Genomic DNA, 60,948 nt, shown 5'->3' with positions numbered 1-60,948 from the left:
GAAAAAAAAAACTATGCAAAACACAGTGCATGCCATCATCCGGCACCCGGTTTAATTGCCGGGCATTATTTCTCTACCTTTCTTTGTCTCCCAATAAATAATATATTGATTGACAATGCTCCCATGCCGTACATCCGGACGCCACACGCAACACTTTCCCTCGCCGCTTCCGCCGGTGCTGCTCGCTCCCGTCTGCGACGCGCGCCTCACCCATGATAGTTGCTCCCTCCCGTCACTTTCCCGCTCGTTGCGCCCCCAATCTACGCGGATTCGACCCCCGCATCGCGCAGCCCGCTCGTCGCACGGCACGCCTACCGTGGACATCCCTCGCCGTGCCCCATCCTGCGCGTGCTGCCTCTGCTCTCCCCATCTCTCGCTCTCTATCTCGCATCCGCTGGCAGCAGAGCGACTCCCCGGCCTCTTCCCCAACCCCAACGCTGTCGAGATGCCTCGTCGCCGCTACCCCTGCTGATGGCCGCTGGGCGCACATGCCGGGGCGCCTGGGGTAGTCCCCGACCGAGCCAAGGGCACCCACGAGCGCGGCCAGATGCTGCTGGTGGTCGCTCGCCGCCGGCCCCACTCCGACGGCTAGATCGACCGGGTCAGTCCTCCCCTCCCCTATGTTGCAAAGTGCATGTTTAAGTATTTCAAACGTTTCAAAGGTACGTTGTAACTGTGTTCATATGGATGTTACAAAAGTAGATTGGAGATGTTATTTGCATATGTTGCAAGTGTTCCAGAGACATGTTGCAAGTGTTTGTTCAAAATATTTTATTTGTTCCAGACGTATGTTGAAAGCGTTATGATATGAGCGTTGCATATGTTTTCACATTGTAAAGTATGTTCCAAATATTTCAGTTGTTTCAATCTTATGTTGCGGTAAGTGTTTTCATGTTGCAAGTTGTAAGTTTTTAATCTGGATGTTGCGTATGTTTTACACCTATGTTGCATGTGTATGTTCCAAATATTTTATCTCCTTCAGACGTATGTGCATTCAAGTGTTTTCATGTCGCAAATGAAGGGATGGGGCACGGTGAGCCGGGAGGGGGGGAGGCTGCGGGAGGGGCACGCTGGGGTGGGGAGATGGGGCACGTGGCGCCCCAGGGATGGGGCGGACTGGGGGTCGGTACGCGCCGCGCTCGTGGTCGAGCGCGCTGTGGGAAGGCTGGGTGAGTCGCTCGTATCAGACGGGCTCGTGTGGTTCGTATCGTACAGGTGGGCGCTGCGTCCGAACGCTAGCGCCTGTTTTTTTTTATTTAACACGTACGGTGTGTCCGAATAAACGCTGCAAGAGAACAAACAAGTGCACGGGCGTACAGCAGACACGCATGGTGGAACTCCCCCGTTTGCCGCCGTCCGTTACTGGATCGATACACTTTTGTCAGGCTGTATGTTTCTTTGCTTGTTTGTTTGCAATAGATACTTGTTGAGAATTAAGAACAGGGTGCCGTTGCTGATTTGGTCAGCCACTTGTCCCGGTATTGTGCATGAGCTAACTACTCCATGTTTTTTTTATATAAAAAAATCAGTTTACAACTGCCATAGCAACTCAAGTTCACCAGGTCTGTTGTTTCAAGTTCATTTCAACCTAACCCTGCTTTATTTCTTCTTTCTTTAAAGGAAAACCTAACCCTATCTTTTCGATGCCTACTTAACACAATTTATATGTTTTTTATTAGGAAGCTTGTGTATATGTTAGTCTGTCATTCCAACAGCTGAAAGGTTCCAATCGAATTGAGCCCGCCGATGTCACCCCTTTGCAGTTGGTAGTTGGTACTTGGGGCTGTCCCAGGTCCTTGGTCAAAAAATGGCAAAGAAAAGGACTTGGTCTGGTCACAAGACCAGCAATCACCAAATATAAGCACCCTTGAAGTAGACATATAATCACAAAAAAACAGTGTGAAGCAAACACTTTTTTTCTTTTTTCTTTTTTTGCGAGGTCAATAAGAAGGCATTTCGTACTATAAAATATGTGTCTCTTTTATTCTCACAGGCATTGGTCACCAGCAGAGCCTAATAGATTCTAGAGGTAAGATTAGGACTTGAACAAGCCATGCATCTGTTTCATTTGAGAAAGAAGTGGCAACTCATCTCGTGTTAACTCCTACCTACTTATCTTTATTTCCAAGACTAACAGGAAATATATCCCATCTACATTGAACAATGAGACGTGGATTACGCACCTTATTAATTGGCCAATACTCACGAAATTATGAATCTCTGTTTTTAAACAGGGAAAAAGTCCATTTATCAACCGTGAAATGATTAATGGTCTTTGATCTGTTTTCGAACTCTTAAACTTCAAAAAAAACTCTCACCGTTTCAAATTGTAAGTTATTTTAGCTTTTCTAAATTTATAGCTTTTATTATGTATTTAGACATAACGTATCTCTAAAAATATAACAAAAACTATGTAATTAGGAATGACAAAACGAGATACAATTTGGAACGGAGGGAGTAATTCATATTACAATCTTGATACCATCTACCAAAGCCATTCAATTTTCAACCTAGGATGGTTTTTCCAATAAAGTACACCCTCATTTAACTTACAAATTGATTTGACTTTTCCGAGTACATAGTTTTTTTCGATACATTTAGATATAATATATTTAGAAAAGGCAAAAGAACTTATAGTTTATGTTTTTTTTTTTTGCTACGTCTCTAATTTTGGGACAGAGTTTTTAATTAATGCAGGGCGGGCTCCAAATGGCCGGCATCCTTTTCCTACTCTTGCTTTCGAATCTTTTGTGATGGAGCCATCTCAAAATTTTGATAGATGGGTAATGATGAATGGATGAATGTAAGGGCACTCCAAAAGGACGGAAAATGATGGATTGGCCAAGAAAGCTACTTGTACTATCATCGTTCGTCAAAACACAATTATAAACTCTATCTTTTTCTTAGACAGCTATGTTTTTCATTTCTCATATACACCTATTTAGATGTTTGTGAGTTTAATACAAAACACACTTTATGATTATTATTATTTTGAACTGAACCTAAAACACACTTTAGAACTAGAGGAAGTATCTTTAAAAAAAATGAAATTCCAAACGGATAAGTCACAGAGAAACCCTAGCTCCGCTGATTCGTTTCTTCGGACGTCAGAGAAGAGACAGCGGCGCCGCTGAAGTTTCCGACCGGCGGCGGCAGGCGTTTAACCCGTGTGCGGCGGCGATGCGGGAAACCAGGTCCCGCACGCATCACGGCGCGGTCCCAACGGCTCCGATCCATCCTTGCCTGCGCGTGAGCTCCCGGGGTCACGGGCGCACGGCACACCCACCGCGAGTCCACGACGACGACGCGTGCGCGCCGCGCCCAGTCAGCGCCACCACGTGGAGGCTGAGCCACCCCGTTAACCCGCGGAGAGAGAGGGAGCGAGAGCGATCACGCGTTTCCCCTCCCTGCGAACCCGACCCGCTAACGCGGCTAAATAAATCCGCCTGGGACTGGGATCTGCCCAAATCCTCCCTCCGTTTGCTTGCCGTCTTCTCCGGCTTCCCATTTCCGCGAGGAGACGAGGAGGGGGAGGCACGACGCCGCCGCCGCCGCCGCTTCTGCTTGCGCTTCGACTTCGGCTTCCACGAGGTACGGGTTACATGGATGGCGATGAGCCGATGATGGGTGGAGGGTGCCTTTGATTTGATGTGGGGGGTGGCCAGGTGGGGCGGGGGCAGGCAAGGCAGTACAGGAGTTCTAGAGGTTGGGATGGAATCCTCTGATCATTTCCTTGTTCGGTATGTTTGAATTTGGGGATTTTGGAATCAAAAGGCCGTACAGACCTGGGTTGGGTACTGCTGCTATTTGGTGCGGTTTGGTTGCACCTTTGGATTGGCGTACTCGGTTGCGATTTTTTTTTTCCTTTTCATTCAAATCATCAGTCCGGTGCACCTGTTTGATTTGTGGATGGATGTCCGGAGGTTTTCTCTCGGGAAATCGGAAGTAATACCCATGTCTCAGAGTTCAGAGGTAGAGTTGCGGAATGAATTTTCGTGGTCACCGTCCTCTGTTCAGAGGCCGCCCGCATTCATTCTGCGATTGAAGAATTTCGGTAGTGCCATACAGTATATCGCAACGTCCTTCCATTCGACGCACTGGTGGGTGTTCATTCGCAGACTAGTTTTTTTTTTTTAATTATGACTGTTTTGGGAACTTGAAGGCATCGGATGCTAGATAGGTGAATGATGTTTCCACGCGCTATCATGATCAATGGCCCCCAATTGTTTTATTCGGTATGTGGTCCCAAGAAATGGCTCTCGCTCTGCTTATACTGTATCACAATCTACCTGTGATTTGTATGGGCCTCTCGATCCTTGTCGTGGTAATTTCATTCCGTTGGAGGGAAGGAGACAGACACGATCACAGGAGTACTATAGCATACGGGTAACATTCCCTAGTCCGTTTTTGCTGTGGACACAACTTTATCATGTCCTTTAACTTTTTGCTCTTAAAGGTGAATGAAGATCAGATATGGGAAGATACTGAGCTTACTATATATTGCTACAATACACTAAGTGTGTAGGATCACGTGATATAATGGTAAATGTAACTCTCATAGGGTGCCCGTAGGTCATACTTGATTGTTTGTTTCTCTTGGAGCTTGGCAGCATTGCCTTCTCTAAGTTTGCTTTTCTGAACTGTGCTGTGCTGCTGCTTCATTTTTTTTGGGTATGTCTTGCACGTGTCTATTCATGTCCTCTTGTTCCAATTCTTTGTCTCTAACCACTACAAATTTGGGTTGCAGAATTCTATCAGAAGTCTTCTGGACTGTTCATTTTGCTGGATTTTGGTATGGACGAATCTTCCTGTAGGTCCACTACCCCAGTTGGGTTTCTTAGAAGAGGTTCTGGCATTTCATTGAGAAATCAAAGCAATGAGGATAGGCCAAGCCAGTACAACAAGCAGCCAGGGAAGAGTTCAATTCTCAATCCTGTAAAATCACGGTTCACTGAAAATAAAGAGAAGCCAAGGTATTTTCAAGGGCCATTTCATTCATCAGGCTCCAGGGCATCATCTGTAAGCTCTTCAAAAGCTCCTGTTAGAAAATATTGCGATGAGAGACAAAAACGGCCCTTTTTGGCAGAGACAGACATTGCTGAAAGCAGTAACAGAAGAACTGAGGTTAGACGCCTACAAAGTGGCAAGAAAGCTTCTGTATTTGGCGATGGGCATCCATACATGCAGAAGGGTACATCAGAAGCTTCATCATCCTCAACAACTACTGAAGGAAGCTTGCCAGAAGAGCATGATCTTGGAGTTTTAGATGTTTCTGGTTCTTCAGGGAGTTCTGCACGTGCAGTTAATTCGAGAAATACTGCATTGAATGCTATGGCACATAGGCAAAAGGATAAAGAAGAATTGAATTCAGGTAGACATCAAGGTGCTTCCACTTTTGTTCGTCGGCATATTTTACAAACTACTGGTGTCAGGTCATCAACTGCCCCTGGCACTACCATTACTGGAGCACAGAGACGTGGCCTAAAAAATCTTGGTTGCACTTCAATATCTGAGGTTCTGCCTTCAGGATGTTCTTCATCTGATTCTGTCCGTGATAGGAGGGTCGAAGTTACAAAGAAGAGAACTTCTGATGCAGAAAGTTCTTCAAGATCAAGGGGAATAAGTGAACAATCTAATTTAAGTCAGCCGCGTGCTAGTTATCCTGGCAGTACTGGTCCTAGAGCTAGAGCTGTTGAACAATTAGCTTCTCAACAAACAGCAAGGACCAATAGCAGAAGTATTCAGGATCCTACAGATTCGATAAGAACTAGACGACCTTTTACTCTGCGTGCCAGGGAGAGGATGATACCAGGTGAAAGAGAGGACAGCGTATTTGCTCTGCATGAGACTGTTGCAAGCGTTCATCCAGAATGCGGTCATTTTCACACGGATGGTACTCCCCCAGAGAGATTAGGAAGACCCTTTTATGCAGAATTACCTCATGCAATTTATTCATCTAATCGTCAAGGCTCAACTAGTCAGACAGCAAGGAGAAGATCTACGTCTCGTACTGAGGAAAGCCCCCAACGGATGTTCCATGGTATGTTTGGGGAGAGAGACGGCTACAGGCGCGTAAACATGGAAGGTATTGCACAGGTTGGTTTCTGTAACTTATTTAATACATGTTCTGAGTTGTTAAATTTTCATTTACGATGTGAACACACTAGTGATGTGGTGTGGTAGGGTGTTCAGTTGTGAAACAGGGTTCAAATACTGGGTCTCACAACAAAGGGACCCTAACTGGGTTTTGCCGGTTTCAGCTTGTTCCAGGGCGGTCTGGCCTTCAGACCCTTTTCTTTTTCTCAATCCTGTGTTGAGCTTCTCTTCTTAATGCAATGCCTCGGGGGAGGTCTTTCCCCTAGTGGTCATTTTTTTTGGAAAAAAAAAAACATTTGCGATGAAATTAATCAAAGCTATGTACAATATAAAGGATACTGATTTTTGTCCGACAAAGGAGTAAATTGTGATGTTTGCCATGTTTACTGTATGTAGGCGTTGCTAGCATTGGATATGATTGAACATGATGATGAATTGACTTATGAGGTTTGTCCTTTTATCTTGATGTCCATTTTGTTTTCTCCTTTACCAACTTTTGCACTGAGATATATTCTGAATAAAAAAATGGCAGCAACTGCTGGTGCTAGAAACTAATCTGCTCTTAAGTGGCCTTGATTTGCACGATCAGCACGAAGATATGAGATTGGATATCGACAATATGTCATATGAGGTATTACTTTCAACATGTTTGCTCCATTATTATTGTTCGAATTAAATATCCTTGGGGCTTGGGAAAAGCTTGTGTTTAGTTCTTTGATATGTAATTTGTCTCTCTTTTGATATTCTTTTTCAGGAACTACTTGCTTTGGAAGATCATATTGGCTCAGTGAGTACTGCCCTTACTGAAGAGCAATTTGCCAAGTGTGTAAACCAAAGCGTACACGAAGGAAGAAATTCTGGTAGAGATGTGAACAAGATTGCAGCAGATGATGTGAAATGTAGCATATGTCAGGTATTTTTTTTTACTCAAGTATTTCAATGTTCAATTGCTGTTCTGAATTCTGATTTAGAATTGGCAGTGTAATTTTAACTTGATGGTATGCTTCATATGTTCAACTCATTTCTTTGGGGAAAGAAAGGGACTGCATTAGTGCCTTGCCTGACAAACGGAGAAGGCATAGGCTAACTGGAAGGGGGGCTATGTAGTGATGAATTGGAATTACTAAGGGTGCACACAAGCCAAGGAAACAAAAGTATACTGATGTTGTGGAAAGTTGCACATAGAACTCATGGCTTCAGGTCTTCAACACCCTCAACCAAACACACACATTTTTAAACCTGTAGTATCTGTTCCAACAATGTATCTCCTTGTTGTTTGCCTTTTGAAATGCCATATTCCCAGCAATTACTTGTCTAAATAAACATCTGTCTCCTGGACACTGGATGATTATTGTTCTGCAGCCTGCATTCTGACTGACACTGACTTGATGTTCCAGGAGGAATACGTGGAAGGTGAAGAGATTGGTACAATGCAATGTGAACATCAGTACCATGTGTGCTGTATTCACGAATGGCTTAGACAGAAGAACTGGTGTCCAATATGCAAAGCTTCAGCTATGCCTTCAGAGATGAATAAGGGAGACGCATGAATCTTGGCTCAAACTTGTAAATAGCATGGATTTATGATTAGAATGAAGCTGACGCAGTTCACCCCCAATTTGTGGATATGATAGATCCTCTCTGTCCCTGGAATCCCTGTAACCTTTTGTTACTGCATCTTTTATCTTCTTAGCACACCCTTGTGAAATATGAGCGCTGCTTGACAGCAGTATGGTCAGAAACTCGAAAATAATCGTGGTTCTCCTTAAGAAATTTCTCCAGATTTAAGAAATGGTTCTGCTTGATTGAAATGTTGAGTTACATAATTTATCCACGTATGTTGACTTAAAAACATTCCTGCTTTAATGGAGAAATATGTTATCATGGATTGCACAGGTGCTGTAACTTCCGATGAATAGAAGAATTGCAGAAGAATTGATATCATTTTAGTCCTCTCAAACTAATCTATAGGTGCTGGTGCTGAGAAATGTTCTGTGCAGCACTTTTCTTGTTTTCCACTTTGCTTGTCCTATACTGCTGGTGACAGACTAGCTCCTTCTCTTGTCTTCCTACTTTTATTATTATTATTATGGACCTGGAGATGTTTCCATTGATCCTTTCTGTTTGACCTGGATATGTCGTATCTGATGATCATGCATTGCACAAACTACTAGGTTATTGATACTTGAAGATGAAAGTGCAGCACATAAAAAGTGATCTGCTGCTTGCTTTATCATTGCACAACTCGTGATCGTGATGTACTCTGTTTCCATAACTCGATTACTGTCACTACAGCTCTAGAAGAATAATACACCATCACGTGTCACTTGTCAGGGTCCTTCCTGCTCAACAGCACAAGCTCACTGGTGGGCTACACATGAATTGAAAGGAAGGGAAAAGGAAAAATATGCCTCCAGGTGAAACTCCTCTTCCTCTTTATGCAAGTTGGACTGATTCATTGCATCCTTTAGGCCTCTAACCCTTTATGGCCCAAGACTGCATTATACATTCTAGTTCTAGTTGAAGAACAGTATATATTTTTTTCCACCAATTTTGTTGGCTGTGATCAGGGACGAATCTAGGATAAATTGTCGCTGGGGTCGGACTAGACTTAGAGCCATAACTATAGTTGATAATAATCTAACACCGTGCGTAAAAAAATAATATACTGTAAAAAGTAAGCATCCATTCAAGGATAAATGTGACGATAACATAATGCGACAAAAGAAACTATTTACAAAAGTGGTTACCTCTTATAATTTCACCCTGCGAGTACGATCATCCATATTCTGAAAACGAACTATGATATCATCATTTGTAATTGCATCAAGAAATTCTTGCTCAACGAAGCAAATGACACAATCATTCATAAATCCATCGCCGATTCGGTTTCGGAGGTCTGTCTTCACAATTTTCACTACTGGGAAACACCTTTCCACCGACGCTACCACAATAGGAAGAACTAGCACAAGTTTGAGGAGCCGATATACCAAAGGAAAATTAAGATTTGTAGTGTTGATAGTTGGTGCGGTTGGTCTTCTTCCTTGGTCTGTGCCTATCAATGTCTAACTTTGGGATGCCATGTTGCTCACAAAAAGATAGCACAGAACTTAGTAAGGAATCCCAACCATCATCTCTAATTTGCTGAAATTTCTGTTTTGTTAACTGCACCTCTGACATAGCCTCTAAGATGTCTTTATCTTTCCTTTGTAAGGACAGTGACAAAGAATTTGCATGTCCCAATATAAGCAACATTAACTGCAAGTGGAACACAAAGTCAAAATCCTTGAGATAGTCCATGAGACCACGGGCTTAACGTCTCTTGGCATCAGTGGGACCTACTTTTTCAACATATTGGAGCACTTCAATAATATCTGGGAACAAACTATTTATCCTTTGAAGAGTTTTATAATGAGATGACCAACGAGTGTCACCGGCTCTTTGAAGTGATTGTTCTTGATTTAATCCCATTTCAGTACTAAGTTGTCCACTGCCTATTGCTTTACCAACTCTCTCTTGTTGACTTTCTCGAATCATATCATTCCTTTTGCAAGAGGCTCCAGCAACATATCGTGAGATTCGTGAAGAACGATGAGTTATATAGTTGGTATTTGCATCTCTTCTGGAAGTTCCTCTGTCAGGATTCTCATTGTGATCTCTTCTTGAAGTACCTCCATCAAGATTCTCCATTCAGGTGCCTCCATCTCTATCAACATTTTCATTATCACTTGTTGGGATTAATTTCCTTTTCAAAAAACGATCCATTGTGCTTTGATTTCCTATCAAATTATTCAATCAACAAAATTAAAGACAAGTAGATATTGAATGCACAGTTAAAAAATCAGTAATTTACTATTTTACTTACGTGACATGTTTGCTGGCAAGTGGCGAGATGAACAGATGATTCCTGAAAATATAAAAAAACCATAAGCTGCAAGCATCTCGCAATTGTAGATTGGGGAGCAAAAAATAATTTTGAGATAGGATTTGGGATTTTAGGTTACCTATACCTCGGTAGAATATAGTATAGGTAGGATTGAATCGGGATTCAGGAACTGAGACTCGGAGAGTCGGAGAGCAGTGGCGGCGGCGCCGTCCGCCCGTCCGTCATCGCCGTCAACACCGAGCGACGGCTGCGAGCCTGCGATCACGGAAGGACGACGAGAGCGACGGCGCCACGACGGGAGAAGAAGAAGAATCGTTGAATGTTTCGGCTGTGGGCTGTGGCTTCGGCAACTGAACGGAGTCCACCGGGGTCATCTTTTTTTTTACCGGGGTAATGACTGGTGGAAAGTTATACGTATAATAGATACGTACGAAACCATCGGGGTCACGCGACCTCGGTGACTACGTAGATTCAGCATTTGAAATTTTGATGTGCAGCATGGTGAATAATATGCTTTCTCCAAATGATAAAGGCCCAAAGGCTCGTGTAACCTGAGATGATTTTTTCTTCAGTTTGTTTCGCATAGTTTAATAACAAATAGAAAGCTGCCAGTTATCTGTCGAATGCTTTATATAGGTCGGTCAGGATTTATCGGGTTCATAAACCCGAGGTCCCTAATGAACCGGCTTTCCAGCATAACCTCGACCCAGCAGACGGTATTACAAACGACGCGCAACTCTTAAGCCGCCTAGATACCTAACGACAGGCAGAAAGAGCGATCCAGTCTCCGACCGGAAAGCCTGGTCAAGGAGGGGACGACGCTCGCTTCCGACTCCGACCCGATTTTCCGACCGGAAGGCCTGACCAAGGAGGGGACGACGCTCGCTTCCGACTCCAACCCGCTTCTCCAACCGAAAATACACCGAACCTCTGTTTACGGCTCTTCTCCGACCGGCGCGGTCGGAGCCGACTGGGAACGACCGGCCGGGGACGCCCACTCGGTGAGGACCCAAGAAGTCACGCGGAACAGATAAGGTAATGCGCTCAAGTCAACCGCAATACCAAAGACCGTACCCTATACACCTACAGGACAGTACTGTCAGGCCATGCTAGAAGGGTACTTTGCAGCCTTCTAGACATGTCAGAACACAAACAATATTATAGGCGTCGACATTTGTCCTACAGTATGATAGGCGCCGATATTTGCCATATCAGAAGAACACGATGGAGCCTGCCACATACATCTGGGCATCAACTGTCTTGTACCTGACGGCATGGGCAACAAGACTAGGGAACACTCTCTTTCTCTCTCGTTGTCTAAACTTGTAAGACCATACCTTTCACCTATAAAAAAGATGCGCTCTCTTCCAACAAAAAACAATCATTCCGACTCTCTCTTTTTCTCTCTGCTAGCTTTAGACATTCTGAGCACTCGAACAGCTTCACGGCTCTAGAACTCTAAAGCTACACAGAGTATAAGTTTCAATACTTAGCGCACGTAGGAGCTCTCGTCACTCTTGGCCCTTCAGTCCAGAGTCCGATCGGACCTCTAACACCCCTATCTCATTCCCACTCGTTTATAACCCACAGCAAACTTCGAGCACCTGGGTTCAGGAATAAAGTCACCGACAGACTCAAACTGGACGTAGGGCACGTTGCCTGAACCAGTATAAACAATGTGTCATTGAGTGCTAGGCCACATCCGATCACAACGTACAACAAAACTACAAATATTCACTTAATCACTTCTCGCACCGGACTATTAACCGCGAAATGAATTCCTATTTTCTGTTCATTTGTGTCAGAATTTTAGTCTACATACATCTTTTTGTCAGCCTGTGTTTTCCTTTATTTTCTTTTCATTCCAGAAACCTACTTCAACTTTTGCGTTGGCCAACTTAAATAAACAAGACATGCTGCCCTATAAAAAGATACATATCTCGCCAATTAATTTGGTGATATATTTTTCTCACTATAAATTGTATGGCATTTTACTTTATTTTTCTCGCTAAACAAGTGGTGACAGGAACCCGTGTTTCCTGAAACTGAATTCGTTCAATTAATTTTGTAGACATACCTTTTTTTTTTAAAATGGAAACAAACGAATTCCTCGTGTTGTCGCACTGATCGTGGGCCTCTGGGAACTCGGATTTATTTTCTTGGCACAATGAGAAAACGTCCGAGTGGACTCGACCCGAGTCCGCGCCGGTTTCCACCGAATCCCGGACGCCACACCCACTCGGGCTCCGACTCCTCTCTCGGTGAAGCCTTTATATTTAGCAGAGAAAATAGATCTTCGTTCCGGCTCAAACGACTTGCTACGAGCGGCGGCCGCTCCTCCGTCATCGTGATGTGGACCACCCAGATAAACTCTTGTGGTATGAAATAGACTAAGTATTATAAACTCATTCTCATTATTGAATCTTGGAGGAAAAACGTGGATTGTTCAAGTTTTCTCTTGGGGTGTGCTCGACGGAACCGTCCGAGGTAGCCAGCTTTCGGGGTGCTTAGTGTCTGGTGGAAGACGAGCGCCTCCGGAAGCGTGCTATTTCGGACGGTTCTGCCACATTATAGATGCTTTTACTCGGTAGAGTCACGTATGCCTATTGTCTACGCGAAATCACGCTTTTGCAAAACTTATTGCTCAAATGATTCGATTGCGTGCTAGCTTCCCGGAGAACCGCATAAAAGCAATAAGGATGGATAATGCTGGAGAGTTCACCTCAAAAGTATTTAATGAATATTGTTTTGCTTTGGGCATAAATGTAGAGCATTATGTGCCCCATGTGCACACACAAAACGGGCTTGCTGAATCTTTAATAAAAAGAATAAAATTAATTGTCAGACCGCTTCTACAAGATAGCAGACTTCTCACCAGTTATTGGGGACACGCAGTGCTGCACGCTGCTGCCTTAGTCCAGTATAGGCCATCTGCATCTCACTCTGCTTCCCCCACCGGTTAGCGCGTGGACAACAACCAATGATTTCCCATCTGCGAAAATTCGGCTATGCTATATATGTGCCGATATCACCACCCATCGTATAACTAAGAGACCTCACCGGAAGTTGAAGATATTGTAGGTTATGACTCTCCGTCCATAATCAAATATTTGGAGCCTAAAACGGGGGATCTGTTTACAGCTCGGTACGCTGATAGAATCTTCGACGAAGACATTTCTCGGCATTAGGAGGAGGATTGTACCTTAATAATAAAAAATGCCGAGAAATAGATTGGACTTCCAGCAGCATTCAATCACTTGATCCATGTACTAAAGATATGAACTTGAAGTTTAAGGAATAATAAATCTGCAACAATTAGCCAATAATCTACTAGACACGTTTACTGATATAAGAGGAGTGTCAAAATTGTATATTCCTGTGGCTAATGCACCGGAGAGAGTGGAAATACCCCCGGAGGGCATGAATTCTACCCAAACGCCCAATCCTAGGAAAAGGGGGAGAGATCCGGATGACTCGGCACAAGTCAAGCGGGGATGTCCGCAAAGGCAAGTTGTTAAAGAGAACACATTACGCTCCCATTTAGTCATCCCAGCAGTGACACATCCTGAAGGTGAAAGTCCTAGTGCAAATGTGCGCACAAATACAAATAATAGCACAAGGACAACGGAACAATCAGGCTCGAGTAATTTGGGAAATCATGACGAGCTGGATGATTCAATTGAAGAAATTGTCTTAAATTATGCTGAATCTGGAGAACTATATAATAGAAAGAATACAGATGTCGACATTAATTTTGTCGCTAAGTTCGCGGAAGCGATTAATGAGGATCCTGAACCAAAGTCCATGGCACAGTGCCGGAAGCGCTCAGATTGGGTCAAATGAAAAGAAGCAATAGAGATAGAATTGCGCTCACTTTCTAAGAGGCAATTATTCGGGCCTGTCGCTCGCACGCCCCCCAAAGTATTCCCTGTAGGATACAAATGGGTGTTTGTTCGAAAGAGAGATGATAACAATGTGGTGGTGAGATACAAAGCGAGGCTCGTAGCACAAGGGTTCTAGCAGAGACCCGACATAGATTATGATGAAACATATTCTCCAATTATGAGTGGCATAATGTTCCGATATTTAATATCTATGGTAGCCGGCTTAAACTTGAAAATGCAGATGATGGACGTAGTGACCGCATATCTGTATGGGTCGCTAGATTTGGATATATATATGAAAGACCCAGATGGACTGAAAATTCTGGATTCTAAAACAAATCACAACATGTACAGTGTTGAGTTGCAGAGGGCGCTGTACGGGCTTCAACAGTCTGTCCAGACATGGTACAATCGGCTAAGTGACTTCCTCCTGAAGAAGGGATATGTTAATGATACTGATTCTCCATGTGTATTTATTAGAAAATCCCAGAAGGGTTTTTATATTATTTCAGTCTATGTTGATGACTTAAATATCATAGGCCGTGAAGATGACATTGAGGAGGCAAGGGCCTACCTCAAGGTGGAGTTTGAAATGAAAGACTTGGGTAGAACCAAGTTTTGCTTGGGCCTGCAGATCGAGCATCTCCCTGGAGGAATTTTTGTACACCAATCTACCTACACGAAAAAGGTTTTAGAAAGATTTAATATGCCAAAGACTCATCCCATGAAAACCACGATGGTTGTCAGATCACTTGAGGAGAACAAAGACTCATTTAGACCGAGAAGTGATGACGAGAAGCCTTTAGGACCAGAAGTTCCCTATTTGAGTGCTATTGGAGCACTGATGTACCTTGCGAATTGCGCTAGGCCTGATATTGCATTCACGGTGAATTTACTAGCTCGTCACAGTGCAAACCCAACCAGAAGACATTGGGTAGGCGTTAAGACAATACTTAGATACCTGAATGGCACCCAAGATCTTGGCTTGTATTTTCCGAAGAATCAGGACCTAAGATTGGTTGGCTCTGCAGATGCTGGATATTTGTCTGATCCGCACAATGCAAGATCTCAAACTGGTTTCGTTTTTCTCTGTGGTGGTACAACTATATCCTAGACATCTTGCAAACAAACCTTGGTAGCAACGTCAACAAACCACTCAGAGATTATTGCGCTATATGAAGCCGCACGTGAATGTGCTTGGCTACGACGGATGACTAACCATATCCAGAAGTCATGTGGTCTTAGTACCGTTGATACCCCCACTATTATCTATGACGATAATGCAGCATGTGTTGCACAAATACAAACGAGCTATATTAAGAATAATATGACTAAGCATATATCTCCTAACTTTTTCTATACTCACGAACTCCGGAAGCAGGGTGAGGTGAATATCTTGAAAGTCCAGTTGTGTGACAATGTAGCAGATTTGTTCACTAAGTCTTTACCGGCTACTACATTCAGAAAATGTATCCATGATATTCGTATAAGACGACTGAAAGACCTGCAGAGTTCAGGGGGAGAATGCCCCTGAATTGCCCTTATTACTGGGTCCAGAAGATCCTGAAATTTATAGTCTCGAAGATTATAAAATGTCCTGAAGACAATCGTTGTACTCTTTTTCCCATAAATGAGTTTTCTAGAAGTTTCTCATAATGGTTTTTAACGAGGCAACAAGTGCAATACATTCAACGGCACTATGTACCCTTTCTCCGTATTTTTCCTACAGGGTTTTTTAGGAGTTTTAATGAGGCATGAGTTGATCGCGGTATTCGCCCAAGAGAGAGTGTTGGGAAACCATAACCCTAAGATAATTGTGGGCTTATACCAAATATACACCTGAAGGGTTAAGACTATGTAAAGGAACATGTACCCATCTATAATGAAGAAGAGATACGAGTTCCACGATATTTGCTCTCCTGTATATTCATCTGGTGTGCTGTTGGAAAGGGATACGGGAGATCATCTACAACTTCCTCACGTCTCATCTGCTGCGGGGAGGGAAGGGAACCAGACCAGGGATCTGCAACAGTGCCTTTACTTAACATACTTAATACACGATGATCATATGCATGCTTGCAGACTGACACTGCAATGATACATATATGTTTTCTGTATGTACAGTACAGGTTGCGTGGAGCATGCTTGCTGCTGCGTTCGTGGTTGCCTACGTGCTCGCCGTGCTCTTTTATCTCATCTCACTCCCCTCGCGCAAGGCTTCCTAAGTCGTAACCGCCGCCACGCGCTCGATCGGCGCGGCACTCTCAAGTGGTTGGTTTGAGCCTGATCGAGCATCGCAGGAGACGTTTCAGGAAGGGGAAGCGGAGAAGACAAAGGGTCAGATAGGATCATAGGAACAGCTTGCATAGTGACCTGTGAAATGGAGAGACGCCTGCTCTTAGTGACTTGTGGTCGTGCTCCCAGATGACGTGGCTTTACGAAATCATAGAAAAATCTGCTAGTGGGGATTCCCTATTTAAGTATAGTATGCCGGCGTCGGGAGCTGCCGGCGGCGGATCCGAGCCCGTTCCCACTGGATCCGGCGATTCGGCCCCTCCGCGGCCCTCCACGCAGCCGCAGCCGTCGAGCTCGGGCTCTGCCGCCACTCCATCCACGCCGACGATGATGTCGGGCACCACTGCAGCAGCCACCACCGGCGTCGAGCCTGCACACGCGGGATCCGCGGGCTCAGCGGCCCCTCCGCGGCCACCTGCGCTGCCGCCGACACCGACCCCGGAAGCAGCCGTCGTGACCGCCACTGCATCGACCGCTCCACCGCCGCCTCCTCCCGCGAGGACCGCGCGAGCGCCTCCCGGGGACGAGGACGCCGCCACGGCAGCCACCACGGCCGCGCCGCTGGCGCCCGAGGGGGCCACCTATGACGCTGCGTCCCCTCCACCGCTGGGGCTGGATGCGAGTAATGCCGCGGCCACGGCCGGGCCCGGGGGTACCGTCACGGTGTCGCTGGGCGCCTCAACCTCCTCCCTCTCGCTAGCCGCGGCACTGTTCTTCCACGGTTGCTCTTCGGGAGGGCGTTCGAAGAGCCGGCGGTGGGCGGACGACGACGACGACGAGGAGACCGATGACGACCAACCCACGACATACCTGGAGGCCGCTCGTCGCCCGGCGATGCCGGCCTCACCGTCCCCCGTGCGCCGCCACACTCGTTCAACCGCAGTTTTGGGGCGCCGCGGAGCAGGGCCTTTGCACGGCTGTGCTGGTGCTGAGCGGGACCGACAGGGACATGGCCGTAGGCGGAGGAAGCGCAGCCGGCCACACCCGCAGTTGCTGAACAGCTTGCCTGTGCGGCCAGTGGACGGCCGTGTCCCTGCCCGCCAACGCCTCGGCGATCGTGGACGGGTCTCCGCCCCCAACACGGATGGGTGGCGTGAGATTCTCCCCCGGCAGGTTTCAGGATCTGCTGCTGCTGCGTAGATGGAGCCGCGCCCCAGCCAAGGGCAACTCTCACAGGTCAAGAAGATCCCGGCAGAGCTTCACGGCAGATGTTTCAACTGCCTCTCCTACTCGCACCGAGTAGCGACTTGTCGGTTGCCACGGCGTTGCCTGCGCTGTCACGGATTCGGCCACCTCGTCAAGGACTGCAGGCGAAGGACTGCTTCGACCTCGGCGGCGGTGGGTGCCGACCTGCCTCGGTATTCTGCTCGCGTCGACCCTACGTCCTCCCAGCACGCGCCACGCGGTAGTGCGAGGGGTACCGCACCGGGGGCCGTGGGGGGCGCCGGTGGGAGACGACGACAACATCGGCGACGGAAGACTAAGCCGAAGGAGATCGGCACGGGTGTGCCTGCCGACCACGCTGGCAAGGCACCTACTTATACTGCTGCACTAAGCTTCCCCGAGCCAGATCTGGTGGCGCTGGCGCTGTGCGTGAGTGCGGGGCCCCGCATTGGTCATCTCTTTCGACCCGATGCTGGAGAAGCTCGCCGCCTCGCTCGTCGTGAGCCGGCCAATGAGAGCAGCAACGCCTGAGTGTCTGTCTGCTACGGCAGCCCCGCGGGAGGTTGAGGCACCGATGGCGGCCACCTGTTCCCCGACGACGGCTGCTCAGTGGACGACAGACCTGTCTCTGACGTCGCCAGGGCAGGGGCCGCCACAACTCACGCCACCACGAGCGGGAGCACCCGGCGTCGCAGAGGGTTGCACCACCCCCAGCGACGCGACGCCCACACCACGCGAAGCTGCACGACGGCTCGCACGATTCACTGAGGAGGTGCAGCTCGAGCGAATGCCGCCTCTAATCGCCAGCCCACCCAGGCAGAAGGTGGCAACCAGAGGGCAACCCATGCCAAAGCGGAGCAGACGGATTGCCGCTCAGCCGCTGGCGCACATTCCGATCTCCAAGCGGGGCGAGGTGCTCCTCATGCGGAAGATGGGCTTTGCACCGCCAGCAGGTCCAATCTCATCCGCGTCCAAGAGAGCTTACGATGACTTTTTCGCAAGGAACTGGACGTCGAGCGAAGTGGAAGCACTGGACGAGCTATTCCCGGCGGCCACTGCCGATTGGTACAAGGCTCTTCTCGGATGACGGAGCAGAGTCGCGCGGCCATTAGCGGAGACGCACAGCTCCGTTGGTTACTGCGCAGCTCGTAGTTCGGTTGTTTACTTTTATGTAATATCGAAGTTTGAAACAGTCTACTAGGAAGGTCCAGTCAAACTGTAAGACCTCCTAGGGCGCTTATTAGAAGCGTGTCGTGTGTATGGTTAAACCCCTTTTCTTCTTAATTACAATGATACGTAAATCTTTTGCGTATTCGAGAAAAAAAAAGTATAGTATGTATGAGATCGTGAATCTGGAGAATTGTCCCTATCAATGTTCATGATAATGTTCCAAATATGCTCCTATATTCCCCGATCATGTCATAATAAGAAAATAAATGGACACACTTCTTAGGACAGTGGACAGTTACCAAGGATATTTTTCTTAGGACATGGAACAGTTCGAGGAACCAACAACAATTACATGATAATTTATGGCAGATATCATATGTTTGCAGCCATTCAGGTTGGTCTTATCTAGACATGCTATCATTAAAAAAAATGCGCAATAAATTCCAACTATCTAACTAAGATCTTGTTTTTAGGATCTTCTGTACAGAGTACTCCTGCATTAGTTTCATACTTATCCACTGTCATAAGTGATGATTCATAAAGTTCTCCAGTGTCCTTTTTAGATCTACCTGTAGATTTTTAGTACACAAAGCACGGCTCATACCCAATTAGCCACATCTTCATGACATTTTCCTTGACGGCTCCATGTAACCAAGGCATGGACATCGACGTCACAATGTAAAGCAAAACTAATCTTTAGTCAAGTGCTTTGGTTGCAATATTTGCCCCCACGAGAGCTGAGGGAAGTTAATAGAAGTATTTTTTTTTCGAGGAAACTGGAGGGGCCAAAGCCCCTACAGATAAGATATATTAATAGAAGTATTTTAGTTCAGCACATGAGCAGGTACAGTCGAGCTGAAGCAGAGAGACAGGTACTTGCTTGTAGCTTTATGCAAAAAAAGAGCAGGCCATTATCAGATTGATCGGCCTGCCCCTGCATGGCTGCATGCCACCTGTTGTAGCAACATCGTCTGGATTGATTCTTTGGGATGCTTTAGGGGTCCATGAGTACAAATGGAAATGAGAAGTCGCCCTTTTTCTTGCACCAAATCACGTTACCATTAGGTGCTGGACGCCTGGATGGATGTGCACAGGACTACAGGAACACAATTTGAGCATGGAAAAATAGGAGCTCGGTTTGGTAGCTTCAACTTTTCAGAGCTATGATGCCTGTTGTTGGCACTAAGTCGCCAGAAGGCCAGAAGTGTTTTTATATATAAAAAAAATGTCAAGTGATCTTTTTTTCACAACCTCGACAAAAACCTGTGTAGAAATTTGCTAGAATTTGTGCTTGTACTCCTCTTCCCGGTTTAACTGATAAACCAAAGCTTGAGGTCAAAATGATCATGATGTATTGATGATCTTTTTTTCACAACCTCTGGCAGCTTGATATTGGTTCTATAATATAAGTGGTTGGATACTTGGATCTGTCTGGAGTCAGGATGGTATGAATTTTGTGGATTCTATTAATGCCTGAATTAAATTGATTCTGCATTTCTGTGTTGGATTGAAAACTTGTTCAAATTTCCCCTTAAATCAGTTGGGATGGTAAGCAGTTTAATTTTGAGTTTCGATAGCTGATTTTAACTTCAGAAAGTGACTGCCCATTTGCACCAAATAAGGCATAGAATGCATTCCAAAGGAATGCCACTGGCTTCAATAATGTAAACCTAGAAAATCAGCAGTGTGTGGCAGGCAGGAGGAATTGTAGTCCAGAGACACATATTCGGCACCTTTTCTTGTGTGCTTGACTTTGTGGCCCTCATTTTCATTGTCTGAGCTAGATAAGGGGGGGGGGGGGGGGGGGGGGGGGGGGGGAATAAGACTAAGAGCATGTCTGATATTAACACACAATTCTCTTCTACATTCTGTTTCTTAGAGCATGCAGATTTAGCAAAAAGAAGTTTTTCATGCAGTCTGAGATATAGCAGATTGTATAAGTTTTAATGCTCTTTATTATGACTGATGACATGGTCAAGTATTTATGGTGATGTGAAATTGATGTTTGAGGCCACCTGAAATGTCTAGCTAGATTCATAGAACTTTTGTCCATCACTCCAGCGGAACATGTTTCGTTGTTGGTATTAAACAGAAAATAGTATGTGGCATCATATAACCATAATCAATAGCCACGCCGAAATGCTTATCACACTCATATTGGTGTGTACTTGTACAAGGGTCTGTTGGACTGTTCAGAATGTTCATGTTTCTATATATTGCTAATCTTGGAAATATATATTCCCATGGAGATATTTTACTTTTTTTTTCTGTTTATTAATGACCAGCAAGGTTTGGCCGTAGCAGTTAGTGCGTACCAATAGTGTGCCTCTTTGAGATGCAGGACGCCCTGGAAAGTGGAAACAGCCTATGATGTACTCCTATGACATACTTCATTGCAGGAACATGAAAAGGACTAGCATCAGAGTATGGGGGAGAAATACAGTGTGACAATGAACAGAAAGGTGACATACACTTGACTGTGAGGTCCCCACTGTGCCATGCGATCGATGCACATCTACTGGTTAGGCGTAAATTTCAGTAATAACACGTGTCAGCGAGATTAATGATGGTCAATACATAAGATTGATGCAGTTCAGATTTTCAGAGAGATAAGGTGAAGGTTACCCATGCTGCAAATTGCAGGTTTCTGGTATGTGTCCCTTGATGGTTAAGTTCCAGAGCATCTTTTGTTCGTTTGGAGGAAGAATAACTTCAGTTGGTTGGGAAAACAGCAAATTCGGCGGCTGTTTCTGACCAAGAAAGGGACCTTGCGATTGTGCCATCCCAACACATCAAGTTATGCATTCCGAGTTCGAGCCAACGGCGTGAAAGTTCAGTACTTGACGTGGAAAAGCAGAGTTTATAGCCGCATGTTTCTGCAATTCCGTGTCACTGAATCTCATGTTTCGGTCACCTTATTTCTGTGCATCAGAGCCAGCCTAGCCGCCTAGGCTTAGACATGTTCTCGTTTCCATTGCCTTGTTCTTCCGTTTCTTTCTCATGATAGAAAGCTGTCAAGGCGACAAACACTAAAAACAGAGGCCGTCCTCTCCATCAGAGCAGGCGTCAGCAGCACCATAGATCATCACACTGTTCGTCCTCAGCTACTGCCCTAATTTCTGCTTGCTCCATCCACTGAAAGCATCACATGGTCTCTGAACTGCAGAGCACACACGCACACACGCACACGCACACGCACGCACGCACGCACGCATCACATGGTCTCTGAACTGCGTCAGCGCGTTTGGTTGATTTGCATGGCCAGCTAGCCTCGTCTCACTCAACAAAGCCAGGCTTGCCCGCTGCGGAGAGCAGTTTTGGCTTGCTTGTGTTGGCGACGGAATTCTGGAAAGCGCAAGAACCGAAGCTGGAAGCAAACCAACCAAACGGTGTCTCTTGATGCCCAGCCAAGCAAAGAAAGGCACAGCGAGACATCCAAACGTGGCCTACAACGCTGTGGCATCGGACGGCTTGCCGAAGGAGGCAACCTGGGCGAAGGAGGGAATGAATTTTGGTGTAAAAAACAAAGAGAATGGTAGATTTCATGGCTGCAATCCCCCCACCTCCTCCACCAGCCTATAAATAGCCCGTCGTGCAGGCCACCTTCAACACGCATAGCAGTGATAGGCAACACATACTGTGAGTTTGTGTCAGGTGAGAATGACGGTGCCAGTGAGGAAGAGGACCCCACGTCTCGTCCTCCTCTTCTTCGTTGTCGGCATGCTGGTGGAGACGGAGGCAGCGGTGCAGAAGGAGGGGGAGGACTGCTCCTACAACAACACATTGCATTGAGACGTTTGTTGGGTGGAGGAGGTGGTGGTGGCGGCGGTGGTGGCGGCGGTGGAGGGGGAGGAGGCATGTGATATGCCATAAGGTGCGCTCAACCAAAGAGTGCTTTCCTAGTAAACCAATATATGTTCTTATGATGATGTCTTCTTGTACCTGTTAGTTGCATAATTGTGTATCATGTATGAATAATGCGTACCAAATAATAATAGTACTCCTGTTAGTTGCGTCATCATGTCGTGTATGAATAATAATCGTACTTTATGTTTAATGCTTGAATGACTTGTTTCATGTTACTTACAGTATGTATTCACAAATGGACAAAAACTAGCACATTGTTGTTATATATGTATATATACATTATAAGACGTGACCGGTTTGCGGATGAACCTAGCCTAGCTCGCATCTAGGAACTATGCTCTAAGTAGCAAGGCTTAGCGCATGCTCTGGTGTTTGGTTGTTTGCACGAAATCAGGCAACCCCAAGAAGTTGTTTAGTTGCTTACACTAGGACGGCCCGAGTGAGATAAAAAAACATAAACAGTTATCATCCTAACATTTACTGGCCCCGTTCGGCTTGCTGAATCTTGACTGAAATTGGCTGAAAAACATTGTTCTGGCTAAAATATTGTGAGACAAAAATACTGTTCCGGCTGAAAAAATAAGCCGAACAAGTCGGATATGGGTAAGCCGAACGGGGCCACTATGTGCAACTATTATTCCGTAGCTCTTAATTTATCTTCTTGCTCTTAATATTAATAAAAAGTATTAATATCATTTAATATGGGCTAGTAATGCATGAATAGCATCATTAGATGGCTAATTACTCGCATCGGAGAAACGGCTACTATCCTTGTATCCCTGGAGTTAGGCTGGAGAACCCCTTTTGCAGTTGACGAGCAAGCCCAAGTGCTAGTGCAACAAATCAAACAAGCAGAAGTCACATCCCGTAGGCCTAGTCAAGAAAAATCCAAGCAACCAATCATGTCCTATTTTCTTTTTTTTAATGAAAAAAGACTCACTACGCCAGATTCTAACTGTAGAAACGGGAGCATTTTTACTGTAGAGATGGCTGGGATTGGGGCCGCCCCTACAGTGGGCGCCCTCGGGCCCTAGCAGCCCAGCCGCCCCTACAGATGTCACTGTAGGGGCGGCTGGTAACCTGAGCCGCCCCTACAGTTGGGGTTGATCTGTAGGGGCGGCTCAATCACCAGCCGCCCCTGCAGTGCCCATTTGTCTTTTTTCAAATTTTAAAATTTGAAAGGTTTAAATTTAGTCAAATGATAAGATAACCAAAATAAAAGTTGTAGATATTAATGACTTGGACAACTTTGATATTCATCACTTTTTATGTTGAAATCATTTTGGGTCTCAAATTTTGGTTCGAACTTGTTATTTTTTAAAATTTTAAATTTGAAAAGTTCAAATTTTGTCAAATGACAAGATGACCAAAATAAAAGTTATAGATCTTGATGAGTTGAACAACTTTTGTATTCATCACTTTTACATCTAAAATCATTTAGGGTTTTAAAATTTGGTTTGAACTTGTCAAATTTCAAATTTTAAAATACGTAAAACATTGTCACATCCAAGTTTGATCAAACTTAAATGCTGAAGCATGATTTTAGAAATTTTAAGAAAAAAAACCATCACATTTGGAGTTAGTATAAGGGAGAACAACTAGTTACAAAGTTCAACAACAGATTAAAAAGAGAAATCACACTGTTCTGATGATCCTTACATGATCATAGTGAACAGTGTGATTTCTTTTTTTAATCTGTGGGTCGACTTTGTAACTAGTTTTTCTTTCTCATACTAACTCCAAATCTGATGATTTTTTTTCCTAAAATTTTCTAAAATCATTCTCTATCAATTTATTTTGTTGGTTTTGTCAATATATACATATGAAAAGTTTGAGCAATTTAAATTTTGAATTTCAAAACAATGCAACTTCAGACAAGATTTTGGTACCCCAAATGATTTCAGCTGAAAAAGTGATAAATACCAAAGTTGAATAACTCATTAAGATATACAACTTTTGTATTGGTCATTTCTTCATATGACAAAGTGGTAATGATATTCTTCATAAATGTGACACATCTCTCATAAGGTTTTATAAACTATATGAGACATGTGTAAGATTAGAGAATAATGTGTGCTAAGAATTTGTCAAATAAAAAAATGACCAAAATAAAAGTTGTATATATTCATGAGTTGAACAACTTTGGTATTCATCACTTTTTATGTTCAAATCAATTTGGGTCTCAAATTTTGGTTTGAACTTGTTGTTTTTTAAAATTTTAAATTTGAAAGGTTCAAATTTTGTCAAATAATAAGATGACTAAAATAAAAGTTGTAGATATTAATGAGTTGAACAACTTTGGTATTCATCACGTTTTATGTTGAAATCATTTTGGGTCTCAAATTTTAGTTTGAACTTGTCATTTTTTAAAATTTTAAATTTGAAAGGTTCAAATTTTGTCAAATAACAAGACGACCAAAATAAAAATTGTAGATCTTGATGAGTTGAACAACTTTTGTATTCATCACTTTTACATCTGAAATCATTTAGGGTTTTAAAATTTGGTTTGAACTTGTCAAATTTTAAATTTCAAATTTTAAAATGTGTAAAATATTGTCACATCCAAGTTTGATCAAACTTAAATGCTGAAGCATGATTTTAGAAATTTTTAGGAAAAAAACCATCATATTTGGAGTTAGTATTAGGGAGAACAACTAGTTACAAAGTTTACCCACAGATTAAAAAGAGAAATCACATTGTTCTAGATGATCCTTACATGATTTTAGTGAACAGTGTGATTTCTTTTTTTAATCTATGGATCAACCTTGTAACTAGTTTTTCTTCCTCATACTAACTCCAAATCTAATAATTTTTTTCCTAAAATTTTCTAAAATCATTCTCTATCAATTTATTTTGTTGGTTTTGTCAATATATATATATATATATATATATATATATATATATAAAGTTTGAGCAATTTAAATTTTGAATTTAAAAAAAATGCAACTTCAGACAAGATTTTGGTACCCCAAATGATTTCAGCTGAAAAAGTGATAAATACCAAAGTTGAATAACTCATTAAGATGTACAACTTTTGTATTGGTCATTTCTTCATATGACAAAGTGGTAATCACATTGTTCACAAATATGACACATCTCTCGTAAGATTTTGTAAACTATATGAGACATGTGTAAGATTAGTGAACAATGTGTGCTAAGAATTTATCAAATAAAGAAATGAACAAAATAAAAGTTGTAGATATTCATGAGTTGAACAACTTTGGTATTCATCACTTTTTATGTTGAAATCAATTTGGGTCTCAAATTTTGGTTCGAACTTGTCGTTTTTTAAAATTTCAAATTTGAAATGTTCAAATTTTGTCAAATAATAATATGACTAAAATAAAAGTTGTAGATATTAATGAGTTGAACAACTTTGGTATTCATCACTTTTTATGTTGAAATCATTTTGGGTCTCAAATTTTGGTTCGAACTTGTCATTTTTTTAAAATTTAAAATTTGAAAGGTTCAAATTTTGTCAAATGACAAGATGACCAAAATAAAAGTTGTAGATCTTCATGACCTCTACAAGTTTGATGTTTATCAAATTTTCATTTGAGATCATTTGGTATCTCAAAATTATTTTAGTAGTTTTGATTTTAATTTTTTAAAATTTAAAATTTTTCCCCATTTTTAAAGGTTCAATTTTGCAATTTTAAACTGTTGTAGTTGTTTTAGTTATTGTATATGTAAATATATCTATAAAAAAATAATTATAAAATTTTGTACTGTATTATTTATTATTTACATATGAATAATTCATTGTGGGACCCACCCAAAGAGCCAACCCCGCATTTCTACACTGCGGACGCTAGGCAGCTCGTGCTCGTTCGAGACTGAGACACCCCGCAGCACGCTCGCGGCCGCCTCCCACCGCGCAGATCTCGCCGCCGCCGAGATGCTCTGCCGCGGCGTGCTCCTCCTCGCGGCCGTCCTCCTCCTCGCCGTCGCACACTCGCCCCTCGCGTATGCCTCGGAGGCCGACCACAAGGTGCCCCCCTTCATCCCAACCCTAGATCCGAACACTCCTTCCCTTGGCTGGATCTGTGTTGTCTTTCTTTCTCCATGATTCCATATATTATCCTTTGACATGTGGAATAACCTTGTTAAGCTAATCTCTTTCTTCCTGAATGAAGATTGGCCAGTTCCACACGTTAGAGCTGGAGGGTTGGTTCATCTAGAATTCAAAGCCAAAAAGTGGCCAGCTCCTCCGGCAGGACCACCCTCCACGTCGCTCAAAATAGCCTCAGCCGTCCGATCGCGCGCTCGATGGATGAGATTTGTTGAATCAGATTTTACAGGGATCAGCTTCTTCAGCTTTTACTTGCCACCTGCAGCTTTTCATCTACTTCTATTTATCTTGCTGGCCTCCTAATGAGAATCCAGGAAAACAAAATAAATACCCAACTCCTGATTCTCCTTCCCGACCCTTCTCAAAAAAAATCTCTCCTCCTCCCGTACAGGCTGCCTCACCGCTTCCTCTCTCTCACTCCCGTCTCCCTCCTCCCCCGACGCGGGCGGAGCGCCGGCGCTCGCGGCACGCGGTGCAGCGGCCAGCCCTGTGAGGCCCGCTGGTGGCCGTCCCCGGTCACGGAGCGGCGCGGGTCAGCCTCGCCGGTGGCCGCGGCGGCGGATCCCCGTGCGCTGCCTCCTCCGGGCGGTTTGTAGCCACTCCACGAAACCCTAGGTGCCTCCTCCGGCGGTTGCGGCGAGCCTCACGGCTGTATCGCACCGAGGCCGTGCTCGTGGGCTTCCCTAGTGCTGCCTCCTCCCACTGGTAAGAAACCCTACCTGCCTCTTCGGTGGCGGCTCCGAAGTTCGCGACAGCAGGCAGCAGCAGCCACGTGCGGGGGTTGGCCTTTTGGGATGCCCCTGTTCCAGGGATTTCTTTGGTATTTCTTTTTAAAATTTTGGGTGAATCGATGTATAGTATATGGAGTCCAATCCATTCCCTTGGCAGGAGATGTTTCCAAGAGGCTGATGTTCAATCTATGACATATCGATAGGTAACCTGTGAGTCGATTTTTGATCGATTCTTCTCGTTCTCAATTCTGATAAATATGCAGGTCGTTCATACATGGGGAACTGCATACTCAATAGCGGCTGAGGCCATCGGCGGCTGGCAGGTAAAGATAGGCTTACATTTGGGCCTTTCGGTGTGATTTACTTTTATTTATAGATAGATTTCCTGTAATGTGTGGCTCCTTCTTGATTTTTTGTTGGATCCCCATTTTTCCCTGTAGAGTGCATGTCGTCATCTACCAGGTTTATAGGGGCAGGCTAAACAAAAAAAAGCAGGCAATTAGTGACTCCCTCTTTTGTGCACCAATAGTTCAACTTAAATTTCTGGACAAAGCACTTTGTAGGTCCCTGCATGTGTGAGATTTGTACATGTATATTTCCTCGCACTATGGATGGCCATGCAGTAATAAACACATGATGAGAATTTATTGCTGCTCCTTGCTATGCTTCTTGCCAACAATTTGTAAGGTAAAGTACATCTACTTGATTTTAAAATCCTTTTATGAGTCTACGATAACGATGGTTACATTCTTTCATGATTCTATGACAGGTATACTGCTTTCTTAGATGTAGCCTTTGCTACTTGGTCAAATAAAGAAAGGCATCCCTTCCTCTAATGGTAATTAAACATACTGCTTGCTCAGGAATTAGTGAGCCTATAGGTGCCACACAGAGATACGTGACCCCATGTATTATATATTCTAATATAATTAGCTACCATTGCCAATTTTGTCAGCAACTATGTGATCAGAGGTAAATTAACGGGTCTCCTCACTAATATATTCGAGTATGCTGATGCAATTATGCATCTACAGGTGCCTCTCCAAAACATAGTTATTGACACCAAATATATGATATATCCATCAAGAAGGGCTGGTCTGTTGGCCTTACCTTACTGTCGGACATTCTTTGAGATTTCTAATTTTTGGGTTAACCATACAATCTGGCTCGTGGCAGGTCAATGTATCTGGATTTTGTGTGCTCATGGTTGGAGAACTAAATAAGCTGCAGTTACAAGTTATGAAGTTCAGGCCGACAATGGGTCCAGCAAAGGTGTGCATGGGGATTGAAATGATGCCATGTCAGGTGCTCCTCTTGGTTCCCAAAGTTGCATTTCTTTATCACCTTTGCGATGCAGAACTGCCAACTAGCCTAGTCCCTTATTATTTAGGACAACTTTTGAATGCTTGGATACCTTGTAATAATGTACTAGCAGCTATTTGTCTACACTCTACTATATAAATTACAGGTCCTGCCATATTCTTAGGATGTCCAAACATGTGCAGTTTTTTTTCTTCTTCATATAAGCTTAACCCTTCTTCTGTATCTTATGTGGCAAGGCCAACCTGTTATTGTAATAGGAAAAACTAAGCACCTCCATCAGCTGCCACATCACTTGTACATTCTAATAAGCATACAAAAGTCATCAACATTTTTTGAATTGCTTGACATGAGACTTCTGGCTACCTATGCAATGTTTCCTATGCCGATTATGCTTATTGTTTCCATTTATTTACTACCAAGGCCCCGTTCGCTGGTCTGAAACTTGGCTGAAACTGGCTGAAAAACACTGTTCCGGCTGAATTGTTGTGAGAGAAAAGCACTATTTCGGCTGAAAAAAGAAGCCGAATAAGCCATTTTTAAGACAAACGAACGGGGCCCAAATTAAAAGCTTGCAGTTTGAGGCATGATAGTGCCATTGTTTTGTCCCCTATCTTCTGAGCTTGATGATTGCTGCCCATGAACCTAATGTTCGTTTCAGTTTTTTTTTGCTTGTAATTTTTTTAATAACTTTGTACTTCGGAAAGCAATCAGAATGTTTCAGCTTTTCTCTTTTTTGCTATTGATGTTAGAGTAGTATCCTCTCCACTATGCTCATCATGCTGCATTGCAGTGGAATTTTGGAGCATTAATTGATATTTCTCGGGGTGATGCGTTTCAATCTTTTTCGTTGCTACTTTTTTCTTCAATGAATCCTGTGCATTTTATGTAGGAAATTTGGGATTGGTTGGCACTTGAGACCATCCAGCAAGCATGTGGTATGTGATTTTGACCCGTCATTTGTATATATATGGATTATCTTCTCAATCAAATATTAATCTCTTCTTCCATTTCTAAAATAAGTTGGTGTTAACAATTTAACATGGTGTGCATATGATACCTGTTGTGCTTTACCATCTTGTGAGTTTGACCAAGATATAAACCACTATTTGGCTCCATTTCCTGAGACTAGCTTTTCTGAATTGCCTCATTGTCTGTTGTTTATCTATACGAAACATAGTGTTTTAATTGAGTCTATCCAAACCTATTGTAGATCCTGCTGCAAGTGCTGATCTAGCAGTTATTCTCATGCAAGAAGGACTTGCCCACCTATTCCTCATTGGCAGAAGGTGTGTGGAACTGTTGCGCCATCACAAAATAACAAATATTTGATTTTTAATATTTATTTAATTGTTTTATTTTATGTGTCTAAGATGTCAATGTTGTTATCTAGTACATAAGAGTTCATTTCTTAGAATTAGCACTTCTGGACTCTGGTTCACTCATGCTAAGAGTGTCTGTGCACCACCTGTATAAATCCTTTGCTTTCTACACCTGGGTGATGCGTTTCAATCTTTGAGCATGTTTTGCAAGTAAGCTATTCACACGAAGTTATGCAAATGTGAACATGCATACATGCAACAATTGACCGATGCATTACATCTACTTGGTTGAAGGCATTGCTGAAACACATTGATTTTGAAGTAGTCCAGTGTGTTGTAATTGCAAGCCCAGGTTTTACGAAGGTAATCCTCACTTTCTTAAAGGGGAAACAATGTACTATACAGTAGCTCCTTTATAAGGGGCATAAGTCTCATCTGTGTGCTGCTAGGCGTGTGTTCACTCTTCATTAAGTCTGGTGTCAAAATCCATCTGTCATTATGTGCTAGTTACCACCGTTACTTGCATAAAGTTGAATACTCGTTAATCACTTGTAGCTTGCACGAACTGGATCTCTAATTGATTTGATTTCATTGCTTCAGGAAACTAGCCGCTACTGTAAATACTAAAGATCACACTGGTTTTGTCGGACACTGTCCTGTCACCAGGTTTGCAAGCTAACACCTCACTACTAGTTACTACTTACCATCCTAGATCAAATTGCCATATATATCAGGTTAATGAAGTAGTATGTCTTGCAATTTTGTCAGGAAATTCGCTGCAACGTTGGCAAACCAACCTACTATTTCCCATCTGGTAAAAGTCATTACAGATATTCAGATTTTTGCTAGTTTGATAGTGTCTGTTGTTTGTTTTTGTAAAGTTTTCCATTATGGCATTATACACCTTAGAACTGATGTATGAGCCAGATTACGAATGCAATGCACTATATCCTTGTTGTCAGTTAGATAATTTTCTGATATATATGTTGCAACTTATGGTAAATATGGCCAATCAAATATGTGAAACGTGAAGTGTGAAAGGGCACCCATGGATAAACTTGTATACTGAAATTTCTAGTCCTTGCTACCTATCCACATGAAAGTGCAAGAACCATTGGTTAGTAATATTTGGAGCTTCTGCAGAAGCAAGAATTATTTATTTTTTTTGCTGGAAAATCCACTGTAGGGGCGGTTCTTGATTGAACCGCCCTTACAAATACACACAGCAGGGGCGGTTGGTGATACAGTCGCCCTTACAGAAGTCCACTACAGGGGCGGCTGATATTACCAGCCGCCCCTACAGAGGGCACTGTAGGGGCGGCTGAAAACACCAGCCGCCCCTACAGCGGGCACTGCAGGGGCGGTCAGAAAACCGCCCCTACAGAGGCACCCTCTGTAGGAACACCCTGGGAGGGGCGGCTGGCGCAGCCTCCCCTACAGAGCCTCTAGAGCCGCCCCTACAGTTAATTTCTGTAGTAGTGACTTCCATTCAACAGGGTGTCCATACAAATCGCTGAACACAAAATTAGCTACATGATCTAGTATCTGGTCCATCCAGGACAAAGGACCAACATTACAATTCAGACCTAGGGCTACCAAAGAGTGTGCTACTGAATTACATTCCCATGGCTACTGAGGCAATCACACCGACATGTACTCCTAGCTCTGCAGAACAGAACCGAACATTACTGCAAACAATGTACGGATCTAGATGACCCTCTACAGTTGCAAGGATCATAACATAGGTTAGGGTCATATGAACAGAAACATTATTACAGACTGAGCCACAAAACTGTAACATCCAAAAATTCAAACAAATAAATCATGTGAATTAAAATTGTTTTGAAACCATTTTAAAAACTAATTCTCAAATTAAGCTCTAAGTTATTTCTTGTCCAAATATTTTCTAGTCCAGCTCAACTCATTTTAATTCAATATGATCAAACTCTATCTCCTATCTCCTTGTCTTCTTCCTAAGCTTCCTGCACGTGCTCATAGTTAGTCACAGTCGCTTCGCCGCAGCGCCATTACTCTGCTAAGTTGTGCCACATGAGCTTAAGGAGGTGTTTGGATCACCCGGACTAAACTTTAGTCCATGTTACATCACATGTTTGGAGGTTAATTAGGAGTTTTAAATATAGACTAATTATAAAATTAATTGCATAAATAGAGGCTAATTCGCGAGACGGATCCATTAAGCCTAATTTATCCATGATTTGCTCATGTGATGCTAAGTAAATATTTCCTAACTATAGATTTATTAGGATTAATAAATTTATCTCGCAAATTAGCCACCATTTATGTAATTAGTTTTATAACTGGGTCATATATAGTTCTCCTAATTGGCCTCCGAAGACAGAAGTTTAGGCCTTACCACCCAAATGTTTTATTTTTTGTCATTTTTTGAAAGTTTTTCATAAATATGCCCCTGGAGGTATATTTTCAAAATCTGGATCCTAAGCTCGGCGCCATCGTTCATGGCGCTGAGATTACACGTCTTGGCACCAAAGGGTTTGGCGCCTAGGTCGGGGGGCCACGTTGGCATCAAAGTAGAGCCGGGGGTGACATGGCCGCCAGCTCGGCGCTGTGGATCTTGGCGCCAAGCTTGATGCCGTAGACCTTGGCGTCAAGCTCGGCGCCAAAGATCCTGGCGCCGAGCCGGCCTTACAGGTGGGTCCATTTCCTTTCTCTCTTTCTTCCTTCCTTTTCCTCTCTACCTTTCTCTCCCACTCTCTCTCGCGCCCGACACCTCCCGCCGCCGGCGCCGCTCGTCCTCGCCGTCCCCGGCCCCGATCACCGTCGCCGCTCCTGGCCGGCCGTACGCCCCGCCCCACCGACCGGTTCGGCGCCCCATCTCGCGCAGGCCGGCATGGCCGCGCCCCCGCTCCCCCATCCCCAAGCGCCACGCGCCGGCCGGCCGCCCTGACTGCCTCGCCCTGCCCGCCTCACCACGGCCGCTGCACCCCACCCACCTCGGTGTCCCCGCCGTGGCCACCGCGCCCCGCCCACGCCGGCCGGCCTCCCTATTGCGGCGGCCTAGCTGCCTCGCCCCGGTAGGCCGGTAACGGGGTGCCATTTGTCGGCCTCCTGTGGCCGCCCGCCCCCGCCCGCTTGGCCACTTCGGTTGCCGGCCGGGTGCACGCGTGGGCGCACGACAGCTTCCCCGCTAGCCGTCTCTGCCTCTTGTCGACCGGCTGCGCCTCCCCTGCACTCGAGGTACATTAATTTTTAAATTTAGTTATTTAATAGTGGTTATTAGTTGGTTAGTGTGGTAGTGATTTAGATAGGTAGAATTATATTTAGATTGATAGGTTGATTGATGGATACTTTACATAGTTAGATATATAGTTAGTTATATGGTTAGTAAGATAGTTAGTTAAATAGTTATATACTTAGTTACATAGTTAGTTAGATAGTTACTTGACATAGTTAGTTAGTAGTACTTAGTAGTTAGTAGTGAATTGATAGTATCTATTTATTAGTTAGTTATTACATACTAGAGACCTTGTACTTAGTATGCTTCATTTATATTGGACTAAAGGAATTGTGTGTCCTTGCGTATGAAATAGATGGACAACCTAGTGAGCATATATCATGGAGGCACTGTGGAAAGAGATCGCTATGGATATGTTGAGTTTGTTGACATGCAAAGCGTGCCTGTATTATTCAATGAGAAGCCTTCATTTAGTGATTTGGTTGCAAGGGCTCGGGAGGAGCTACATTGCCATGATGATGATGGCATCGCAGTTGAGGGTGTACTTCACCTAGGTTTCCCTCCCAACATCCTTAGGAAGATGATCCCAATTGGGTGTGCAAACCAGTGAGAGAACTATGTGAGATCGGCTATAAAGTGCCAGTTCCAAAGTTTGGACGTGGTTGTGCATCGGGTGTTAGTTGATCCCATCCCTCATGGGGTTTCCCCGCCAATGGGTCAACAGGCACACTTCGACCCTCCCGTCCCGGAACCTGATATGGATGTGGAGGTTGCACCTATGGTTCCCGATGCTCAATCTGCCCCCAATGAGCTAGTTGGAGATGCTTGTCAGACTCATGATGTTGTGGCAGATCCTCCTCATGAGATCCCTTTGACACAGAATCATCCGACTAAGTGTCTTATCCGCATGGTTATTGGGAGGTTACCCCCTTCCTTACATCCATTTTTTCATTCTTTCCTCATTTTTCTACTTATGTTGCAGGAGACATTCCTGACAATGTGGATGTGCCCCCTGTTGCTGTGCAAGTGCACTTTGGAGATAGATTCCGTGGCTCTAATAGTGTTGAAATTATGAATGATTCGGAGCCATATGAGATGGCAAGGACTCTTGATTCTGATGATGATCGCCCTGTTGGAGAGCTGATAGAGAGTGATGTTGAGATGCGGAGGCGTATCTTTCCCGATCGTCGTGATCCAAGAGTTCACGAGTTCAACGATCTTGCTCATTCCGATCAGGCATGTGCAGAAGGATGTTATGATGAGCTCCTAGAAGCTCCTAAGGCCGGCCCTAACATGGTAATTGAGAAGGGTAGGGTATTCAAGGACCTCCCTGCATTGAAGAGGTGATTGCAAGCATTTGCAGTGATATGAAAGAGACCTTACAAGGTCTTGTATTCATATGCGAAGCGCCGTTACACAGTTGTGTGTGACAAGAAACGCTGCCCATGGAGCGCCGTTACACAGTTGAAATGGAAGATCACAAAAGTTGTCAGGCCATACAATTGTGCTGACCATGTGCTGACACTGAAGCATCAGCAGTTGACATCTACCCTCATTGCCAAACAGTTGATGGGAATATTACAAGGAGAACCCAACACGAAGGTTAGGACAATTATCAGGACCGTTGAGGCGTTGTATGGAGGTTATGTGATAACTTATGGTAAAGCTTGGAGGGCTAAGTAGCGAGCGTGGAAGATGATACATGGGGACTGGGAGGATGGGTATGAGTAGCTACCAGTACTTTTCAATGCAATCAAAGTGATGAATCCAAGCATGCATTATGAGTACATCCCAAAACCAAATGCATGGAAGGATGGGAGGCAGATATTCTTCCGTGCTTTCTGGTGCTTCCCTCAGTGTGTCAAGGCCTTTAGGCACTGTCATCCTGTCTTGTCCATTGATGGTACGTTCTTGAGTAGCAAATACCAAGGCACACTTTTTATAGCCATATCCTGTGATGCGAACAACAAGTTGGTTCCTTTGGCATTTGCTTTGGTTGAGAAGGAGAACAATGACAGTTGGGGATGGTTCTTGAGGCTAGTCCGGATACATGTGGTTGGGCCTGGCAGGGAGGTTGGCGTCATATCTGATAGGCACCAGGGCATACTTAATGCCGTGTGAGAGCAGATAGAGGGGTATGCACCTTTGCACCATCGTTGGTGTACTCAGCACCTTGCCGAGAATCTACTCTGAAAGGATGGTGTGAAGGATAACTTTGATCTGTTCCAGGAGGTTGCTCGACAGCTTGAGGATAAGTACTTTTAGAAAAAGTTGGAGCAGGTCAGAACCGCATCAAATGTAGAAGGTAGACAATGGCTCACAGGTTTGATGAGGGATTTGGAGAAATGGACAAGAGCTCACGATGCTGGTGGATGGAGGTACGAGTTTCAGTGCAGCAACATGGCAGAGTCATTCAATAAGTTGCTATTGGAGATACGTGGTATGCCCGTGAATGCAATCATTCAATTCACCTTCTACAAGCTTATTGCCTGGTTCAATGATAGACATGCCCATGCATTAAAGTTGTAGAGTGATGGAGAGATATGGGCTCCGAAACCAAAGGCACACCTAGGGAAGGCAAATGAAAGGGCTGGCACACATGAGGTTACATGTTTTGACCACACCACAGGGACTTATCAGGTCCAGCATAGGGGTGGTACAACGTCCGATGGCGAGGTCCGAGAGTCAAGGATGCATGTGACAATCCTCCAAGATTTCACATGCACTTGTGGTAAACCAAGGCAGTACCACTTTGTATGTTCTCATTTGGTGGCAGCAGCTAGGCATCACAACTATAATATCGAGAGTAGGATACCTCATGAGTTCAGCGTTGACACGCTTGTGCACACATGGAGCCCCCGCTTCGTGCCTTTCCGGGACCCTGGAGAGTGGTCTCCATATGATGGGCCAAAGTACATTGCAGATCTAGCTTACCATTGAACAAGCGTGGATCAAGGAAGAGGATGAGGCACAGGATGGTTATGGATCAGATACCCAGAAGAACGAGGCGTGGGAGAGGAACCCCATTTCTTACTGACCCCGAGCAGTACGAGTACGACAAGTGTGGTAGACTGGGCCACAATTCACGCACTTGCCATTGGCAGATTAGTGAGGTGCGACTATTGGTTGTTTTCATTATTTCATATTTGTCGTATTCATTCAATTAATTATGCATGTCTCAATTTATGCTTGTAATTGTGTCAATTACTTGTACATTTCTAAGTTTATATTTCATTGTACATTGAATTTCTATTTCATTGACTTTTTTTTGTAGGATGGCGCAATTCCACCTACTCGACCCAGTGTACGAGGAGACCCACCTAGGACGTCTCATAGCGGAGGGGCAGGTAATAATCTATACGTTTTGTTCAAATTTTTGTGAGCGTACATATGTTCGTCAAGTAATGGGAGACTATGTTTTATTCCATGCAGGACCTTCCGCTGCTTCGTCCAAGAACCCACAATGGGTTCTTGGACATGCAGTACGACAACATGTACACTCCTTTCCTGTAAAGAGCTAGCCTAGATGTAATCTCTTTTTAGGTTCGTCGTGGGTTGCCCAAGTTTAACTCAGCGGCCATAACTGTGTTGGTTGACAGGTATTATCTTCAATCATTGCCTCAATTCATGGTCATTTGTTCATGACTTGCCTTTTTAACATGTAATCTTGCTTTGTCTAAAATGTAGGCGGTGGCCGGAGACTCATAGCTTTCACTTGCCTTTCGGAGAGATGACAATCACGCTCCAGGACTGTCAGAAGATGCTAGGTCTGAGGATTCATGGCAACGCAGTGACTAGGCAGTGCAGGTTAGAAGGTTGGAGAGCACGAGTAGAGGCCTTCCTTGGGCGTGAGGTTGGCGAGTAAGGGGCTCACATTTCTGGAGTTCTAATCTCCTGAATCCGGCAAGAGTTCGCACAGTGCCCCGAGGAGGCAGATGAGGAGACAGTTGGGTACTACTGCAGGGCATGGATCCTACACCTGTGCAAGGAAGACAAAGACGATGACAACAACAATGGTGTAAGTTCACAGGAGGCAATCTGCAGTGATCCATATTGCACCTGCCCTAATCACAAGAACAAGGGGCCTCTGCCGTCACCCTCGCCACCACCACCAACAACAATGGGAGGCTACTGTGGAGAAGGTGCAATACAATTTGCTATGTGGCCACACTACTAGGATGACCCTATCCTATTCACATGGCACATCCATGTGTTTGTTGTTTGGTTTAATTACCTAAAGCATGTTAGGTTTAGTCGAAGGAACTATGTACCATTGTTTGGTACATGTTCTCACATGCCATTTCATGCGCTTGTTGTTCGCTTCAATTACCTAAGGCATGTTAGGTTTAGTTTAGGACCTTTGTACCCTAGTTTGGTACATGTTCTCACATGCCATTTCATGTGTTGTGTGTGTTGAATTATATAATGCCCTACTTCGTTAGGTTTTGTTTGCAGCACGTGATCACATTTCACTACGTCCACAATATTAAACTGAATATTATGACCACAAATAATGAAAACAACTACATAATGAAAAGTCCAATACTATGACATATTAAACAACACAATAATACTAGAAGTACGTGCCGACAAACTAAATAACGTAGTACATGACCTAAGCATGCTCATACTTAAAGTGCATTACATGACAACATAATGAAAAGTCCAACAGTAGACAACATTGTTCATGAATAAACCATAGAACTAGCAAGTAATGGAGACTACTGAGTGCTACGAGGCCACTTTCCCTTCCTCAGGGCATAGAGATTCTCCTCCATCGTTGCTTTCACTCGGCGTGCACGCTCAAGCTTCTTCTCCCTCTCCTCCCTATATGCAACAACACGCCTCCTTTCCTCCTCTTCCTTGTGCTCCTTTTCTGTAGCCTCCTCTTTGCGTCTCTTCTCCATTATCTCCTTGTCCTCTTCCTCTCACCGCAACAGTTTCTGCATCCATTCCTTGTCTTCAGGCTCGATCTCAGTGTCGATCCACTGCTCAAAATCACAGAGCGGTGGAGGGGTCTGCAACAAATATAATTGTTACAAAACAAAAAATGATGCAAGATGTCATATGACACAAAATAATTATTACACAACATTAATTCCTCACCATCTTGTTAATGCGGCGCAGACGAAGTGTAGGCTCAAACGCAAAATTGGAACGCATCCAATACCTCTGCCTATATGTGTCCTCTTCATCGGACTTGGCTACCTTGCAAGGATCGCCGCAAAAGCACATGGGCACTGGAACACCACTAGACAGAGGCAATGGGTTGAAGGCATTTCCAGTCATCCGACCATAACTATAATTTAGCCATTTTCGTTCTAAGAACCGAAAGCAATTAACATTAAACCCTACACCTAGGGTTTCCCATTTGATCCACAACAATGAACCCATAACATAACAACGTGCGCTGAAGTTACCTTGGTTTGCTAGCTTTTCCACGCCTTGGCATCCTACGGTTGTATAATATAATTATTAAAATTGCATGAAACCCTAAGTAATGACGATTCTTAAGTTGAAAAATCCGACTAATATATACCGAATTGATGTGAAAAGACTAGGAGGGAGCGAGGATACCTTGCTCTCAAAGATCTATGGATCAAATCAAAGTTTCCAAGGTCCAATATGCCGATTCGTGAGGTAGGGCAAAGTGGGGAGAGAAAAAACCCGAGAGGAGGAGAAAGAAGAGGAAGAAGGCTCGGGCAGGAAGGTTGGGCGCCGGGTTAAAACACCACCTTGGCGCCATAGATCTTGACGCCGAGAACGGCGCCAATAACCTCGTCGCCATGCTGCCTGCTAGGTCAGCGTCCACGCCACCAATGTGGCCGTGACCTAGGCGCCAAACCTTTTGGCGCCGAGACTTGTAAGCTCAGCGCCACCAATGATGGCGTCGAGTTAAGGGTCTAGATTTTGAAAGCATACCTCCAGGGGCATATTTGTGAAAAACTTTCAAAAAAAGGGCAAAAACAAAAAAGTGGGCCTTACCGCCATAGGATTCAATTGCGGCCTAAGCTATAGCTACCATTGCTTTGCACACACATTGCCGCAAATTGCGACAAGCGACCGCAACAGCTCGTAGGCACATGCGTGCCATCCATTAATGGCAAGTTGTAGAGCTGCATGCTTCTCACCCTGTGCTTGCCGACCACGATGCTACCCTCTGCCACAAGTCTTCTTCTCCACAGCACCGCCGCAACCAGGGGTGGAGCTAGAGAAGTATGGAGGGGGGTGCGGCCGTGCGGGCTTCCTTGGTAGCAATTACTTAGATATATACGATGTTCATACTATACTGTATCTTAATAGCGCTACGGACAAGATTTTAGCTCAATAATTGACACAAGCAACATTGATATATACCAACACTGAAATAGCAGTAATAGTGCTTAGCAGTTAACAAAATATAGTTAGAGAATGCCTCAATTATTAAAAAGAAAGCTTGTTGGCATATTGAAGTAAAGAAAAAAGAACGAACCATTCAATTTTAAGCAAAGAGTTAATAGAATGATTCGTTGAAAAAATAAAATCACATCTGAAATGTAGAGGGAAAATTGGTGGCTAGGATCTCTCAAATCTCTAGGGCTAGGCTGTCTTCCTAGAATTTTTGGATCAATATATATCCATCTTCCGTTTCTAACCATGCAATACCTTTGCACTAAGACTGTATGATGCTTTCCTCGGAAAACCTTTGCATACTTTTCCTAACATTCACAAAAATATCTATATTTTAGTTGATTTAGTTGCTTTCATATCAATTACCAAATATGAGAGAAAGAATAAAAAAGCATGACCCTAGAATCTGGACAAACTACCAACAAGAAGCTAGGAACTACAAAATTGTCGATTGCTGGAAGTTGAAAACAATAAAGAATCAAGTTGCTTACTTTGCCTTGCGGTCAAGATTGAATAGAAAACAGAGCAGGCGGTGGGCGCACTGCATTCCTGGACTCCTGGTGCCCGTGCTCGGAGCCCCGGAGTGCTGGCCTGGCGAATAGCAGCCCCGTATATCAGCAGGTGCAAAGTGTGCACCTGTTCTGGACCTCCAAATTTCTAAGGCCACCAAATTTAGTACACATATAGTCCATCAGCCCATCAGCCCATAAAACTTGGCAGGCCATCGGACTCCTTCTTCCCCATAGTCCATAGCCCATACGTAGTTACGTACGCATATAGGCCTGGAAGTCGGCACTCGGCAGCGATGTTTGCCGCAATCCTTTCATCGTTGCGCTGCTGCAGCTGGAGCTACTAGACCTAAACGCGGCTATTCAGCACGGCATCGCGGGCTCGCGGCGATCACGATTCACGGATCACGCAAAGATCGGCATCGCCAAGAAGCAGTTGTCATCCGCTGGCGCCGAGAACCAACACCAATACGTCGCCGTCGGCAGCTCGGTAGTCGGTACGCACACAAATTTCATCCCCAATTGTGTACAAGAGATTTCAGATTTGCATTATAATTAGGGAATTTCACAGGAGATTTCAGATTTGCATCATGTCTTCAAGAAATAGGAGGTTTGAATCTGGTCATGAAAAACGTAAGAAGAAACAGAGATTAGAAGCAGCAGCTCAAACTCAAAGGGGTGCTCTTGATAGATATGTTTTGAAAGATTCTCAGTTTACTTCTCAAAATCAAACCCCTGATGCTAATGTTGGCGAGGGTCATGCCGATGATGGTAGAAACACAGTAGAAGTTGGGGCAGAAATTAACAGTGAAGGTATTGGACATGTTGATGAAGCACATGCTAGAACTGAAAGTAACAATGACAACAATAGTTCTTTCCAGCCTGACATATATGATCCAAGATATTGGGATTCACTTGATTCTAAAATGATTGATATATTGCTGCAGAAGGGTCCTATAAGAGATTTATCAATTCTTAAAGGTCCCAAAGATAGATTTTCTAGAAGATTTTCTGCAACATTTTATACTAGAGTTCTCACAAATGGTGAAACTTGTGATAGAGAATGGCTTGTATATTGCAAACCTCTAGATAGAGTATTTTGCTTTTGTTGCAAATTATTGAGAAAGGGGCATGCAAAAGGACAGTTGGCAAATGATGGGTTCAGTGATTGGAATCATTTTGGCACTAGACTTAAAGAGCATGAAACTAGTGCAGAGCATGTCTCGAATATGGCTTCTTGGTATGAGTTGCGCCTCAGGTTGCAGAATGATCAAACAATTGACAGCGTTGCTCAAAGAGAAATCCAAAAGGAAAGGGAGCATTGGAGAAAAGTTTTGTACAGAATTATCTTGATTGTAAAATTTCTTGCATCACACAATCTAGCATTCCGTGGCAGTAATAGCAAGTTATACCAAGATAGCAATGGAAATTTCTTAGGAATGGTTCAATTGCTTGCTGAATTTGACCCTGTTATCCAAGAGCATGTTTGGCGCATCACCAATGATGAAATTCATAAGCACTATCTTGGTCATGGCATCCAGAATGAGTTAATAAGTTTGCTCGCTGATGCAATTAGGAGTGAAATCATTAGAAAGGTAAAACAAGCAAAGTACTTCTCGGTTATACTTGATTGCACTCCTGATGCAAGCCATCAGGAACAAATGTCTTTGATCATAAGGTATGTTGATATGTCCTCAGATTCTGTTTATGTTGAAGAATCCTTTTAGGATTTTTGGAGGTAAATGATACTAGTGGACAAGGATTGTTTGATGTCTTACAGAATGAATTGAAGAATCTTGACCTTGATATAGACAATGTGAGAGGGCAGGGATATGACAATGGGTCAAATATGAAAGGGAAACATCAAGGGGTACAAAAGAAACTTTTGGATATAAATCCCAGGGCTTTTTATTCAGCTTGTGGCTGTCACAGTCTGAATCTAACATTATGTGATATGGCCAAGTCTTGTGGTAAAGCAAAAGATTTTTTTGAAGTCATACAATGCATCTATATGACATTTGGTAAATCCACTAAGAAATGGCAGATTCTTTTGGATAACATTACAGGATTGACACTCAAGCCATTGTCAACTACTCGTTGGGAGAGTCGTGTTGATAGTGTTAAGGCTATAAGGTTCCAGATGCAAGAAATACGGGAGGCCTTGCTGCAAGTGGCTGAAAGTGATGATGATCCATTGTCAAGTAGTGAAGCTAAATCCTTAGCAGACAATGGGCTTGGTAGCTTTGAATTTTTAGTGGCAATACTCATCTGGTATGAACTATTATCCGCTGTTAATTTGGTCAGCAAGCAGCTACAAGCAAAGGATATGATTATTGATACTGCCATTGAGAATGTACGAGAGCTAATGTCCTTTTTCAAAGAGTACAGAGAAACGGGCTTTTCAAAAGCTTTGCAAGTTGCAACAGAAATTGCACTAGAGATGGAAATTGATCCGATTTTTCGTACCAAACGTAAGATCAAAAGGAAAAGAAAATTTGGTGAGAGCCCTCATGATGCATCTTCTCCTTCGCAATCTGCAGAAGATTCATTTCGGCGTGATTATTTTATACCTGTTGTTGATCAAGCCATAGTTTCACTTTCTAGGAGATTTGAACAATATGAGGAATTCCAAAATAATTTTGGTTTCCTATTTACTTCAGATAAGTTGCGTTCCTTGGATGATAGAAAATTGCTTTCTTCTTGTGTCAATCTAGAAGCTAAACTTAAAAGTGGAGAACATTCAGATATTGATGGAAGAGAATTATACGTGGAGTTAAAGTTCATTCAAGATCATATTGACAGATCTATGGGCCCTCTTGATATTCTTAATTATTTGAAACAACATGGTTCTTTCCGGAACGCCATTATTGCATACAGAGTTTTGTTAACCATTCCAGTTACCGTTGCATCTGCGGAAAGAAGCTTCTCTAAACTCAAGTTATTGAAGTCCTGCTTGCGATGTGCAATGACACAAGAAAGACTCAATGGGTTGGCAACAATAGCACTTGAAAATGATATCTTGGAGATGATCAAGTATGAAGATATAATTAAAGACTTCATTTCGAAGAATACTAGGAGAATGATGCTTTTCAGTAGAAACTAGAATATAAGGTCAGTTTGTTGCTTAAGTACTTTTGTATTGTTTTAGCATTAAGATTTGATATGTTCTAAGTATTGTAAGAACAACGTATATTTAAAACTTTATAATAAAGTAAAATTATGCTTTTGTTATATTATTTTCTTATAGATTTTAGGGCCACATCACGAGTTTCGTTTAGGGTGTTCCAAATCATAGGTACGGCCCTGCGAGTAGCCGCCTGGCCAGCTGCGCAGCAGTGCCGCTGCCGTCGTCCAGCCGATCATCTGCCACCGGACTTCGCGCCACTAAGCGTCAAGGGGAGAGAATAGACGCGGGACTGCGGCAGGGGAGGCGACGCGTGACGGCGTGAGTCGAAGCGCCGCCCGATGGTTCCGTGCGGAGGTGTGGTGGCTGATGTTTGGCTGCTGTTGGGCCATTGTTGGGCAGCTGTGGGCTCCATCTCTCTGGCTGAGCTGGGCTGTGGGTGCAGATGATTGTGCGAGAGGGGTGCGAATACGGTAGGAACCTGTATCCTACAGCATATTTTGCGTATTGGTCTGGGTGGCCGCAACCGGCGATGCCGGCCGCAACGCCGCTCTGCGGAGCACGCGCACCGTTCTCCATCCTGTACCGAAGACGGCGCGTATGCCTCTCCCACGCCTATAAAAGGGGACGTCATGGATGTCCTCCACCGCACCACCAAGTTGCCGAGCTCACTGAGTTGCTGAACCACCATCAACACAGCTTCTTCCCTACGCCCATCCTTCTGTTCCCTCTGTTTTCCAGTAAGCGAGTCGTCCGGCCAATCTCCTCTGCCGGGCTACAATCGACTAAGGTGAGTAGTACTTAGTAGTGAGGACCTTCAGCATCTCCTCCTTCCTTCCCAAGCTGCACCTTGTCCTCAGGCTACCTATATCGAGCTTGCTCCGAGCTCCAGTAGCTGCCCATGGCGAACAAAGCCTGAGAAGCACACGAACGCCCTGCGCGCACACACACACTCTGAAGTCTCATCGAAATTTGTTTTATTTTGCGTTTGTTTGTTTGAGTGTTCTAGCGAACGGAGTGACCGAGGATGAGCACGAGGATCTTGGAGGCCAGGAGGAGTTTGGAACAGTACCGTGAGTTTGAGCCCTTACCCGACCCTAACCGCGAGCAGGAAATTGCCGAGGACGCCGACGAAGGCAAGTACAACCTATTCCCACTGTTTTTTTTTGTGAGCATGTAACGGCAGGTGCTCTGCCTTTGCATTAAGTAGAGGTGAAAACGAACAGTACAATAGGTTTACATACTTGTTATACTCCTAGTCAACAGAAACGGTAGAAACTTAAAAGAAGAAAGAAAAAACAGCACTGCAACTGCAGTCTCAAACTGTCGCTATGTTACCTACTAGCTATTTACATGTTCTGACTCATGCACCATGGCATATAGCATAATGTCTTGTTGAATCAAGCTTGCTACCTGGGTCGGTGTTTGTGTTTTGTTGTCGAAGACTCTCCCACTGTCTAAGATATCTGTCCTGTGTTTTTCCTTTATTTTCTTTTCAGAAACCTACTTCAACTTTTGGGTTGGCCAACTTAAATAAATATGAGATTGTGAATCTGGAGAATTATCCCTATCAATGTTTCATGATAATGTTCCAAATATGCTCCTATATTCCCCAATCATAATAAGAAAATAAATGGGCACAGTTCTTAGGACAATGGACAGTTATCAAGATATTTTTCTTAGGACAAGGAACAGTTCGAGGAACCAACAACGATTTCATGACAATTTATGGCAGATATCATATGTTTGCAGCCATTCAGGTTGGTCTTATCTGGACATGCTATCATTAAAAAAAATTGCGCAATAAATTCCAACTATCTAAGATCTTTCTTTTTGGATCTTCTGCACAGAAGTGATGATTCATAAAGTTGTCCAGTGTCCTTTCAGATCTACCTGTAGATTTTTAGTACGCAAAGCACGGCTCATACCCAATTACCACATCTTCATGTCATTTTCTGTCAGCACTTCCTCTATGGCTCCAGTGATACACTCTGATGAAGCATCTACAAGTGAGCAGGCCCGGCCCATCCGCCAGCGCCGGCCCAACGTCAGGCTGTCCGGCCCAGAGTGGAAGGCATATGCATAGTAGTATAAGTACCTGAGTATGCGAGAGATAGAGCAGACTGGAATGTAATATGTCATAGTTCATTTACCAAGCGCTTATCTGTTTAGTTTACATTTCAGTACAATTCAATATATCTATATTCCAGTCGTATATTCATGTTCTTCTTCTTCCCGAGCAAGGAACTTTCCACCTGCTCACAATTGGTATCGGATTTCGCCTCCTTCAATCCTACTCGACTTCCCTGTTCGCTCCGCTTTGATCCGGCAACGTAATCCCCGACGCTGGTTGATCTGCGTCCTCGCTTCGGTGTGGTTCGCGGATCCCGTAGGCCCGTGCCGAGGTCGTTGCGATCGGCGGCGCGAACATCCCCATCGAGCTGGAACCCCACGAGATCCACCACGAGCACTTCACCCGCCTCCGCCGTACCCTAGGAGCCATGGATTCACAACTCAAGGTCATCCTCAATGAGATCCAGAAGTCGAAGGATGACTTCAATCGCCGTTTCGACGCCCACGACGAGCGGTGTAAGGGCCGATTCGCCAATCTCGACCGCGCCTGCGCCTACCGCGCCGCCGTCATCGACAAGCGCTTCACCATCCTCGAATCCATCTGCTCCGACCTCACCTCCGACATCGGCAAGCGGGTCACCGATCTGGAAGCTCTTCACAGCGGCAAGCCCCCCACCGACAGCAACGACCGCATCACCGCCCTCGAGGTCGCCACCACGGATCTCGGTTCCTGGCGTCCAGAGATCGAGGCCCTCGTGGATGATCTGAAGATCGAGGTGAAGAAGCTCTCCCAGGCGCCTGACCGCATGGTGTTCGATGCCCAGCCGCATTGGTTCAGCGTCGGCGCTTCTTCCTCCACGACGCCCGCTCGTGCTCCGGCCGGCGCGCCCGTCGATTTGCCCCGTGGGTACTACGTTGTACCTCCTAACCGGGATGTTGGGTTTGGATCAATCATGACTTGGACCAATGTCCCGGTCACAGGTAAGCTTCCTGACCCTCCTCCAGCTCCTTCCTTACAGTTTCATCATGTGTCGTCTGCCGCTCCTTCCCTACAGTTTCAACCTGTATCGTCTGCCATGCCTTGCCAAACTCCTCCCCTTCCATATCGCCCACCACCACCACCAATCACCATACCTCCAAGACCACCAATTCACCAACCTATGCTCCAATCACCATCACCCAATTGTCACCAGCACAACCCTAATACCGGTCGTCTGCCTAAGCTTCCCTTCAACAAGTTCAATGGTGAGAACCCACGCCTTTGGCGTTCCAACTATGAGAATTATTTCAATATGAACTCTGTTGATCCTTCTATGTGGGTCAGTGTGTCAGCCCCCCTAATCCTAGGGTCCACTATGCATATGTATCAGTCCCTAGATCAGTAGCTGTTACGCACAACTCAACAAGATTGATATAAAAAACCCATACTTTTATTGCTAATGGGGGAAAACATGCTATATGGTTCGGGTTTACATAGCTTGGGCCACTGGCCTTATATCGTATATCAGAGTTCTAAGACAGCTGTCCTATATCGACGTGGCTCCATTTCCTACAGGCAACGTGTAGTGCGGACGTAACCCTAGACTTATTCCTATAGCGTGTTCGCAATCGTCATAGTCCTAGCGTAACTCTCTCCTATGACTCCATCCTCGAGTATACTCCGGGTATCCCATCCTTGCGTAGCTCCAGATGTTCCATCCAGGTATGTCCTCTTATGGCTTAACTCCTAAAAATTTAGATGGAGGGGGTTGAGTACATAAAGTACTCAGCAAGCCCTAAACTTTGGGTGGAGGTGAGTTATAGTGGTTGAAGTAGTTGAGGTGGATTGGTAAGGGTAAAAGTGGTATGGTATAGTAATTATGACTATAGTTTGGGCCCTAGCAGAGTATTACCATTCTCACAAGTTCCGTTGCTCATTATGGTTACCAATTTAGTAAAATACATCTTACCAGATAGTTATGGAAGTCTAATCATGGTATCACATCCTAACATTTGCTCATTCTAAGGACGTGGCTATTCGAATAGATTTAGTTAACTCTACAGAGGTGTACAAATTTCCCCACATGATAGACACTGTAACACCCCTGGTGTTACGAGCTTGCTTAGCACCGAGATTTAGGTCCGAGAGGGATTAGCCAAATAAGTTTTTTGAGTTTTAAAATTTATAACGCACGTGAAATGATAAGTGAATCCTATGTGACACACTTTTGTGGACTCAAATAAATATCAAGTTAACTTACTTGGTACGTAAAAGTGCTAATGAAAATCCTAACGAGAAAATGGGATAAGTCGTTTAATTGTTTGGCACGAAAAATAATTTATATAAATAAAAAATAAAATATAACTTGTGTGTAGTACTTAAGTAAAGAGGATGAGCAAGTGGTGTAGTTGAAGATGCAACTTTAATTTGTGAAAACAAATGTTGTTAACTAGTGTTCTTGAGAGCTCAAAAATCAAATTTGACGTTAAGATAAGCTCTTTTCATTAAGTCGGCAAACACTTGAACTATTGTTAAAATACCATTTTTGCCAAATTATATTGAGCAAAATAGTTAAATGGTGCTTAAATATTTTGCTCCTATGGGTTAGTATAAGGTATGGACTATTGCATGAAGTATTTGTTGGTTGAAGTTAACAAGGTTTAGACCTATTAAAATTTGCGACAAAAGAGTTAATGGCTACTTAGCCCCAACTGAAATCCTTAACTTTTCTAAGTATGGAAGGTAGTAGACAATGCCATTTTGGTATTTAAATTCTAACTAAAATGTTTAAACACTATATCCATGTTTTTGTACTGTTGGTTGCTTTTAAGTAAGCACTTGAGCATGATGTAGGTCAAAGTTGTGTTGAATGTCATGTTGCCCGCTCTAAATTTGCCCTAACCTACTTAGAACGCGCTGTGAACCATGATTTGGTGCTCTGTTCGCGAACTGACGTTCAGCGCGGCGAGCTCGTGTTGACATTCCTCTCACTCCCTCTCTGGTTGCTCCCTGGTCATGATGATTGCTTCGTTAGCTAGCTGATAGTGTTGACCTTAGGTTCATAGAATTGGTTGAGCTTCGTCGAATCAGTGAGCAGTTTTTGGCCTACTTTAAAAAGCGTGCATGGCATCATTCCTAGTTTCTTGACCTAAGGCCGTGGTCACCACGTGCGTGTGTTGCTGGTGATGAGCTCGGGCTATGGCCGTGTGGCTATCGCTAGTTAGTCCGCGTGCCGTTGTCGTGTGTCGCTTGGTGCCGCGCGACGCCTTCACCTCGCTGTGGCCGAGTCCCACGGGCCATCCCTCGTGGTCAGCCGGCTGTGCGCCAGGCCAGGCTTGACTGCCACCGCCCCATGCCGTGTGCATGTACTGCCAAGTCACGCACGGGACTGCACTCTGCCTTCCCAATCACCTTGCCTCGCCCTGTAGTGCGCGTTCACAGCTGCTCACCTCATCTACCTTGCTCCTGCTCGTACCGCCTCCTACCGCATCGTGACGCCGCGTTGCCATGTGCACATGGCTGCACAGGCACCCCCTAAAGGCTCCACCCAAGCATTTAACAACGCGACTCTTGCCCTCGCTTGTGCGATTGTGTCCTCGTGCTGCCATGCCTTGTCGGGTCTTGGCCGGGCCACCTCAGCCGGGGCCACTTCCTGCGACGTGGTGGTGGTAATGTGCCGCTCTCCTCTCCCCTTCTTAATCACCAACTCAAGCCCTCCCAACCCAATTCCTTGTACCAGCGAGTAATATGGGGAGTTACCTAGGCGCCCCACTCTCGTTGGGTCCACGACCAATTTTAGGATTTGCTCGTTGCTGGCCGTGGGCGCCGCCGAATTAGTAGGTGGGGAGGTAAGGCATGTAGGAGTGGTAGCAATTCAATTATGAGTAACCCTAAGCTCTCCTTGACTTTCTCCATCTAGTGCTCGCGTTACTTTGGCCAGGATGCACGACGACGGAGTGTGGATGCGTCGGTGCTGTGCTTGGAGCGCTGCCACACAGTGTGGGTGCACGTGGCCATACCACCACAGCACTCCCCTACTTCAACCGTCAGTAGGGCGTGCACCACGGTGAGCCACTGATGCTTATCCGCCACTTCTACTCTGCCGAGCGTATGCAGGTTTGTCGGAACAAGCGCACCACCACCGCGGATAGCCGGTCGCCGCTGCAGCTCACGACAGTGTGCCTCCGAGTCACTAACCGCCATCCATCCTTGCGTGTTCAGCTATAGATGGTGGTCAGCTCCTTACTCCCGTCGTAGCGAGCCTAGGTTGCCCGGCGTAGCTACGTTATGACGGCGGCCACCGCGCCAGCGCGCGCAGGGATTCCAGGGATCTCCCCATTGTAAAGATGAAAATGTCCGAGGGTTTGGTTGCAAGATTACAGACGGTAGGAATAGTGTGCATAGTAGTCATTTTATTATCTGAAAGCTTGGGGGCTTTTGTGCAAAGCCGCCGTCGCGCGTGGGCGCCCCGGCCTTGGGCCGTGCTGGGCCACCGCGACACGCGCACAGTCGCACCCACGCTGGGCTGCTGGGCCGATTAAGTCGCCACCAGCCCTTTTTCCTTTTTCTAATGCATTTTCTAATTTAGTTTCTAAGGCAAACTTGTAAATTCAATAGAAATTTGTGTAGTTGGCCAAAAATTATGAAACTAATTTTGTTAGGTTTCTAAAATCATGATCTATTTGCTAGTATATTTTGTTCAAATAGTTTTATAATATTCTTAGGAGTTATATAATAAATTTGAGATGCTTAATATTATTAAGATATAAATTTATAGGAATTTTTGTGATAAATTGGTGACAGTGTTGGCTCTGAAACTTTCACAGTAAATTCCTAATATTATTAGGTGCTCACTATAATTTTTATAGCTTCGTAATAATTAGTTTGCTAAGGTAGCTAAATGAACCCTAGTTCAAAAATATATATTTAATCAATAAAATGCCGAAACACCTTGGGATTTTAAAACTAGAACATTTTCTAGGAAACAATGCCTTATTCGACAACGTAGATACGTAGCCTAGCATGTTAGTTATTAGAGCTATCTCATTAGCTTGCGAGGCGTAATCGTATTTCTAAGAGTTTCGGTTGCCGTTGATTATTTACGTCTCTGCGTTGCATCCACGTATATCATAATAGGAACAACAATGGATCATGGAGATGATCGAAGTAGTGGAAAGGATTGTGCCTTGATGATTGTGTCACCATGATAGAATGCTAACTTTTGGTTATATCTTACCCAGACAAGCTCCGGTGCATAACCCCTATTATTCTGAACTTTATTTTATGCTTGTGCATTAAGTTTTAAGGAGTTGGATGAAAACCCACTTGCATATATATATATCCTTATCCTATGAGTCCTACTAGTATATCAGGATCATGTAGATTGCTATGCTATAGGATTCGGTAGAAGTCAAGTGATTACCTATCACTCGCGAGAGATAGGAAAGATATTATTGTTGTTATTATATTACTATCACATAGAATATATATGGATAATAATTAGAGATCGAACGGAATGGTACTTTGGATCTAGACATGGTTAGGCATTCGAGCGAGGCTCGGATTGCATGTGTTCCGCCTGTGTCAATTGAGGACCATTCGTTACTGTGGATGGTAGTCAGGTCACAGACTTATTATCATGAGCACATACTTGCTTATGGGAGCGGGAAGGAACGTTACGCTCTTGTCATGGGTTTTAGCTCTTTCTGGACCAACTGATTGGAGGCAGGGAAAGGTGAACGTCTAAGCACCATATTGAGACCGGGTCTCAAGTGTGGGGGCTTGGAGTCCAAGTTTGGACGGGGACCTAGACCCCTTGACAGGAGTAGAATGGGTTGGTCTTGTTTGTGCCTAGGGTATAAATGGGACGTGTATTTTGGGGGTACTCATCTGGGATACATTGATTCATGAATTGCCATTTCTGTGAGACGGTACGACTTGGCTATGGTCTAGCACCGTAGTAAGAACTGGAATATGAAAGATGGTAAAATGGTTCTGATTGCTCACCACCTGCTTGAAAGTAGCATAGGAGCTTACATAGAATGGATAATTAATGAACTAATAATGACTGCTAATAAAATTTAATATAAGGACGCACATTTAGTAATGCTTCGGCAGATGCAATAACCCACAAGCCAAATAAGCCTTGCATATCCTTAGAGTCTTTTATTTTCCTTTCACCTGACTCTTGTGTGTTAACCTCTTGGTGGGCTCAGAGAGGATTCCTTTCACGCTACGACTATAGTGTTTATTTATAACCCTCACTAAAGGTTTTTAGAAGAAAAGATATAAAATCTGCTAGCATCTCTCATATATAAATGTCCACTATGTTAATACTCCACCATGTCATTTAATTAATCTTTGTTTTCTCTATAACTCTAATAACATTGTTATATTCCACTGTTATAATAAATTGAGGTAATATTCTGTTACTGTAATAAAGTGATGTAAGAAATGACTTAAGAATGTTGTAAGCTTTATTCTCTCATTTATGATCCTGATGGAAAAATATGGATTTTCGAGTTCTCCCTTGGGGTGTGCTCGATAGAACAGCACGATTAAGTGCAGTCTCTTGGGTACTTAGTGTCTAATGAAAGACAAGTACTCTTGGGAGGGCATTAGATTAGGCGGTTCTGCCATAGACACAGTCCGACACCATCGTCATGGCTTAGACAGGCCTAACGAGATCCTGTACCTGCTCAGAAACTAACCTAGATTTTGAGATAATCTCTACTACGGCTTTCAAGGGGTTGGAAACACAAAACCGAGAAGATACCAAATCCCCCCAAACGTGATGATACCAAATCATCACCAAAGAAAACATGGCTCGAATACGGCCAAGAAAACAGTGGCTCGAACACGGTCTAAACCTAAAGCTTAACGTGGAAGATCACATAGCATCCACGCCAACCGGATACGGAAGAAATCCATCCCCCGTATCAGCTCCTGATTTTCCACTGCCTACACCGGCCTCCTAGTAGAAATTATACTTCTCGGTTTTGTCTGTAGGACAGAGCTGCCATGGCGATTTTGCCTGTAGGATGGAGCTGCTCGTGAGCTGGCATCAACGGTGGTCGGTTCCTGCACCGGTAGTAGCGACATCGTCACAGGAGGTCAGCGGAGAGGCGGTTCGCGGCGTGCTCCACGTGCTCGACCGTGGCAGCAGCGTCTACACGCGGTGCCCACGCGCTCTTATAGCGTCCACAAGGAGCCCCCACGGCGTCAATGCAAGGCCGGGCGGTATCGGGGGCTACGGCGACATGCGCACAGTGGGTCAGCGAGGACAGGGAGGTAGGGCGATAGCTGGGCATGGTGGTGTGGCATAGCGGGTCGCCAGCCTCGACGACATGGACACAGTGAGGTAGTTGACCTCATGGAGAAGAAGGATATGATAGGCGGGGTCCGCCTGTCGGTGAAAGAAGGGAAGGGGAAAAGGAGAAGGGTGGCTGCTGGGCTGCGTGCTCGGTTTGGGCCGGTGGGAAGAGAAGAAGAGGGGAAAAGGAGAGAAGGAGTGGGCTGCGCCGACGGCCCAAGCGGAAGGGAATAGAGGAGAAGGGGTGAGGGGAAGAGAAGGTGGGTTGGGCCCGGGGCTGGTGCTGGGCTAGGCCCATTCAGGAGAGGGATAGTACATAGGATATGTTTTTTCTATTTTCTAATTCCCATAAATGTAACTATGCATTCCTATATCTATTATAGCTAGATGGTGTAGATCGAGAAAAGATATGTGATGCATTATTCACGGTGTCTTTCCAATTATTGAGAAATTATGAATTCCTAGTTAGCAAAATATATTTGTATTTGAGAGGTAGCTCTAAATATCTACGAAAATGTAACTATGCCATATTTCCTATCATGTATTATTATATAGTTATAATTTATAGTGCTCCAAAAGAAAGGTTTTAAATGATTTGAAAATGGAGTCAGAAATTAGGGTGAGTTATATTGGTGCCCCAAATAAATTCCAGAAAAGCAAACAATCACGCCATCAATCAATCAAGCATTCCAAACAAGCATTCACGCAAACACTCAGGCAAACAAGGTGCAGGCAATGAATTTAAAATACACGACGGTCCCCTATTCCTACAAGTCATTCCTAATGCTACAACTAAATCCTACGCGACACACAAAATGCATATGGTGAGTTTTGATGCAGGGTTTTGGAAATATGTTTTCAAAACGGTTTTGTGAAAATAATTAATCAAGGTTTTAATTTGTTGTAAAATTTTAAAAAGTTCAAATTTTTAATGGATTTTAATATGATGCAAAAACACGGGTGTTACACGGTGTCTCTTCCATGTACCTAGAGGGCAATGCCGCGTGTTGGTACGAATCCATTGACAACACCCTAGCCATAGCCACTTGGACAACCCTCTGTCAAGCGCTCCATGATCGCTTTGATCGTGACCAGCACGAAGCTCTCATCCGTCAGCTGTTCCAAATTAAGCAAACCAGTACTGTCACTGAGTATGTTGAGCATTTCACCAAGCTAGTTGATCAGCTCAAAGCCTACTCCTCAACCACTGACCTACTCTTCTATACCATGCGTTTCATTGATGGCCTTCGCACCGAGCTCAAAGCTATTATTCTGGTTTCTCACCCCCAGAGTTTGGATGCTGCGATTTCCATGGCTTTGGTGCAGGAAGGGGTGGCCACTTCTCTGCCAGTTCGCGCACCTTACTAGGCTGATTGGGCTACACCAGGCAAATTCGCGCCGAGGACGGCGTTGCCTCTACCTCCTCCTCCTCCGCGCTATGAGAAGCAGCCAGCCGTGCCTACGGCGACGGAGACGCCGGGTGCGGCTTCTCTCGACGCCAAGCTGTCCACAGTCAAGGCATACCAGAGAGCCATGGGCCTCTGCTACAAGTGCGGGGATAAGTGGAGCAAAGACCACAAATGCAGCCCTCAGGTGCAGCTTCATTTAGTCCAAGTGCTCTGGAACTTATTGCCTGATGATGCCGATGATGCTACGCCATCTGAAACAACACCAGCAGAACAACATGTTTTCTTGGCCATATCTCTTAGTACAGTTACTGGAACACCGGCTCCTCACACAGTTTGGTTCTTAGGCTGTGTTCAAGGCCATTCACTGACTATATTATTGGGTTCTGGGTGTTATTCTATTCGGATCGTCTAGGTAGGGATCTAGTCGGGGTGCATGATAGATCAAAGACCTAGAACTAGTTCTAGTACTACCAGAGAAAAACAGAGAGGGGTAGTTTAGATCTTACGACCTGACACCGCGGAAGGAGTAGATCCAGAGGCCTCCATCGGGTTCGTTGATGCAGTCTGCGCACAGGCAGCGATGGTTGGGGAAGAGTCGGTGAAGTCCGGCAATGCGGTGGGTGTAGTGAGGCCGATGGTAATGACGGTGGCGTCTTCCCGTCGTTGGCTGAGCACCCTTGCTAGATCGGACTTAGGGTTTGTTGGTGGGGCGGATTGGCTCACGGTGAACCTCGTACCTTGAGCCGTCGGCCCCCACCACTTTATATAGTGCAGTGCGACGGGGGCCCACCAACCATGTAGGGTTGGGCGCCCCCGATCAAGGTGCGTGACCAAGGCCCAATAGGCCGTTGGGCTTATTGGCTGGGAGATCAATCCAACATTCTCCCCCTTGATCTCATACTATTACTTTTATCTTTAAACTTTAAACTTCAATCATTTTATCCTTACTCATTTCTTCACAGATGATGCATAGAGCATGTTTCATCGTCACTGTCAATCGCCGATAGATTTAACAGCTACAATGCACGTCTCTTATCTGAAATAGTTACTTTAACTTTTGGGCCCTTTATAGTCCAGGAATCATAGGCTTTCTCTTAAACCCATGTCGGCTACATGTTCTCTAAACACGTTGGGTGGTAAGCCTTTTGTAAGTGGATCCGCGAGCATCTTTTCGGTACTTATATGCTCAAGACTTATTATTTGATCCCGGACTCTATCATTCACAACATAATACTTTATGTCAATGTGTTTGCCAGCACCACTTGACCTATTGTTGTGAGCATACTGTACTGCTAGATTATTATCGCAGTATAACTTCAGTGGTCTATTGATCTCCCGCATAATCAGAATCTGAATATCCCACTATATGGAGTGAATCAGATCTTCTATACGTCATCATGAGGCCTTTCGTTCCTTGCAAATAACACAAGACTTTCTTTACCAATTTCTAGTGTTCTATTCCAGGATTGCTCTAGAATCTGCCAAGTAACCCAGTAACAAATGCCAAGTCAGGGTGCGTGCACACTTGAGCATATTGCAAGCTTCCGACAGCTGAAGCATATGGAACCACTTTCATTTGATCGATCTCATATTAGTTCCTAGGGCATTGAAAATCCCCATATCTGTCGCCCTTGACTATAGGAGCAGGTGAGGGACTACATTTGTGCATACTGAATTTCTTTAAGACTTTTTCTATGTATGCTTTTTGTGATAGTCCTAATACCCCTTTTCTTCTATCTCGGTGAATCTCGATCCCTAGAACGAACAAAGCTTCACCAAGATCTTTCATATCAAATTTTAAGGACAAAAACTTCTTTGTCTCCAGTAGTAGACTGACATCACTACTAGCAAGTAAGATATCATCCACATACAGGACAAGGAAGATAAACTTCCCATTCTTAAACTTTGTGTAGACACAATTGTCCTCAACATTATCTTTAAACCCAAAATTCTTTATTGTCTGATCAAACTTCAAGTACCACTGTCTTGAAGCTTGTTTTAATCCATAAATGGATTTCTTTAGGTGGCATCCCAATCATTCTTTTCCTTCCATGACAAAACCTTTCGGTTGTGCCATGTAAACATTTTCCTCTAAGTCTCCGTTGAGAAATGCCGTCTTTACATCCATCTGATGTAATTCTAAATCGTAATGTGTCACTAATGCCATTATGATTCTGAAGGAATCCTTACATGAGACTGGAGAAAAGGTCTCATTGTAATCAATCCCTTCTCTTTGTGTAAAGCCTTTTGCCACAAGTCGGGCTTTATATCTCTCTATATTCCCTTGAGAGTCAAGTTTTGTTTTGTAGACCCATTTACAGCCTACTGTTTTGGCTCCTTTAGGAATTATCTCCAAATCCCAAACTTTATTTACATTCATTGATTTCATTTCATCTTCCATGGCCTCAAGCCACTTTGATGAATGATCACTTTTCATGGCTTCTTCAAATGAGGTGGGATCATCCTCCATTTAAAATTTCTCAGTGTTGTACACTTCATAATCAGCAGGAATAGCTGATTTTCTAACTCTTTGAGACCTTCTAGGGGCCTCCTCATTTGGCACATTTTCTGTTTGAGGCTGTTGTTGCTCCCCCTCATGTGTGGCAATAGGTTCTATAGGATCCTGAGGAACAGGTTCCTCATCATCATTCATTGTTGCCACAGGCGGAATAACAACAAGTGCTGGCACCACAGTGTCTTGCACTGTCGGTGCAGCAACAGCAGGTAGTGAGAAAAATGGCTCATGAATTATCAGAGTGGGTGCATACACCCGCTTCTCTTCAAGGTCAATTTCTCGAGCTATCATGCTCCCCCTCATCATTTCATCCTCTAGGAAGACAGCGTGTCTCGTTTCCACAAACTTTGTATGTCTATCTGGATAGTAGAAACGAAAACCTTTTGACTTTTCTGGGTAGCCAATGAAATGACAACTCACTATTTTGGGATCTAACTTCCCAATGTTTGGGTTAAAAACTTTAGCCTCAGCAGGGCTCCCCCACATATGCAAATGGTTAAGTGAGGGTACTCTTCCTGTCCACAACTCATACGGTGTTTTGGGCACCGACTTACTTGGTACTCTATTGAGAATATGAATGGTGGTTTTTAACGCCTCCATCCACAGACTCATCGGTAAAGTGGAGTAACTTATCATACTACGCACCATATCCATCAGGGTACGATTGCGCCTTTCAACTACTCCATTCTGCTGAGGTTCGCCCGGTGTGGAATACTGGGCTACTATGTCATTCTCCTGTAAAAACCTTGCAAAAGGTCCAGGAACTTGGCCATATGGGGTATGCTGACCGTAGTACTCCCCACCATGGTCAGACCTGACTATCTTTATCTTCAAATTGTGTTGGTTTTCAACTTCCGCCTTAAATATCTTAAATTTGTCCAATGCTTCTGTTCTTTCTTTGATTGGATAAATATAGCTATAACGGGAGTAATCATCTGTGAATGTTATGAATGAATCAAAACCATCCACACTCTTTATAGGAAAGGGACCACAGATATATGTGTGAATAATCTATAGAATTCCTGCGCTTCGTTTGGCATCTTTCTTAATTTTCTTTACATACTTTCCTTTTATGCAATCTCTACATTGTTTTAAATCTGAGAGCTCTAATGGAGGAAGAATATCATTCTTAACTAGTCTTTCTATTCTCCCCCTCGAAATATGGCCTAAACGACAGTGCCATAATTTCAACAATGCATCATGAGCTCTCTTTCGTTTTCTATTTCCATTGTTCGATGAGGATACATTCTCATTCAAATCACATACGGAATTCACATTTTCATGAAGTGATAACAAATAAAGCTCGTCTTGTCAGAAGGCAAGACCAATACATCTATTATTAAACAATATCTGACATTTGCCATTTCCAAAATGGCAATCATAACCATCATGGTCCAACTTTGATACACTAATCAAGTTTCTTTGCAAAGAAGGTACATAAAGAATATCTCTAAGAAAAAGTATGAAGCCATCAGCAAGCTCTAGCGGAAGATCGCCAACGGCCTCAACATCTGCTTGTACTCCATTTGCGACTTTAATGAAACTTTCGCTTCTTTGCAAAGTTCTCATCGAACGGAATCCCTGTAATGAATTAGCAACATGAATAGTTGCACCTGAATCAATCCACCAAGTAGATTTTGAAAACTTGACATACAAGGATTCATTTACGAACGTAATAATGTTCTCACCCTTATTTTTCATAATTATCTTTAGGAAATCAGGACAATTCTTCTTATAATGTCCCATCTTCTTACAGTAGAGACACTGGTCTTTATCCACTGGGAATTGCTTGCTCTAAGACTGTTGCATGGGACCATTTCCAGATGACTTGGAGGAAGAGCTATTATTATAGTTCTTTTTCTTATCTTTTAGGTAGTTGACAGTACCACCCTATGAAACTTTTATTCTTTCCTCCTCCTGCACACACATGGCTATGAGCTTTTCTAAATCCCATTTCTCGGGCTGTATGTTGTAATTAACAACAAAGGTGTCAAATTCTTTTGGCAAAGAAGCAAAAATCAAATGAATAAGAAACTCATCCTTGAGTGCCAAATCCATTGGTTTGAGCTTAGATGCCAAATTGCTCATTCTCAGTATGTGCTCTCTAATGCCACAGCCACCACCAGAGTACCTTTCTGTGACCAGCTGCTTGATCAGCTGGGTTGCATATGTCTTTGAAGAGCCAGTGAACTGACTCTTTATTCTTTCTAGGTACTCTGTGACCATGTCACAGTCTGGAATTGAGCCTACTATTGCAGGCTTAATTGTATTCTTTATCATAGCCAAACATTTCTTATTGGCTGTGACTCACTTTCTATGTTCAAGGTGAAAAGACATCTTTACGGGAGCAAAGTCCCGCTCTCTGTTCTGCCATGCAGCATCAGTCTCATCTGTCTCCCTCACCGGTGCCATAGGTTCTTTGGGACATGGTGTGGTGACTACCCAGTCCACCTCAGCCAATATGAAGGCCAAGTCGATCTTTTTCTTCCATTCAATGTAGTTATCCCCTTTTAGAGTGGGGATCTCTTTGATACAACTCATCAAGTTGTATCCTCCTGAAAACACAATTCAAATAGTGTGAGAACACAAATAATAACAACAACAATTGCATGCCTTAGTTCAACGTTGGTCAAAATTAAAACATACAATTGTTCTCTACATTAATTCTATATCACTGTTGGGCAGAAAATAGAATTGATGTAAGAAAAAATATCATAATATTGCCATTAATCAACGTTGGTTAGAATAATAACAATATTATAATCAATTAAACATATCTATTTTTTCAAAAATTAAATTCTCCCATTGGTTCAAATTTAATAATGAAAATTACATCTTTACATACGCAGCGGAAAACGTAAATATTCTCAATATTATTTTTCCAGAAACTTCTAAACAAAATTGTCGTTGGATCAAAATTGTGCAGAGTTGGACATTGTAATTCATCAAATATGTATCAAAATTTCTAAAAAAATAAAACGAATTCAATTTCACTGTGTTCGGCCATTTCGGCCCATAGCAGCGCAAACGACCCACGGCCCACGGCTACAGGCGCCTTCCTACGCGCTCCCCCGCGCCCAGGCCACAACCTGGGCCTGGGCTGGGATTTCGGCCTCGCGCTCTATCCTGCCTGGGCCGCGACACTGGTCCATTCGATCTGAGCCGTCTGTTCAGATCCGACGGCCGAGCGGTGAGTTCGGATGATTAAAAACCCGTCGCGGCCGCCCCGATCAGAAACCCTAGTTTCATTCTCATTCGCTCTCTCTCTCTCTTCGCCTCACAGCTCTCTCTTCTCTCCTCAGTACCGTAGCACCGAGTGACGAGCTTCGACGGCGAGAGCGAGCAGCGAGCCCCCGGCGCCGTCGCCGGCCCCCTCGCCGACGTGCGCGCTCCCCAGCGGGTGAGCGCGCAACCATCGAGCGGCCTGGCCGCGGCGCCCCTGTGGCCTATTCCGAGGAGCAGTTCACCCTCGGCCGGCCCTTTCTTTTCCCCGTGCGCCGGCGTACACGACGACGAGGTAAGCCACCCCTTTCCCCTCTTCCCCTTTCGGTTTCTTTTGTTCTTGTGCTTGGATTTCATCCGATTTCTCGATTAGGGTTAGGGTTAGGGATTGGGATTTCACTGTTCATCTTCCCGTGATTTCTCCATGGGTTTGAGTTTTAGTTTTGACATGAACACGAGCCATGCTTCTTTAACCCAGTTAGGGTTAGGGTTCATCCGAACCTTATTCTTTTCTCAGATCCGTTCAACCGAGCCCTTTGTCGGCCGAAGCCCCCTTCTTCTTTTAGATCCGCATTGGATTTCACTTTTCCCCGAACCCGAACCCGATCTAGGGTTAGGGTTAGAGTTCTTTCATCCAAATCCAAATTTGAATCTATCTACTTCTTTCTCTTTCTAAATGGTTCACCTGTTCTAGATCAAAACCCTAGAAAACAATCTCTGGTACCATTGTTATTCTATTCGGATCGTCTAGGTAGGGATCTAGTCGGGGTGCATGATAGATCAAAGACCTAGAACTAGTTCTAGTACTACCAGAGAAAAATAGAGAGGGGTAGTTTAGATCTTACGACCTGACACCATGGAATGAATAGATCTAGAGGCCTCCATCGGGTTCGCTGATGCAGTCTGCGCACGGGCAGCGATGGTTGGGGAAGAGTCGGTGAAGTCCGACAACATGGTGGGTGCAGTGAGTCCGACGGTGATGACGGTGGCGTCTTCCCGTCGCTGGTTGCGCACTCTTGCTAGATCAGACTTAGGGTTTGTTGGTGGCGCGGATTGGCTCACGGTGAACCTCGTACCTTGAGCCATCGGCCCCCACCACTTTATATAGCGCAGTGCGACGGGGGCCCACCAACCATGTAGGGTTGGGCGCCCCCGATCAGGGCGTGTGACCAAGGCCCAATAGGCCATTGGGCTTATTGGCTGGGAGATCAATCCAACACTGGGAGCTCCTCTTCTTTCCTCAGTGAATCAGTGGCAGCTCGTCTACAGAATATCACTGTTCAGGCCAACCCTAGTACTGTCCGTATTGCTGGTGGCAGTACTTTGGCCAGTTCTGCAACATTGCTCGGTGTGCCATGGTCAATTGTTTAGTATTTCTTTACATCTGATCTTC

The 60,948-nt window shown here is 44.4% G+C and overlaps 2 protein-coding genes and 1 pseudogene across 13 annotated transcripts; all 3 read left to right on the top strand.

Moving 5' to 3' along the window:
- The first annotated feature begins 456 nt into the window (after positions 1–456).
- Positions 457–7,888, top strand: LOC136520765 (uncharacterized). 4 transcript variants are annotated; one of them, XM_066514420.1, is made up of 7 exons: positions 3,699–4,386; positions 4,457–4,542; positions 4,748–6,096; positions 6,493–6,543; positions 6,629–6,727; positions 6,851–7,009; positions 7,494–7,888. In XM_066514420.1, exons 3-7 carry the CDS (start codon positions 4,795–4,797, stop codon positions 7,644–7,646), a joined length of 1,764 nt encoding a protein of 587 aa, XP_066370517.1. In that variant the 5' UTR covers positions 3,699–4,386; positions 4,457–4,542; positions 4,748–4,794; the 3' UTR covers positions 7,647–7,888. The 4 variants fall into 4 exon arrangements, with proteins under 4 accessions (XP_066370514.1, XP_066370515.1, XP_066370517.1 ...); XM_066514417.1 differs by lacking the exons at positions 3,699–4,386; positions 4,457–4,542 and adding an exon at positions 457–601; XM_066514418.1 differs by lacking the exons at positions 3,699–4,386; positions 4,457–4,542 and adding an exon at positions 3,437–3,591.
- An 18,917-nt stretch (positions 7,889–26,805) lies between these two features.
- Positions 26,806–37,434, top strand: LOC136522690 (uncharacterized). 9 transcript variants are annotated; one of them, XM_066516503.1, is made up of 12 exons: positions 26,806–27,488; positions 27,606–27,852; positions 27,935–28,003; positions 28,121–28,199; positions 28,342–28,470; positions 29,378–29,423; positions 29,699–29,774; positions 30,408–30,473; positions 30,576–30,621; positions 36,296–36,368; positions 36,454–36,620; positions 36,709–37,434. In XM_066516503.1, the coding sequence occupies exons 4-11, from the start codon at positions 28,188–28,190 to the stop codon at positions 36,540–36,542; spliced, it is 537 nt and encodes a 178-aa protein (XP_066372600.1). In that variant the 5' UTR covers positions 26,806–27,488; positions 27,606–27,852; positions 27,935–28,003; positions 28,121–28,187; the 3' UTR covers positions 36,543–36,620; positions 36,709–37,434. The 9 variants fall into 9 exon arrangements, with proteins under 9 accessions (XP_066372600.1, XP_066372597.1, XP_066372603.1 ...); XM_066516500.1 differs by lacking the exons at positions 27,935–28,003; positions 28,121–28,199 and having other exon boundaries at positions 26,806–27,139; positions 27,429–27,488; XM_066516506.1 differs by lacking the exon at positions 28,121–28,199.
- Positions 36,752–43,023, top strand: LOC136524585 (uncharacterized; annotated as a pseudogene).
- Positions 43,024–60,948: the final 17,925 nt, after the last annotated feature.

This window comes from Miscanthus floridulus, chromosome 18 (genome assembly GCF_019320115.1).
Source record: "Miscanthus floridulus cultivar M001 chromosome 18, ASM1932011v1, whole genome shotgun sequence".
Taxonomy (NCBI): Eukaryota; Viridiplantae; Streptophyta; class Magnoliopsida; order Poales; family Poaceae; genus Miscanthus; species Miscanthus floridulus.
The sequence above is the reverse complement of the archived record's forward strand: the minus strand, read 5'-3'. Positions and strand labels throughout refer to the sequence as shown.

Coding starts and splice junctions, on each gene's coding strand:
- LOC136520765 (XM_066514417.1), top strand. CDS start 472: ATGGCCGCTGGGCGCACATGCCGGGGCGCCTGGGGTAGTCCCCGACCG. Junction 6,544..6,628: donor ATGATGAATTGACTTATGAG/GTTTGTCCTTTT, acceptor AAAAAATGGCAG/CAACTGCTGGTGCTAGAAAC. Junction 6,728..6,850: donor TCGACAATATGTCATATGAG/GTATTACTTTCA, acceptor ATTCTTTTTCAG/GAACTACTTGCTTTGGAAGA.
- LOC136522690 (XM_066516500.1), top strand. CDS start 27,754: ATGTATATTTCCTCGCACTATGGATGGCCATGCAGTAATAAACACATG. Junction 29,775..30,407: donor CTATTCCTCATTGGCAGAAG/GTGTGTGGAACT, acceptor TCATTGCTTCAG/GAAACTAGCCGCTACTGTAA. Junction 36,369..36,453: donor GTCTCATAGCGGAGGGGCAG/GTAATAATCTAT, acceptor TATTCCATGCAG/GACCTTCCGCTGCTTCGTCC.